The sequence below is a fragment of the Procambarus clarkii genome, chromosome 47, assembly GCF_040958095.1.
Source record: "Procambarus clarkii isolate CNS0578487 chromosome 47, FALCON_Pclarkii_2.0, whole genome shotgun sequence".
Taxonomy (NCBI): domain Eukaryota; kingdom Metazoa; phylum Arthropoda; class Malacostraca; order Decapoda; family Cambaridae; genus Procambarus; species Procambarus clarkii.
The window spans coordinates 24,763,480-24,826,911 of record NC_091196.1 but is presented as its reverse complement, the minus strand read 5'-3'; the positions used below and the strand labels follow the sequence as shown (position 1 = coordinate 24,826,911).

Sequence of the window (63,432 nt, the reverse complement as noted above, 5' to 3'; positions counted from 1 at the left end):
AACCTAACCTACACTACCTTTTTATAGGTAAGGTTAGTTAGGTAGCCAAAAAAAGCTAGGTTAGGTTAGGTTTAGGTAGGTTAGGTGACGAAAAAAACATTAATTCATGAAAACTTGGCTATTAGGCAAATCGGGCCTTGAATAGTAGGCTGAGAAGTGCGTTCTGGCTATAGGTACGACATATAATATATATATATAATATATATATATTATATATATATATATATATATATATATATATATATGTCGTACCTAGTAGCAGAACGCAGTTGTCAGCCGACTATGCAAGGCCGATTTGCCTAATAAGCCAAGTTTTCATGAATTAATATATTTTCTCTAATTTTTTTCTTATGAAATGATAAAGCTACCATTTCATTATGTATGAGGACAATTTCTTTTTATTGGAATTAAAATTAACGTAGATATATGACCGAACCTAACCAACCCTACCTAACCTAAACCTAACCTATCTTTATAGGTTAGGTTATGTTAGGTAGCCGAAAAAGTTAGGTTAGGTTTAGGTTAGGTAGGTTAGGTAGTCGAAAGACAATTAATTCATGAAAACTTGGCTTATTAGGCAAATTTGGCCTTGCATAGTAGGATGAGAAGTGCGTTCTGGCTACTAGGTACGACATATATATATATATCATATATATATATATATATAATATCTATATATAGTATATATATATATATATATATAAGATATATATATATATATATATATATATGTATAACTGCTGATTGTACAGTATTCAAATATTATAAAATATGAATGAATTAGCTTTGCGTAACCTGTCGTATCCCTCAGTTAAGCGTGTGATTATTAAAGTTTAATAATGTTCTAAATATTTTAATTTAAAAAATTAAATAACAAAAATTACATTTTTAATATTTGTTAGTAAAAAAAAAGAGTAACAAGAAAAATTTATATAATTATATTTGAAATATATAATTGTCACTCCAAAAGTTTCTCATAACTAAAGCGGAGTCGACCTCGGGCTCTCCGTAGCCAGTGCTACTTACAAGTTTAGTTCCGAGTAACTGAATCTAAAGCAACTTACCATCAACAAGAATATATACATTAAACTGTATACTTTGCTATACTAGGTAGGTACATTAGTTCTTGACTATGTTCAGAACAAAAATGTCCATACACGTTGGTCAAAAAGTAATTGCAGTGGTCTTATGACCCTCTCGCGATTGTTAGGTCTTAATTCAAACATAAACTAAAATCAGTACACAGTAAATTCTCATAAGCCGAATTGGTAAAACTGAGGCAATAATTCGCTCTGTGGGGGGTGTTATTACATGTTAAGATAAGATAAGCTAAGAAGTTTTGACACAGAAACATTCAACCGTGTTGGGTCAATGCAAGTATTATGTACAAGTGATCTGAATAACTTCATGTATTCAGATAAAAATTAATATACACTATTCCCGTTTCCTTGCTCATTCATATAACATATCAGCTGACAGGAGAAGTACGCCTGCACGTATTTCAAGTTTAACACAAGAATTCGTTCTCAAATGCTTCCAATTTTAGCATTCATCCAAAGTGCAATCTCGCAGTCAAGAAGCTGCCGAGGCTACTCATGTTAAATAAGTGTTATTCTGACCTTTGGTCTAGAGTGAGGTCACAGTGCCCTCACAGACACACCCTATTATTTATATGTATATCCACAGGAAATAGAACATAATCCGAGCACGTTCATGATTCAACACATTTTCAGGAATGCAGTAGGATACACTAATGTATTCATAATACAGTAATACACTATCTATCTATCTATATATATATATATATATATATATATATATATATAATATATATATATATATATATATATATATATATATTATATATATATATATTCAGAACCTTGTACTGTATACCACATATGTCAGACCAATCCTGGCACTCACATGCCCACTTAGGGAACTGTCAGCCCCAACAATTCAAGATATAGGCAAGACAACATATTTTTCAAGACAATCTAACAATACACAAGCAGCAAGGCTCTATTTAGGAATATGTAGTCTCTATACATAACCAGATCATCACCAGTGATATCCTCACAAACCCCAAAATAGTCGACAGATACAGCGACAAGACTGGACATGGGCGAGGCATTATACATCAAGCAAGCCATGTGTCAAGAGCCAACTACCACCAAATTACACTGTGCCAACTTCCAGAACACGACGGAACATACAACATACTGCACAAGCCATGTTGCAAACAGGAGTGACAAGATACAATGGACCTATAAGTGAGGTGCCTTAACTCACTTCATCCTTCATCACGTTAAAATTATCATGCAGCAAAAAGATTTACAATCATTCGAACTCTGCCCTTTAACAATACCGTTTGTGAGATGAAATGGCGTTTGTACATTTTGCATCATGAGCATGTAACTGTTGGTTAAGAGGAAGTAACTAACTATAAATTGTTTTGTACATTATTCAGGGAACTGTAGAGATTGTTAATTTACAAATGAATATGAAACACATCATCTACAGTTCTTACTTATGGAAACTTGCATAGATAACTCCGGGGATTAGTGTGAAATTATATCAGGTTTATGTTTGTGAAGATTTATTGACAGGAAATAAGGGAGTGAAGGAGACTGTAATGTGATTTATAGTTATTTTAATGTGTATGTGAATCTAAAGGTCTGAAATGGTTTATTAGTTTGCCCAAGTTAATTATAAGACTCCATAATTAAGAGACCATGTAATAATTGAGAGAGTTGAGACCATAAGACAGCCTAGGTTTTTGTCTGGGTTGCTCCAGGAATAGTGCACTAGTAATAAAATGTATCGCAAATTTATCACGTTAAATCTAATTTCAAATATTAACTTTTATTTAGTAAGCACATGTAACAATGTAGCAAGTCATTCATTACTCATCAGTACTTTCTTGCGAAACATTTTATTACCATTGCCAGATACGATGGTATCTTGCTGATAAGACAATGTACAGTCATGGACGATAAACATACATAACACTCCACATTTTGGACAATAGAAAATATGGAGGAAAAAAATTAGAAAAAACAATAACAACGACCAAGGCCTAACTTAACATATTCAAAGCCTAATACAGTTTCGCCTGATTTGTAAAATACTGATCCGGCCGCCTGTTGTGAGCTGCCACGTTTAAAGTGTAGCAAGAATTATGAGAGGAAGAGCACATACTGCACTATATTAAGGTAGCTGGGACTAATACACTAACTACCCAACACAACACAAAGCTTCCATAGTTTTTGTACAGCAACACGAACATTTTGTACACTATTGCCGGCCGGATGGTCGGGTGAGAGAGAGCAGGAGCTGCACACGTCAAGGAGGCGGCAAGGGTAAACAATATCACTCCAATACATTACTGTACATAAATGTATATATTATTATTTACTACTAGGATGATCAGTAAGACGTTCTTTACTATGGAGATTTAATGAGGTTATAAAATTATAAATTATTAAGACAACAGTTCTATCTACAGCAACATTCGCATGACAAAATGTTGAACAAGGAATATATTTATATATGAAACACCACTGACCTACCAACACCACCACTGACCTACCAACACCACCACTGACCTGCCAACACCACCACTGACCTACCAACACCACCACTGACCTGCCAACACCACCACTGACCTACCAACACCACCACTGACCTGCCTACACCACCACTGACCTGCCTACACCACCACTGACCTGCCAACACCACACTGACCTGCCAACACCACCACCGACCTACCAACACCACCACCGACCTACCAACACCACCACTGACCTGCCAACACCACCACTGACCTGCCAACACCACACTGACCTACCAACACCACCACTGACCTGCCAACACCACCATTGACCTACCAACACCACCACTGACCTGCCTACACCACCACTGACCTGCCTACACCACCACTGACCTGCCAACACCACCACTGACCTGCCAACACCACCACCGACCTACCAACACCACCACTGACCTGCCAAACACACAGCCCGACCTGCCAACACCACCACTGACCTGCCAACACCACCACTGACCTGCCAACACCACCACTGACCTACCAACACCACCACCGACCCGCCAACACCACCACCGACCTGCCAACACCACCACCGACCTACTAACACCACCACTGACCTACCAACACCACCACCGGACCTGCCAACACCATAACACCAGCTGGCTATCAGTGACCAGTTCCGAGGATACTCAACACAGTCCAATAACCGGCCCGGGTTCAACACATGGACTACGACCCAAAAACCTTATCACAGGCAACAACCCGCCTTGGACAACCTCTTCTGGGAACATGGGCCCTCAGGCACACTAGTAATTTACTATGTAAAATTATAATATGTATTTACAAACTGAATCGTAATTGTGATTGTTGGAGAGTTGATGACTTGTGGAGGAGAGGCTCGAGGGTTATCTTGTGTGTCAGAGACGTCTGTCGGACGCGGAGTCATTCAGCAACATACCTTAGGACGAGAAAACATTCTCAACACACTTTCTCAAGCATGACAAATTTTGCGAGGCAGTTCAAAATAGTTGGTGAATATTTGTTCAAGAAGTTTTATCATTACCAGTGGTTTGGTGGGGCACCTACCAGCCATGCAAGCTGTGAGGAAGCATGCACAGCTGCCTGCAATCATGGCCCTCATTGCCACCCTGGCCAGGTCTTTCTTGCGGGTGGGCGCCATGGCACCGAACCCTCCAAGGCAGATGCCAATAGAGCTGAGGTTACTGAAGCCACAGAGAGCGTAGGTGGCGATCACGATGGAGCGGTCCTGTCGCAAGTAAAGAGGTTTAACATTCCAGCTACTCCGAACAAAAACTTCCAAGTAGCACAGGCTATGGTTGAGCCCGTAGTGGACTTTGGACGTAGACTACTCACCATACACCACACCCACCTAGTTAAATACACCTCCACCTAACTGTCACCTAGACAATCTGATCTGTCTAAAATTCACAATGTCATCCAAGCAAGCAGTGCCTGCAAGCTTTGTGTCTTATCATTATATCTTTAACTCACAGATAAAATTCCTTGATCCATCATCTCGGAGAGCTTGGCGTAGGCCACGAATTCGTTGATGAAAGTTTGAGGCCGATGAGTTGGCCGACCTCGTCACACTCGGCCCACGCCACCCCCATCACCCACGCCAGCGGCATGAACACCCACCCGAAAATTATCTGAAAAAATCACGATAAAAAACAAATCACATCCCGAAAGTTATGTATAGCACAAAGATCAATGGTCAGGGCCAGGGATTGTTTACATTTATATAAAGAAGTGTTATATGCTTCAAAGTTTATATACATGGCAAGGCCATTATTGTTATAAACATTCGCGTAGTGCTTCGGGCACTCTTAAAACTACTGTAATAAGTGTAAATAAGGCTGGAAAACAAACAGGCTTCGTAAGTGGTTGTGTAAATGGTTGATGACTCCTGGTCCTGCCCAGCCTGCAACCCGTCTCAGGCCAGGCTCGTTAAACCGGCGGCCGTCCACACACATTCATCAATTATAACACTGAGTATTAAAATTGGTTTGTTTCCTCATACATAAGTTAATATTATTTTATAATAAATTTATATATAGAAGTTAGACGTAACTTAGATTATGTAGGTATTAGGTTCTCTTGGCGATTATTTGTATTTGAAGTACGTGTTTGAAGCATTTACAGAGTTGCGATTCGAACAGAGGTCATCGGCAAAGCACTGATCGGTAAATATTCGAATGTCGTCAGTTATGAGCAGCCCGTCCTTCAAACAAAAAGACCCCAAAAGAGATTCCGTGCACACTCCAAAATCCTTGTTATGAGTGTAAAACGGTTTTTACACACGACTCACAACTGATTACGTTCGAACACTTCCGGAACAAGTGCTTCACTGACGAATTTTGTTTGAACCACAACGCTGTAACTGCTTCACCCACGTATTAAATACAAATAATCGGCAACAGAACCTAAACACCTAACCTAACCTATGCCTATATATGCACAATATGCTAATATATTATAGGATTCATTTATATTTGAGAAAATTCCCGTTTTGAGTGAACAGCCAAGTTAAAAATTGATGAATGCGTCTGTGGGGTCGACCGCTGGAAGTAATGGACTTGAGTCGAGGACGGGTTAGAGTAGTAGGTAACCGTTTTGTTATTCATAAACAGCGGGAAGTGGCCGCTTAATTGGCCTGTGTTGTTGAGGACGGACTGCTCTGCTCTCCTTACTCAAGACTCCACACCACCAACCACATAACAAATGGGGCGCATGAAACAAAATTTGATTATGGAAATTAATAAGATTTTATTTTATTTATGTGATTATGAAATTATATATTTGTGTCAATAAACCCTTGACTACTCACCTGCACACAGTTCCATGCCTACCCAGTACCCATCCCCAGAGAGTAGAGTGCCATCCAGTACCCACACCCAGAGAGGTCAGTAGCCCCCAGTAACCCCCCACCCAGTAACCCCTCGAGAGTTGAGCACCCCGCAGTACTCACCTCCATAGAGCAAGTTCGTCTGCAGCGCCAGCCAGAGTACAGACCCCAGTTGAGGAGTTGGTTGGATGAGCTCGATGGCCGTGCAATAAAGGCGATGAGGTTGGCTGCGATGTTGGCCACGATGGGGATGGCGTTGGTCACACCCACCATGGCGGCGTGTAGAACATTGGCTTCTCCTCTACAAGTGGAATTTAACCAACAATGAAATGTGTTCAACAAATATCTATATGGGACAAGGAACATAATTAGTAGATTAACAGTCGTTATGACAGGAATACGACGTGAGTGTTTAACGCTATAATCGACTTGAAAGTTATTTGTTTTAACCAATCAGAAGCGGAGATGGCGATGACGTCATACCAGGCAGCCCAACGCAGGCAGTCGAAATATAAAAGGGTCGGACGGACGCTGGGAGCTGGAGCAACAGGAGGCTTAGATTCCTCCTATGAGACTAATTTCCCCAAGTGTGACTCTAAGCAGGAACCGCTGGGGTTGGGTCGACCGGCTAGAGCACGTCGTAGAGTCTGCCTTGGCTCTAGTGGGGGAGTAAAGGACTGCAGACTTGAGTAAACTGGTGTGTGTTCAGTGGAGCAGAGGGCGACACTTGTCCATATTTGGGTGCCAGCGTCAACGCGACGGTCATAGTGGGAGGAACAAGCTCTGGCACTGATGTACGGGAAACTACACCAAGGTGGATGAACAGATTAACCCTTAAACTGCGCAACACATCAATAGCTTGTGGTGAGTAACTGTCATGGAATTGCGCACCACAGCTATTCGTGTGTTGGAGTACCACACAAGATTTTTAATGAGTTTGTGGAATTCTTGTGAGGTGCGCTGCTACGGAAATTTTGTAACTGGTGAACAGAGAGGAGGAGGATAAATACTGATCATTAACGGGCACATAACAACGAAAATCACTGTCAACACTAAAGTTATTGTGTGTTGTGGTGGTGGTGTTACGATGAGCGGTGAGCCCCACGGACACACCTGGCCAGTTTACCCCCATAACAAGTCATGCCTTAATATTACTGCCCTCGTATATTGTAAGACACACTTGGCCCCCTCCCTCCTTCCCTTATACCCCCTTCTCCCACTAGTAGTCTTACATAATGATATTCCTTACAAAAAAATTAATCAAATGTATATAAATAATATATGACTTCAGTCACCACATAACACATTTTCTGTATTCAGACCCTGACTGATAGTGGGAGCCTTAAATGTGCGAAAGACTTTATATAAATACTGGCGGGTGAAAACGATGGGGAGGAGGGAAGGGCACGTGGACACGGACGGTCGTGATGCTCACAGCAACCATGGCTCTGCCATCTTTAACATTCTTCCTATATTGTCTTCACGTTCTGAAATAAATGACCTGGTTTTGAACCATCTCCTGAAGTTGGCAACCTCTTGGGCAACTATATAATACTATAAAAAATGTTAAAAACAGTAAAGTCCTACCCCTCCCGCTAGATGAATATCTCCAGCACCAGTTCTGGACTGTTTGGTCTCCGGGTAGAAGAGTTTGGCGAAGGCGAGGGCTGCCGGGGCGCTCATGACGGAGGCGGAGATGAGGTGGAGGGGGTCGACGCCGAAGGAGATGTAAGCACGCGAGGACAGAGCCGGCGATGGTGGGCGAAGCCTCCTGTCATGACGGCGTGGAGCTCCGACTTGGTCATTAGCGGCATAAACGGCTTGATCATGAGCGGAGCTTCAGTCTAGTGTACACCGTACCAAGGACAACACGTTACTCAACACTTGGCCCACATACACTCACGTCGTATAAAACTCCTCGCCTTATGGCAGACAATATTTAAGAATTTTGTATAATTTAAGATAAAACTACACAGTGCATCTCGTATAAGATTATTTCTAAACCAGGTTCAACCCGGATACAGAAGAAATGCAATAGCATTATGGAAGTACTGAAGGCAAGTTCATTGTATATTCTATATTAAATTTGCATTAGTGTTTCTTGAAGCGACAGTAGAAACAGGAAGGATACGGGTGGGGGGGGAGGTATATGCACGAGAGGTGCACTCTACTTCTGGAGTATATTGCACTAAGCAACTCAAGTTTGTGTGTAGGTTGGCGACTAGTCTTCCGTGTGACAGAAAAACTGGCGAGGTTGACACGACCTAAACCTAATACTTACACGTGCTCACTGCACGTCACTGCACACAGTGTTTCGTTTTCTCTTATTTCTAATCTCTCTTGGAATTAATGTGATGTTGGAGCTCAGAAATCGGTTGTCGCCTCAACAATCCTGGCAGAAAAGCATTGCTTGGAGCTTACCTGACCAAGGAAGATGTTTCCTGCAGCGTTGACGCTCTCACAGGCGGTGGTGCCGACGGTGACCTGCAGGAGCCAGCCAGCTCCGCACCACCCACTGCATCACTCCCAGGTAGTACCGGATCTGCACGAAGAAGCTGAAGTACACCGTCACTGGCAGCACCTGAACAATCGCCCCACCAAAGAAAATTTCGTGTTAATTAAGAAGTCATATTTACCTTTAAGACAGAATATATATTTTTGTTTCCTATTAGTTTGCATAGTTTCCATTCACCTGGACCCTGAAAAATACTTTGCATTAGTTTATTTTGTATTGTATTAATTAAAGTAAGGGACAGTTTTAGTGATAATAAAATATTAGATAAACGTAATGTTTAATTTGTTTTGTATCAATATTTCTAACATAATGTTTACCAGCTACACGTTATCAGTGGGAAATTACAGTCAAGCAACCAACAATAAGCAAAAGTTTAGGTATATTAAATTTGCTATGCCAATTTCCCCAAGAAGCAAGTTTAACCCAACTCATGTTATTCCATTTACCGAGAATGCAAAGATATTCATGCCGGCGGGCGCGGGCGCGGCCAGGTCGCCGAAGACAAACTCAGAGCCAGCAATTGGTGGTGGCCAGGAAGGCGGAGACCTTGTCGGCGACGCACTGGCAAGATGGCCTCGACCCAGCGGCCACCTCAGGATCAACAACCCCAGCAAGACTGTAGTGCCATACCCCACACCACGTGACGCCACCTCACCTGTACATCACCAATAAAAGTCTGGCTTTGAAAGGCTATCACGGCTCCTACGATAATCCATTACTGCAGCAATGTCAACGAACATCAAATTTACCCCTTCTGACAAAATTGACTCCGAGGATAGCCTCAATCTCTGCGAAACTTCACATGCATCATAAGTCATCAAATGTTGATATAAGTTTGAGGAATTCGTAGCAACACCATAGAGACCTCGGGAGGGTGCCAGGACCAATCATGCTCCCAACCATATTACTAGAAATTATAGTATTCAGCCAATCAGAAATAACTTTGATTCTTGCTCCTGGAAATGAAAACATAAAATTTCATGTATTTTTCAGTCTATTTTTGTATAAACAATTATTTTCATTAAGGATTTCTTCCTCTTCTCGCGAACTGTTTTAATTTTAACTACAATATGTGTGTTGACCAGACCACACACTAGAAGGTGAAGGGACGACGACGTTTCGGTCCGTCCTGGACCATTCTCAAGTCAACATACTTTAGCCACGTTATTGTGACTCATCACCTGCATACAATATGTGTGTCTCTGTACTCGCCTAATTATGTTTGCTTCGCATCTTGCTCCCGCCTTTCAATTGTCAATAAACTGGTGTACAGATCCTAAGCCTTATTGGGCTCTATCATATCTATCATATTTGAAAACTGTGTATTGAGTCAGCCTCCACCACATCACTGCCTAATGTATTCCATTTGTTGACTACCCTGGACACTGAAAACATTCTTTCTAACATCTCTGTGGCCTCATTTGGGTACTCAGTTTCCACAAGTGTTCATGTTCTTCCCATGCTAAATAGTTAGTCTTTGTCCACTCTCCAATTCCTCTGAGAATTTTGTAGGTGTGATCATGTCTCCCCTAACTCTTCTATCTTAAAGGGACGTGAGGTTTTAGTTTCCCGTAGCCTTTCTTCGTTATTCATACCTTTCAGTTCAGTCTGTTGGCATACCTGTGATTCTTCTCTAACTTTGTCTTGTGTTTAACTAGGTTTGGACTCCAGGCTGGAGCTACATACTCTGTACATTGTGTTTGTCTACAGCCTGAATACTTGTTTGTTTGACTACCTGCGTGTCTGCAGTCTGTCAGTCAGCTTGAATGTCTATCTCCCACCTTGCCTGGAGCTTTGGAGAAGACGAAGCCGAGAGCAGCAGCACTATGAGGCCGAGGGCCGACTGGAGTCGCTGGGAGTCGTCTAAAGTGTCCAACACCAGGAAGGTTATCACTCCGCCGCCAGCGCCAGGTACACCACAATCCGCACCCACCTGCACCAACACCAGTATTACTTAACTCAAGTAGGCCTTCCATCCCAACACCAGGAGTGTGGTGTTGGGGATGGTCATGCCAGTAGGTCAACACCAGGAGTGTGGTGTTGGGGATGGTCATGCCAGTAGGTCACCACCAGGAGTGTGGTGTTAGGGTGTAGGCTATCACAATGCCCTTCTTGAGGCAACGTATCACAGAGCTCTTAAGGTACCAGCAAAAATCAGTAACATCAGTACCAGCAAAATGTATGTCCCAAAACAAATTACTAAAACATAATAATTACAATTGTTAGGAACAATAAAGTACTGACCTGGATATGTCTGTATGGAATATTATTTTGTGTACTTCTAGAGTGAACCTATCACATAACACTAATTCTATTTTACATTTTACTTGCGTTATAGTAATCCGTAGAGTGCTGAAAATGTACAGTTTTGGTGTCATTTGCAAGTTAGTATAGTGTACTGAGACTCTGGAGCGAGTATGAGTGCCTTAGTGGTGCCATAGCACAGTTGAAGACAAAATGTCAAACTAGCCTTACCGGTGGGCCAGGCTTTGTCACTAGGCTTTATGGATAGGCTGAGCACCTCTTATAGACTGGACGACCGTAGTAGGTTAAGAACCTGGCGGAGAAGATATGCATCGATTGTTGTTCGTGTAAATTGTAATTATCAGTTATTGCCAGAATAGATCGTAAATTAACCAATACAATTGGAGTTTGAACATTAAGGCAATAATATTATTGTGGGAATATTGTAAACATGGGCAACTGTCGGTGCAGAATGTGACTCTTCTTGAAGACTGAATCATATTTTCACTTTAAAGATTAGTTATGTATGCAAGGTATTTATGAGGGAGGTGAGGAAGGGTCCACTCACCAGGAAGTAGGTCATGCCAATGGCCACACAGTAGGTGATGATGATGAGGCAGCCCGTCTGCCTCACACCAGTAGTTACCATCTCTCTGGAACACATGTGGCCCTCTACTTACTTATGCCTCATATACACCAGCACTTGACCTATACAGGGCGCTAAATGTCCCTCTCAAACATATTTACATGGTCACACTTGGACTATGAAACTGTTACCGTACTTATGAACTCGTAGATGTAGTAGGTATTTTAGCTATAAATGCAACATTAAAATTAATTATATTGGTGATTTGTCTGGTAGGGATATAAGCTGAGTAACAACCATCCCCAATTACTATAACAAATTCATATTTTATAAAATCTTGTTATACAATATAAAACTGTTTTTAATGTTAATTTGATTACGTAAGGATTGTCCAAAATAAGTTATAGTTAGATAGCTATACCTTAACTATTAAATTAATATAAATAACTGCTGGAAATAAGAAAAACAATGATGTCTTAAAGCCATCTGAAGGAGGCTTTAGTAAATTTTCGATTTTTTGTTTTTATTTTTATTGTCATTTCAAAGCTAAATTTTGAATTTTGATTTAAAGAAAACGGTTAACTCTTTAATTATTTTATTTTGATTTTATAGTTGCAAGGAAATCTTGCAATAATAGTGAGTTGCCAACTAGTACATTGTCTTGTATATTTATTGTATGATAAAAAAACTTAATTAGAAAATATTTACAAGTTATATGATTAAAATTATTTCGAGGATTGATAATCTTGAAATTTTGGCGGAAAAAATTCAAATTTCAAATACCATAATTTTGTTTTTCTTCTTCGAACCTTTAATTTTCATCAATTTTGACGAAATTTTCCCACAATAGCCTTTAAAATATTATTATTTTATATACAAGTTTTTAGAGATAGAATTTGGGGTAAAACATGCTTCACGATTTTTTAAATCGTAAATTCATGAACCCAAAATTCACGTTTTATAAATCAGCGTTTTCCTCTAACAATCCTGTAGAACTGTATGTTGTTCCTTACGATACCATAACAATGACTCCTTATGATACCATAACAATGACTCCTTACGATACCATAACAATGACTCCTTATGATACCATAACAATGACTCCTTACGATACCATAACAATGACTCCTTACGATACCATAACAATGACTCCTTATGATACCATAACAATGACTCCTTACGATACCATAACAATGACTCCTTACGATACCATAACAATGACTCCTTACGATACCATAACAATGACTCCTTATGATACCATAACAATGACTCCTTACGATACCATAACAATGACTCCTTATGATACCATAACAATGACTCCTTACGATACCATAACAATGACTCCTTACGATACCATAACAATGACTCCTTATGATACCATAACAATGACTCCTTACGATACCATAAACAATGACTCCTTACGATACCATAACAATGACTCCTTATGATACCATAACAATGACTCCTTACGATACCATAACAATGACTCCTTATGATACCATAACAATGACTCCTTACGATACCATAACAATGACTCCTAACGATACCATAACAATGACTCCTAACGATACCATGACAATGACTCCTAACGATACCATAACAATGACTACTAACGATACCATAACAATGACTACTAACGATACCATAACAATGACTACTAACGATACCATAACAATGACTCCTAACGATACCATAACAATGACTACTAACCATACCATAACAATGACTCCTTACGAAACCATAACAATGACTCCTAACGATACCATAACAATGACTACTAACGATACCATAACAATGACTACTACGATACCATAACAATGACTACTAACCATACCATAACAATGACTCCTAACGATAACCATAACAATGACTACTAACCATACCATAACAATGACTACTAACGATACCATGACAATGACTCCTAACGATACCATAACAATGACTACTAACGATACCATAACAATGACTCCTACGAAACCATAACAATGGACTACTAACCATACCATAACAATGACTCCTAACGAAACCATAACAATGACTCCTAACGAAACCATAACAATGACTACTAACGATACCATAACAATGACTACTAACCATACCATAACAATGACTCCTAACGATACCATAACAATGACTACTAACGATACCATAACAATGACTCCTAACGAAACCATAACAATGACTACTAACCATACCATAACAATGACTCCTTACCATACCATAACAATGACTACTAACCATACCATAACAATGACTCCTAACCCCGAAACCATAACAATGACTCCTAACGAAACCATAACAATGACTACTAACGATACCATAACAATGACTACTAACCATACCATAACAATGACTCCTAACGATACCATAACAATGACTCCTAACGATACCATAACAATGACTCCTAACGATATCATAACAATGACTCCTAACGATACCATAACAATGACTCCTAACGATACCATAACAATGACTCCTAACGATACCATAACAATGACTCCTAACGATATCATAACAATGACTCCTAACGATACCATAACAATGACTCCTAACGATACCATAACAATGACTCCTAACGATACCATAACATGACTCCTAACGATATCATAACAATGACTCCTAACGATACCACAACAATGACTGCAGTAACATCTATAACTAAGCATTTTAACCTGTTTGTAAATAAAAAAAATGAAAGTTTATTATTATTTTTTAACTTTAGGCTTTAGTATCCGGCTCCTATTTAAGGACTAAATGTTAAAGAAATATTAATCTGAATACGTCGTTCAAACGTAAAGCTGTCTTTCTTATATATTAAACAGAATTTCCTTAAAATACCTCGAAAAACAGTTTATAGAGAGAGTGTTAGAGTGAAGCCTAGCGCTGAGTATTATCAATTCATCACTTGATACCAATGCTAAAACATTGCCTCCCAAGAACAAGCAATTATAGACACAAGAGTTACCTACCAAAAATACCTGACTAGCTAATCTAATCTCTGGGGTCCCAACAACATGTATATCAGGTAAATGATATATATATATCGTAGTGAACATTACCTCCACATCGGACTTGATAGCAAGGACGGCGTAGGAAGTATGCAAGGAAGCCGGCTCCCAGGGCCACGGACACGGCTTGTTCTCCACCACATCTTAGTGTCCATGCCCCTGAAAACATGGGAGTACATGGGTGCTGGCTTTGTCACATGGGTGCTGGCTTTGTCACATGGGTGGTGGCTTTGTCACATGGGTGGTGGCTTTGTCACATGGGTAGTGGGCTGTCACGTGGGTGGTGGCTTTGTCACGTGGGTGGTGGCTTTGTCACGTGGGTGCTGCTTTGTCCCATGGTGGTGGCTTTGTCACGTGGGTGGTGCTTTGTCACGTGGGTGCTGGCTTTGTCACGTGGGTGGTGGCTTTGTCACGTGGGTGGCTGGCTTTGTCACGTGGGTGCTGGCTTTGTCACGTGGGTGGTGGCTTTGTCACGTGGGTGCTGGCTTTGTCACGTGGGTGGTGGCTTTGTCACGCGGGTGGTGGCTTTGTCACGTGGGTGGTGGCTTTGTCACGCGGGTGGTGGCTTTGTCACGTGGGTGGTGGCTTTGTCACGTGGGTGGTGGCTTTGTCACGCGGGTGGTGGCTTTGTCACATGGGTGGTGACAAAGCCAGCCTTGTAACATGGGTGGTGACTGTAACAGTCCTCCGGTTTACTCGGTAAGGTTAAGAGAGGAAACTTTCAAGTAACATTTTTCATGACGTTTTGAAACTTTAGGAGAACTTCCTGCCCTCCTAACCAACCAGAGGACCATTAATTTACTGTTCTGGAAAAAATCCCAAATTAATTATCATTTTTTTTCATTTTCAAATTACGTCCATTTTCGGCCATACGGGTAAACAACCCAATTCAGACGTAATTTAAGAGGACAGATTGCACAGTTCAGCCCGCCAGCTTGTTCATAGTAGAGGAAGACTATTGAACAGTCATCGTCTGGTGTGAACACCCTGGCGGGCTGACCTTACCACAGTGGTGAAATATGTGACCTTATCCAGCAGTTGGTGCACGGCGACAGTTCATCTCTACTGAATTAATCTATTGATAATTTTTATAAATATAAATATTTATTGTCAAATATTGTTAAGCCTGAAGAAAACATTGTATTACCTATAACAAAGAAGTCACCGATAACAAAGCAGTCACCTATAAGGACCTGTAACAAAGCAGTCACCTATAAGGACCTGTAACAAAGCAGTCACTTATAAGGACTTGCGCCACCGTCATAGTAACAACACCAGGATAAAGAGGTGGCAGTCATCGAGTAAGTGCGCCTCGGTTACCTGTAAGACCATGTCAGCCTTGGCCTTGATGTGGGCGTAGTTGGGGAGGAGTGTGAGCAGCCCGTAGTCGTCATCGTCGTCCTCCTCCTCCTCGTCGTCGTCCTCGTGGTCGTGGTGGTGGTCGTGGGCGGCACCAGCTCCTGCGGTGGACCTGGCCACGGTGAGGTTGGTGGTAGTTGTGGTTGCTCTTGTGGTAGTGTCCCGCTCCTGTTGATGGTAAGTCATCACAACCTTCGCTCATCACATCCTCTTAGTACAACACTAAGTCATCAAACAATAATAATAATAACAAACAGTTACGTTAACAAAGAGGCGTGAGATCACTTAATAAAGACGTGTGAGATCAGTTAATAGACACTAATGTTCTGTTAACAAAGATACGTGTGATCAGTAAACAAAGTCATATGTGATCAGTTAACAATAATATGTGATCAGTTAACAGACACATGTGATGTATAACACTCTACACTCTACACTCTGCTCTATACCATACACTGTCAACATGGTTTGCAAATACTAGGAAGAAGGTTAAGATATATCCAGGTACCAGAGGACAGCCTAACAATGTGGGGCCAGGTAGAGAGAGAGAGAGACTCACCTGAGTCAAGACTTGCATAGCTATTGTCTGGAGGGGTTCCTGCCCCTCCACCTCCTCGGCCTGGAAGACGTTGTTCACCTCCCCGGCTCTAAACTGGCCCTCGTCGAGGTGGCTTGGGGAGCCAGGTGGTGTTCTATGGTTGAGGTGAACCATGGTGTCAGTAGTCCTTCATGTGTCTCCGTCATACAACTGTCACCCATTCTCTTAACTGCCCTTAAAAGATAATTCCTAAGGACAGATAAGATTACTTGCTATCTACTTGATAAAAAAATATTACACAAAAAATTATTGTACTCTGATTTATCAATGGATATATTAAGAGAGATAAGATTGGCTTGAGCAGCTAAAACCAGCGGGCGGCGGCTCTATTATGTACAATCAAGCAACAGAATAATCAATAGGCTTCGGGCAAACACAGAAACATCTTTTATCTCTCCAACGACGAAATAACACTACACTGGGATACCCATTTGACATATGAGCCCTCCCGCGGGGTCTGAGATGTGCTGGTCTCCAGCAGTGCCGCGTACACCTGTACAACTGTAGACCTACACTGCTGTACACTTACTGCTGCCACACCGACACTGCCAAGTGCTTTATGCCAAGTGTTCATTGTATCAGCAGCTTCAGCTAACTTGTACCCATTTTCCCTCTGGCTAGGGGCGTGGCTTGTACCCATTTCCCCTCTGGCTAGGGGCGTGGCTTGTACCACTTGCCCTCTGGCTAGGGGCGTGGCTTGTACCCACTTGCCCTCTGGCTAGGGGCGTGGCTTGTACCCACTTGCCCTCTGGCTAGGGGCGTGGCTTGTACCCACTTGCCCTCTGGCTAGGGGCGTGGCTTGTACCCACTTGCCCTCTGGCTAGGGACGTGGCTTGTACCCACTTGCCCTCTGGCTAGGGGCGTGGCTTGTACCCACTTGCCCTCTGGCTAGGGGCGTGGCTTGTACCCACTTGCCCTCTGGCTAGGGGCGTGGCTTGTACCCACTTGCCCTCTGGCTAGGGGCGTGGCTTGTACCCACTTGCCCTCTGGCTAGGGGCGTGGCTTGTACCCATTTCCCCTCTGGCTAGGGGCGTGGCTTGTACCCCATTTCCCCTCTTGCTAGGGGCGTGGCTTGTACCCACTTGCCCTCTGGCTAGGGGCGTGGCTTGTACCCACTTGCCCTCTGGCTAGGGGCGTGCTTGTACCCACTTGCCCTCTGGCTAGGGGCGTGGCTTGTACCCACTTGCCCTCTGGCTAGGGGCGTGGCTTGTACCCACTTGCCCTCTGGCTAGGGGCGTGGCTTGTACCCACTTGCCCTCTGGCTAGGGGCGTGGCTTGTACCCACTTGCCCTCTGGCTAGGGGCGTGGCTTGTACCCACTTGCCCTCTGGCTAGGGGCGTGGCTTGTACCCACTTGCCCTCTGGCTAGGGGCGTGGCTTGTACCCACTTGCCCTCTGGCTAGGGGCGTGGCTTGTACCCACTTGCCCTCTGGCTAGGGGCGTGGCTTGTACCCACTTGCCCTCTGGCTAGGGGCGTGGCTTGTACCCACTTGCCCTCTGGCTAGGGTTCTCAAGTTTGGGGCAGCGAGCACATAACAAAAGAGCAATACGACAAGTACCAATTAATTGTAAATTAATTATATATTTGTATTTATACTTAAAAAAAAATGGAGTTTTAAAAGAAGTACATAATTGTTATTTTGTATTTAAATTCAAAACACAATAAAATACTTTTACAGTACGTTTCATAAATCTATATTTATTTAAAATAAAAATATAATAAAAACGTGTTATTTACTTTACATTTTAAACATAAAAGGAAAACAAAACGAAGCCATATGAAGAATGTATGAAGCAACTATAACAGCCTCTTTCATCTAAGAATTATTCTTGTAAAGTTATCATACGATATTATAATGCAACTCAACAGTCAACTTTGTGTCATTGGAGAGCAAAGCCAGACAATCCAACCTCGTCCATTGTAGAAGGAAGGTGTGAGTTTATGTGCTTGAGTCGACTCAAGGATCCTTCCACAACTGCTCTACTTACTGGTAAGTTCACAACAATGTGCTACAATATGGACACGTTAGCACATATGAACACATGTCACTGACCATCATAAATTTATGTACATTGTTGATGGTCACTTTCTCGACATTTTGTTTACCCCACTTTTAGTGCTAATTATCTCTGTGTACATGTCTTTGAATGAAAGAAACTCTTATACGATTTCAGTTGTATCATCCAAGTGACTTGAGTTAAAAAAATATTGAAAGGTCGCCACTTATGAAGGAATGTGTCATGAGAGAGAGCTCTCCACCCTCACAACGTCACTGCCTCTCAAGATCTTGAACACTTTAACAAACTAACTGTTAATGGCTTTTATTGTTAACATTACCCATTTATTTATTACCACACAATTACAACAGTAAGTTTGACTTTACCCTCTGACTACCCGAACTATTACCTGATACCTGGTTGATGGGGTTCTGGGAGTTCGTCTACTCCCCAAGCCCGGCCCGAGGCCAGGCTCGACTTGTGAGAGTTTGGTCCACCAGGCTGTTGCTTGGAGCGGCCCGCAGGCCCACATACTCACCACAGCCCGGTTGGTCCGGCACTCCTTGGAGGAATAAATCTAGTTTCCTCTTGAAAATGTCCACGGTTGTTCCGGCAATATTTCTTATGCTTGCTGGGAGGACGTTCAACAACCGCGGACCTCTGATGTTTATACAGTGTTCTCTGATTGTGCCTATGGCACCTCTGCTCTTCATTGGTTCTATTCTACATTTTCTTCCATGTCGTTCACTCCAGTACGTTGTTATTTTACTGTGTAGATTTGGTACTTGGCCCTCCAGTATCTTCCAGGTGTATATTATTTGATATCTCTCTCGTCTTCTTTCTAGTGAGTACATTTGGAGGGCTTTGAGACGATCCCAATAATTTAGGTGCTTTATTGCGTCTATGCGTGCCGTATATGTTCTGTATTAAACTGTGTCGCATCCTAACACTTAGGAGGGCAGGAAATTAAACACAATTTTGCTAAAATATTAAATATTATATTTATATGTATTGCAAAATTATAATAAAATTTGATTTGTTAAGTTAGGTTCTTTTTATTAATGACTGTATATTTAGTATTTACATAATGACTTGATTAACTTATTTTGTTTCATTTGTATACAGTCATTAATTGATTTATTTGTTCATTCACATATAGACAGTATGTGGCATTTTTACATTCATCTGCAGTCATATAATCAAAACTATACAATAGACACACACACACACACACACGCTTGCCACTCTCCATGGCGTATAGTAGGTCACTGGAGATGGAAGACTTACTAGAAATATGAAAGACGGCTAATGCAGTCCCAGTATTCAAAAAAGGGTGACAGGCAAGATGCAATGACCTACAGGCCAGTGTCCTTAACATGTATACCATGCAAGGTTGTGGAGAAGATCGTGAGAAAAACCTAGTAACACATCTGGAGAGAAGGGACTTCGTGACACACCACCAACATGGGTTCAGGAATAGTAAATCTTGCCTCACAGGTGTAATAGAATTCTACGATCAGGTGACAAAGATTAAGCAAGAAAGAGAAGGTTGGGCAGACTGCATTTTCTTGGACTGTTGGAAACCTTTGACACAATACCCCATAAGAGGCTGGTGCATAAGTTGGAGAAACGGGCAAGAGTACCTGGTAGGGTGCTCCAGTGGATACGGGAGTACCTAAGCAATATGAAGCAGAGTCACTGTGAGGGGTGAGACCTCAGACTGGTGTGAAGTCACAAGTGGAGTCCCACAGGGTTCTGTACTCGGACATATCCTGTTTCTGATATACGTGAATGATCTTCCAGATGGTATAGACTGATTCCTCTCAATGTTTTCCGATGACGCTAAAATTATGAGAAGGATTAAGACATAGGAGGACAGCAAGAGGCTACAGGATGATCTGGATAGACTGAAGGAATGGTCCAGCAAATGACTACTAAAGTTTAACTCGAGTAAGTGTAAAGTGATGAAGATAGGCGGATGGATCAGGAGGCCTACCATAAGGTACCAGCTGGGAAAGGAAATCCTTCAGGAGTCAGGACGAGAAAAAGATCTGGGGGTTGATATCACACCAGACCTGTCCCCTGGAGCCCACGTCAAAAGGATAACATCAGCGGAGTATGCAAGGATGGCGAACTTTATAACTGCCTTCAGATATTTGTGTAAGGAATCATTCAGAACCTTTGTATTCCTCATATGTCAGGCCAATACTGGAATATGCGGCTCCAGCATGGCGTCTACATCAAGTCAAACACAAAACTAAGTTACAAAAGGTTCAGAGGTATGCCACCAGGCTAATCCCAGAGCTGAGGGGAATGAGCTATGAGGAAAAATTACTGGAACTGAACCTCACGAAACTGGAAGACAGAAGAGTTAGGGAAGACATGATTACTAGCTACAAAATTCTCAGAGGAATTGACAGGGTAGACAAAGATAAACTGTTTAACACGGGTGGTACGCGAACAAGGGGACATGGGTGGAAGCTGAGTACCCAAATGAGCCACAGGGATGTTAGAAAGAACTTTTTTCAGTGTCAGTGTAGTTAACAAATGGAATGTATTAGGCAGTGATGTGGTGGAGGCAAACTCCATGCACAGTTTCAAATGAAAATATGATAAGAGCCCAGTAGGCTCTATCTATCTATCTATCTATCTATCTATCTATCTATCTATCTATCTATCTATCTATCTATCTATCTATCTATTTATCTCTTCTCTCTCTCTCTCTCTCTCTCTCTCTCTCTCTCTCTCTCTCTCTCTCTCTCTCTCTCTCTCTCTCTCTCTCTCTCTCTCTCTCTCTCTCTCTCTCTCTCTCTATTATATATATATATATATATATATATATATATATATATATATATATATATATATATATATATATATGAATATATATATATATGAATATATATGAATATATATATATATATATATATATATATATATATATATATATATATATATATATATATATTATATATAAATATATATAGCCTACTATGTACTGGTTGGAATAAGATTACGGTTTCCATATTTTTGTAACGAATACTGACATGAACAAACCAGTACACAGTGAGGGAACCTCAAAGCTAATCTGGACACGCCGGGAATATATACACTATATATATTTAAACAAGGTATTCAGAAGACCTGAGTAGCGTTGACTGCCTCGGTTATATTGTCTCTCCTGCCAATGTCTTCCAGCAGAGAACCTAGAGAGGAGAAGAAGGCATTTGTAGTTACAGGCAACTAACACAAGCACAGTTCCTTCCCTCTTCCTGACCCAAGACAAGAGAGCCACCAGTTACTGTTCTATGTATACAAAGACATAAAGGAGGGAAGACCTACCAGCAACACAGGCAGTGAGGAAGCAGGCGCAGCTGCCGGCGATCATGGCTCTCACCACCACCTTGGCCAGGTCCGCCTTCCGCTCGGGGGCCATGGCACCGAACCCACCCAGGTTGATGCCGATTGCGCTGATGTTGCTGAAGCCGCACAGGGCGTACGTCGCGATGATTTCTGCTCGTTTCTGATGGGAGAAGCAACACACGTTAAGGCAATTAACATTTTGTATTAAACTAAGGAGGGAACAACATGCATGTGCAGGCGATGAGTCACAATAACGTGGCTAAAGTATAATGACCAGACCACACACTAGAATGTGAAGGGACGACTACGTTTCGGTCCGTCCTGGACCATTCTCAAGTCACAATCGACTTGAGAATGGTTCAGGACGGACCGAAACGTCGTCGTCCCTTCACCTTCTAGTGTGTGGTCTGGTCAGAACAACATGCATGTAAATAATTGAAGAAATGGGTCGTCATGAACCGAGGTAGACTAAACAACAGCTGTCAAGAAGGCGCAAGGTCATAATGATAGTGACAGTGACCTCCTGGTGATAGTGAATATAATTAGAACATCTAAAAACCGGTATATTTACATTTAGAGTAAAGTGTAAGAATGTATGTAAGAACACAGGGTAAAGGAAGTACTGCCACACAAGACTAATACAATGGCCGCATAGTTAAGCATCAAGGAGTGTCTAACATTGTGTCTAAAATTGTGTATAAAACTGCGGACATTATGGACACAATATTGGGTTTCATGAAGCTGTATAATCAGCACGAAATATATCGTTACTTAATATTTTTTCTTTGAGTGAATGGCCTGACATGATGCAGATTACAAGGGCAGTAATGACTGGTGTTGTGACACTAGTGAATATGTAACATCATATCGTGTGTGTGTCTCGGTAACAATATAAACCCAGACGGGATACTTGTAGTGGAACACGGACGTGATCCCCACAGACCGCGCACGACACTGCCACTGCTGATTGATTGATTGATGAAGATTAAGCCACCCAAAAGGTGGCACGGGCATGAATAGCCCGTAAGTGGTGGCCCTTTTGAGCCATTACCAGTATCAAGAGCTGATACTGGAGATCTGTGGAGGTGCGACTGCACCCTGCGTGACGGGAGATGTCTCCCGTGTGCCACTGCTGCCCTAACTTTGTTACAAGTAACACGGTAATAAAGCCATACCGACAACTCCTCCCTCTTCTTCATCTCTGCCAGTCTGGAGTAAGCCACGAACTCATTCACGATGGTCTTGATGCCGATGAGTTGGCCGACCTTGTCACACTCTGACCACTCCACTCCCATCACCCACGCCAGCGGCATGAAGATCCACCCGAACAGACTCTACACAAGAAACAGTTTTATTTAGTTATAATTCTGCATAACACAACATAAGAATAAAGAAATCCGCAAGTGCACTGGGCTTTGCGAACCCCGCTCCTCACATCCGAACACAGCCACTCATGTCTTTGTCTAACCGATGTCTTATACTTTATAGTAAGTTTCCTTATTTGACCTAACTTCCCAATTTGTTAAATATATCTACACTATTATCCCGAACCTGTGTTTGCCTATTATATATATATATATATATATATATATATATATATATATATATATATATATATATATATATATATATAAAACATGTCAACTCTTTCTTTACTACATTCTGGTAAGTATAAATTGAGTTTCTGTGATGGCCAACAGGACCGAAACTTCCTTCCTTTCTCCCCAGATATGTGTTGACTGTCGAATGTTGTACTGTCCTTCAAGTGACATACTAAGATGTTAAAGGTTATCAAGAGCCATATGGCAGGTCCCCTCAAGCAGCCAGTGTTTCCATACAGTTAATGTAAGAATGTTCAGGAAACATGTATAGCTTCATTAAATTTGTTCAAAGTTTAGAGACACAATCACATCCTCTTATGGAGAGATGGATTCCAGCATTAAAACTTATGTCTCGGGTCACCAGCAACAGTATAGAGAAGAAATATATTACAAACAATACTGTAAGAACCCGCCATAACAAGCAACTATTCAGGTCACAGACTCGGCACGGTATTTTACAGTTCTTAATTAAGAAATTAATTCAAGAGAGCAGACCTTGGCCTCCGCCCCGCCAGGGCGTAGTAATCCAAGATGGTCGTGCAGAGAGCTATGAAGGAGTAGACGGCGATAACTTACCTCGAGTGAGCAGACTCCGGGCTCAGATCCAGCTAGAGTACAGGACCAGTCAAAGACACTGCTGCAGAGGGCTATGAAGGCGTAGAAGGCGATAAGGTTGGCAGCAATATTGGCCACCAAAGGGATGGCGTTGGTCACTCCCACCATAGCTGCATGTAACCAGTTGGCCTCGTCTCTGTAAAAACCTGTGTCTGAGTCACCCATCACATCATTGTCTTCCCTCAGACGCGCCTGATTTCAATAGCAATAAACAATGACAGCTAACTCATAAATGTAATCCTAACCTCCGGGTCAAATCCCTACCTTTACATGTGGTATCCTCACCCTTTCTCAATCTTGATGTCCTTAACGCCGGTCCTGGACTGTTTGGTCTCCGGGTAGAAGAGTTTGGAGAAGGCGAGGGCTGCCGGGGCGCTCATGACGGAGGCGGAGAGCAGGTGGACGGGGTCGACGCCGAAGGAGATGTAAGCAGCGAGGACAGAGCCGGCGATGGTGGCGAAGCCTCCGGTCATGACGGCGTGGAGCTCCGACTTGGTCATCAGCCGAATGAACGGCTTGATCAGCAGTGGGGCCTCGGTCTGGTGGTGGCAGCGTGCGTCAGTACAAGAGGAAGGCTCCTGACACTCTCACAGGTACATTATACTGACACTCTGACAGGTACACTTATACTGACACTCTGACAGGTACACTTATACTGACACTCTGACAGGTACACTTATACTGACACTCTGACAGGTACACTTATAACACACAGTCACATTTGTAACAAGCTTAAGTATAACACATTACATTAGTTCACCTACATAAAAACTGTGAAATCCTTATACGAAAAAGTTTGCATATTCAAGGTTTGTGCTTATTAATATGTGAATATTGGCTGTTGTAATAATAGTGCTAGGCTGGACTATGTACATGTTTAGATCCTTAATTTAAACAGAACCAGTGTTCAGTTATAGAACTGAGTTATTTAATCTTATCCTTGTATTAACAGTACAAGATGATGTGTTGAATTGTCTGCAGGTGGATTGTGGATTTTCAGTCAACTTCTCCATTCACCCTTAGGGACCCCACCTGCCCCTTACAGCCCACAGTCTGGCATTAGGACAAGAGGAACGAGGATTTACAACTCTAGTTAGGGACTTTAGTTGTTTTAATTTGCAGAATAATTTTTAATTTAGTGCAGTACAAGTCCTAAGTTGTTCTTTTTAATCAATTCCGGCAATTTTTCCACAAGTTGCTTCTCTTGTTGTTTTGATGTTTCTCTTGTTCTTCTCTTGTTGGTTCGATATTTCTCTTGCTCCTCTGAAGTGTTGTGGTGTTTCTCTTGCTCCTCTGAAGTGTTGTGGTGTTTCTCTTGCTCCTCTGAAGTGTTGTGGTGTTTCTCTTGCTCCTCTGGAGTGTTGTGGTGTTTCTCTTGCTCCTCTGAAGTGTTGTGGTGTTTCTCTTGCTCCTCTGAAGTGTTGTGGTGTTTCTCTTGCTCCTCTGGAGTGTTGTGGTGTTTCTCTTGCTCCTGTGGAGTGTTGCAGGGATACCTGGAAGAGCAGTAAGCATTACAATAAGCAGGACGCACCTGGCCCAAGAAGATGTTGGCAGCGGCGTTGACGCTCTCACAGGCGGTGGTGCCGACGGTGACCTGCAGGAGCCAGCCCAGCTTCAGCACCACCCACTGCATCACGCCCCAGTAGTACAGGATCTGGATGCAGAAGCTGAAGAACAGGATCACCGACAGCACCTGAAGGAAAATAAATTAGTTGCTGTAAGGAAGACCAAACACCGAGTTCAGAGAAGGATGGCAAAGTTAATCTCTGGAATTAAAAATCCTTCATATGAAGAGGTCTTAAAGCAGCTTAACTTACATTGTCTAGAAAAACGAAAAGTAAGGACTGACATAACTCAAGAATAAATGGATAAAAGGGTAAGATATGGATAGAAGCTGTCTCGTATAGGCCAATGGGATCTCTGCAGTTTCTATATTTCCTTTGATCTTAACTTGATGATACATGGGAATATGACTGCTTAGCCCTTCCGCTGAGGTTTGCATGCCTGGATATTTTCCTCCACTCAACACGCTCTGTGTTGAGCATACATCCTTGGATCTTATTATCCGGGCAAATAGGGAGTAGGGAGAGATGTAGGGTTGCGCTGCCGACGGGAAGAAGTCCCTGGAGACACAGTGGTCATGTTTTGACAAATTATCCAAGCCGTGAGCTGCCACAGGACCGCTGTGAGTACACCAGGTCGCCTGCAGCTGCCTCACAGCGTCACCGGCTCCCGAGCCTGGCCTGGCACCTCTTCAAACACCATGTTCAAGGCACCAGGCACTGTGGGCGCGACGACTGAGAGGCACGACTGGAACCTCAGGGTTACCCAGTACTGGAACCTCAGGGTTACCCAGTACTGGAACCTCAGGGTTACCCAGTACTGGAACCTCAGGGTTACCCAGTACTGGAACCTCAGGGTTACCCAGTACTGGAACCTTATGGTTACCCAGTACTGGAACCTCAGGGTTACCCAGTACTGGAACCTTAAAGTTACCCAGTACTGGAACCTTATGGTTACCCAGTACTGGAACCTCAGGGTTACCCAGTACTGGAACCTTAAAGTTACCCAGTACTGGAACCTTAAAGTTACCCAGTACTGGAACCTTAAAGTTACCCAGTACTGGAACCTTAAAGTTACCCAGTACTGGAACCTTAAGGTTACCCAGTACTGGAACCTTAAAGTTACCCAGTACTGGAACCTTAAAGTTACCCAGTACTGGAACCTTAAGGTTACCCAGTACTGGAACCTTAAAGTTACCCAGTACTGGAACCTTAAGGTTACCCAGTACTGGAACCTTAAGGTTACCCAGTACTGGAACCTTAAAGTTACCCAGTACTGGAACCTTAAAGTTACCCAGTACTGGAACCTTAAAGTTACCCAGTACTGGAACCTCAGGGTTACCCAGTACTGGAACCTTAAGGTTACCCAGTACTGGAACCTTAAGGTTACCCAGTACTGGAACCTTAAGGTTACCCAGTACTGGAACCTTAAGGTTACCCAGTACTTGAACCTTAAGGTTACCCAGTACTGGAACCTTAAGGTTACCCAGTACTGGAACCTTAAGGTTACCCAGTACTGGAACCTTAAGGTTACCCAGTACTGGAACCTTAAGGTTACCCAGTACTGGAACCTTAAGGTTACCCAGTACTGGAACCTTAAGGTTACCCAGTACTGGAACCTTAAGGTTACCCAGTACTGGAACCTTAAGGTTACCCAGTACTGGAACCTTAAGGTTACCCAGTACTGGAACCTTAAGGTTACCCAGTACTGGAACCTTAAGGTTACCCAGTACTGGAACCTTAAGGTTACCCAGTACTGGAACCTTAAGGTTACCCAGTACTGGAACCTTAAGGTTACCCAGTACTGGAACCTTAAGGTTACCCAGTACTGGAACCTTAAGGTTACCCAGTACTGGAACCTTAAGGTTACCCAGTACTGGAACCTTAAGGTTACCCAGTACTGGAACCTTAAGGTTACCCAGTACTGGAACCTTAAGGTTACCCAGTACTGGAACATTAAGGTTACCCAGTACTGGAACCTTAAGGTTACCCAGTACTGGAACCTTAAGGTTACCCAGTACTGGAACCTTAAGGTTACCCAGTACTGGAACCTTAAGGTTACCCAGTACTGGAACATTAAGGTTACCCAGTACTGGAACCTTAAGGTTACCCAGTACTGGAACCTTAAGGTTACCCAGTACTGGAACATTAAGGTTACCCAGTACTGGAACCTTAAGGTTACCCAGTACTGGAACATTAAGGTTACCCAGTACTGGAACCTTAAGGTTACCCAGTACTGGAACATTAAGGTTACCCAGTACTGGAACCTCAAGTGGGAGTGAATTATCTAATGAAACAATTAAAATATTTATTACAATATTTTAAGTTACCTGCAAAATATGTTTTTTTCTTCTAACAGACCCTTTTACTGACCGTCTGGACTTTCCCTGTGGGACTTTACCTGAAAGGCGAATATATGGTCTTTTGAGACCAGCGTACCGAAGACGAAGGAGGAGCCAGCGTCCGTGAAGGCCAAGAAGGCGGAAACCTTGTCTCCGGCACACTGGAACACCGCCCTCCCAAGCGACCACCTCAGTATAGCCAGACCCAGCAGGAACTGCAGCCCCATGCCCCACGCCACATGGCGCCAGCGGATCTGAAACAAAACATTTGAATAAGCTTTGGAAACTTGAAAAACATGAAGTACATTTCTAGCAACACTGATTCGTGCAACAACTTGTTTGTCTCGCTAAGCTCTCTAATATTGGTCTCTAATAGTCTCTAATATTTTGTATAATATCCTTAACTGCAATGTGAATTGTATGAAGTAATTTAGTGAGGTAAAGTCTCACAAAGCACTGAGACATATGGGCAAGTGTGAACCCGGTGAGGGATTAAGCGTCTCACGTTAGCAATAGACTAACAAATACCACGCCAGACGCGAGTCACCAGTCCAGCAAGGAACACTGCCGTCCATCTTTGTGAGAACACACACACCTCCACACAGTACCGCATAAGAGGCTGGTACATAAGCTGGAGAGACAGGCAGGTGTAGCTGGTAAGGTGCTCCAGTGGATAAGGGAGTATCTAAGCAATAGGAAGCAGAGAGTTACGGTGAGGGGTGAGACCTCCGATTGGCGTGAAGTCACCAGTGGAGTCCCTCAGGGCTCTGTACTCGGTCCTATCTTGTTTCTGATATATGTAAATGATCTCCCGGAGGGTATCGATTCATTTCTCTCAATGTTTGCGGACGATGCTAAAATTATGAGAAGGATTAAAACAGAAGAGGACTGTTTGAGGCTTCAAGAAGACCTAGACAAGCTGAAGGAATGGTCGAACAAATGGTTGTTAGAGTTTAACCCAACCAAATGTAATGTAATGAAGATAGGTGTAGGGAGCAGGAGGCCAGATACAAGGTATCATCTGGGAGAGGAAATTCTTCAGGAGTCAGAGAAGGAAAAAGACTTGGGGGTTGATATCACGCCAGACCTGTCTCCTGCAGCACATATCAAGCGGATAACATCAGCGGCATATGCCAGGCTGGCCAACATACGAACGGCATTCAGAAACTTGTGTAAAGAATCATTCAGAACTTTGTATACCACATATGTCAGGCCAATCCTGGAGTATGCAGCCCCAGCATGGAGTCCATATCTAGTCAAGGATAAGACTAAACTGGAAAAGGTTCAAAGGTTTGCCACCAGACTAGTACCCGAGCTGAGAGGTATGAGCTACGAGGAGAGACTACGGGAATTAAACCTCACTTCGCTGGAAGACAGAAGAGTTAGGGGGGACATGATCACCACATTCAAGATTCTGAAGGGGATTGATAGGGTAGATAAAGACAGTCTATTTAACACAAGGGGAACACGCACAAGGGGACACAGGTGGAAACTGAGTGCCCAAATGAGCCACAGAGATATTAGAAAGAACTTTTTTAGTGTCAGAGTGGTTGACAAATGGAATGCATTAGGGGGTGATGTGGTGGAGGCTCACTCCATACACAGTTTCAAGTGTAGATATGACAGAGCCCGATAGGCTCAGGAATCTGTACACCTGTTGATTGACGGTTGAGAGGCGGGACCAAAGAGCCAGAGCTCAACCCCCGCAAACACAACTAGGTGAGTACAACTAGGTGAGTACAGTCAACAACGCCCTCAAACTTTGCAGCCCACGGCGCCATTACTCACCCATCTTCCTCGCATTCTGTCTAGGTAATTAGCAGCTTCAAACTGTAAACGCCTTGTACATATTATTCATCTCTGTTCTTATGCATTTGTCATGCAAGTAGATGATTGTACGTGAAGAAAAAGCTCACCTTGCGAGGAGCCACCGAGAACACGAAGCCGAAGAGCAGGAGGACGAAGATACCGAAGAGAGAGACAAGACGGCGCGGGGCATCCCTCGAGTCCACCACCAGGAAGGTGACCACGGAGCCCACCAGCCCCACGTACACTCCCCATCTCACCCACCTGTAAAGACACGTTCTTATAATACACCTAGACTTAAGTAGGGTTTTTGATAATGATCCACACGAAAGGTTGATAAAGACGGCACACCAAGGTAGTATTGGACGGAACCTCTTGCGCTGAATTGTAATGTAGTTATCGCGCATGAAAATGGAGTTACAATGCGATGCAGGCTGAGAGCTTGCGCTTGCTGCGCCGGGTAAGTCCACTACGGGCTCTCCATAGCACGTGCTACTTGGAACTTTTGTTCAGAGTAGCTCAATCTAAAACAACAACAACAACCTTGTAACAGGCAGTTTGTAAGACAACAAACAAACCTTGTCAGTTCAGTATAGGTGTGTCAACTTAACACAGTGTACTCCTGAAGACGTCACGGTGCTGACGTAACGTTGAACAATAAAAATGGAAAGATTAAGTGATGTAGTGTTTCTTCAGCCTTCGGACGGTAGAAGATATTTGCGTAGAATGGAAAATATCCAAAAGAAAATGAAAACTAGTTAACATGCTGATGTGTTTAATGATATGTATTATATATATAATACATTATATATAAATGACTCACGGGCACAGAGAATCCTTCTGAAGATGTATTAATATACGAAAGTACTTAAGGAAATTCCTGTTTCAATTTTCCTCCGTGGTCTGACACTGTCACATTTTTAATCACGTGTTTATTTTCGTGATATACACACATTATATATAAATCATAATTTAATGATATAAAAATATTAATTCCTAGATGTGTAAGACACATGTCAGCAGGTAACATCATAAATATTCTCACCGGAAAGTTTCAAGCATCGGCGCCGTCTTCCTATTACCACAGAGGTCTGCTGTTGTCTCCTCCTCCTCCCTATACTCCCCTCTCTCTACCCTTCACTTTCCCCTCATCCTTGTTGACTTACTTGTTCCGCCACAGCTTGCTGCACACACCCTCCAGCGGCGTGATGACTTTGTCGAACAGCACACGTCCCCACAACGGCTTCACCACCTGTAACACCACATACACTTACCTCAACCAAAACCCACAAGGTATATATATATATATATATATATATATATATATATATATATATATATATATATATATATATATATATATATATATATATATGTCGTACCTAATAGCCAGAACGCACTTCTCAGCCTACTATTCAAGGCCCGATTTGCCTAATAAGCCAAGTTTTCATGAATTAATGTTTTTTCGTCTACCTAACCTACCTAACCTAACCTAACCTAGCTTTTTTTGGCTACCTAACCTAACCTTACCTATAAATATAGGTTAGGTTAGGTTAGGTAGGGTTGGTTAGGTTCGGTCATATATCTACGTTAATTTTAACTCCAATAAAACAAATTGACCTCATACATAGAGAAAAGGGTTGCTTTATCATTTCATAAGAAAAAAATTATAGTAAATATAATAATTCAGGAAAACTTGGCTTATTAGGCAAATCGGGCCTTGAATAGTAGGCTGAGAAGTGAGTTCTGGCTACTAGGTACGACATATATATATATATATATATATATATATATATATATATATATATATATATATATATATATATATGTCGTACCTAGTAGCCAGAACGCACTTCTATGCCTACTATGCAAGGCCCGATTTGCCTAATAAGCCAAGTTTTCATGAATTAATTGTTTTTTCGACTATCTAACCTACCTAACCTAACCTAACCGAACTTTTTCGGCTACCTAACCTAACCTAACCTATAAAGATAGGTTAGGTTAGGTTAGGTAGGGTTGGTTAGGTTCGGTCATATATCTACGTTAATTTTAACTCCAATAACAAAAAATTGACCTCATACGGAATGAAATGGGTAGCTTTATCATTTCACAAGAAAAAAATTAGAGGAAATATATTAATTCATGAAAACTTGGCTTATTAGGCAAATCGGGCCTTGCATAGTAGGCATAGAAGTGCGTTCTGGCTACTAGGTACGACATATATATATATATATATATATATATATATATATATATATGTCGTACCTAATAGCCAGAACGCACTTCTCAGCCTACTATTCAAGGCCCGATTTGCCTAATAAGCCAAGTTTTCATGAATTAATGTTTTTTCGTCTACCTAACCTACCTAACCTAACCTAACCTAGCTTTTTTTGGCTACCTAACCTAACCTTACCTATAAATATAGGTTAGGTTAGGTTAGGTAGGGTTGGTTAGGTTCGGTCATATATCTACGTTAATTTTAACTCCAATAAAAAAAAATTGTCCTCATACATAGAGAAAAGGGTTGCTTTATCATTTCATAAGAAAAAAATTATAGTAAATATATTAATTCAGGAAAACTTGGCTTATTAGGCAAATCGGGCCTTGAATAGTAGGCTGAGAAGTGAGTTCTGGCTACTAGGTACGACATATATATATATATATATATATATATATATATATATTGAACAAAAGATTGGGAACACCGATGGCATAAAATGCAGAATGTACCACATTTGAAAAATATAAAAGTATATGTGAGCGCTTCCCGCTGCTACTCTCGTGTTGCTCGTCAAAGAATGAGTCAGTTTCTGGCATCGAAAAGTGTTCGAAAGCGCTCATATATAATTTGTTTTTCATATGCAGTAGATTCTGCATATGTATAAAATATATACATATGTATATCAAATGTGTATTTGTGTATATACAGTATATATGTAGAGAGGCATGACTAGAGAGATGGAAAGCAGACCTTGAAGTAGAGGAGACCGATGACACCGATGACAGTGATGAGGATGAGGAACCCGTCCCCCCGACACCAGTAACTCTCCTCCTGCAACATACAAGAACTTTGTTAGTGTCAGAGTGGTTGACAAGTGGAATGCATTCGGAAGTGATGTGGTGGAGGCTGACTCCATACACAGTTTCAAGTGTTGATATGATAGAGCCCAATAGGCTCAGGAACCTGTACACCTGTTGATTGACGGTTGAGAGGCGAGACCAAAGAGCCAGAGTTCAACCCCCGCAAACACAACTAGGTGAGTACACACACATGCACCTAATGGTTATTTATGTATACAAGAGTTCTTATACTCTTCTACACCCACCAGCACGCATAAAGTTTCCGGCAAGTCCTTAATCCTAATTTTACCTGAATACGACCCGTCAAATCGTTTAACAACCAGGTACCCATACACTGCTGGGTGAACAGAGGCTACAGTTAAGGACTCGGTATAATGTCTTCCTCATTACAAACAACTATGCTATAATGTCTTCCGGGAAGGTGGTGGTGCAGGGGCGGCGAGAATGACTCACGGGCACAGACACATCACACCTTTGCCTCTAGATCTTTCGGAAATTCTCCTGCAGCTCCGGGCGGCCGAGGGTGCTGGACGGCGGAGTTGGTACCAGCCCTTCCCGTATCGTCCCTGGCGAGCCTTAGGGCCGTGGGTCCGTGGGTCCGCGTCCTCCCTGCGTCCGTGGGCCCGGAATCGCACCAGACTCTTGGACACAGCCCTTACCTGCCTCCGGATCCGGCATTCTTGCCTGGCTGCGCACCTCTGCTGACTCCGCCTGCTTCAATCTCCCTACTGCTTGTGGTGGCCGACCCAGGAGGATACTGTGGAGCACCTTTACTGTCCTGGAGTTACGGCACGTGTCTGAGGCTTTAGTACGCCATTCGTCGATTACAAATTTCCCACTTTACTGTTCCCGTTTTCCTAGATGGGGCTGGAGCGAGGGATGACGACACCAAATATGAGATGTTTCGTCCTACTTTTCGATTACTCGGCTATGTCTGGAGACACAAGAGGCTGTAGGGGATCCCATCCCATTTCGAAATTTCCCGAAGTCGGGTTGTTGGGGTGTATCTGATCCTACGATCGTCTCGCTCCTTAATAACAGCAATAATGTCTTCCTCGTAACAGACAACTGCACAATATCTTTCTCATTACAGACAACTACTGCACAATGTCTTCCTCGTTAGACAATCACGGTATAGTCTTTCTCGTTAAAGAATTAAGTATTCTTATATCCTTTGTCAAAACTTCACACTTTCCTTCTATATCTATAACTATAAGAGAGAATTCTTATCTATCTCTCTGTCCAAAGTTGGAGGATAGATATCTGGGGCTCATGGGAGGTAGAAATAGCCTAAGCTATTCTATCCCTTTGAGATGTAACTTTTCTTGTCTCAATAAACATACTTGAACTTGTCTGTGGCTCGCCCCGCTGAAACTTGCAGGGGATACTTTAAGGCCATAATTAAGCTGGTCGGAGTAGGCCCTATGTAAAATGCTTAAATAAATATTAGCAATAATAAAGACCCTAACGCCACTTTTAATAGGGGTCAAAAAGTGTGAAATGTGGCGTGTGATTAACATGGAGTTTTTAATATACTGTAATAATAGAGGAGCCATTCTCATTCTTAGACAAACCGTTGTTTGTGTTTCTTAATAATATATTTTATAAGAGAAGAGAGAAGAAGAGGGGATGGAAGGTGGAGAATGTGGGGATGGGACAAGGGAGGGAAGGGTGGACTTATTGTATTGGTAGAAATAGAGATAGATAGACGGATTGATTGATGGACAGACAGATAGATAGATTGACGGATAGATACATGGTAGATAAATAGACGGAAGAATACATAGATGGATAGATACATGGAGACAATAGATGGATAGATAGATGGATACAATAGATGGATAGACAAAGATTAACAGATGAAAGACAGACAGACCCGAGCAACACCCCCTCCCCCCCCTAGTATGTTATAAACACTATTGTTATACAACACAGGTTTAGTGGTTTGTTTGCTCAAGACAAATATACAATGACCAGCAATTATTTTCTGTTGATTTTTGTTATTTTATATAGTTATTCCTATCTATAAAAATTGTTTTTGTAAATATAATAAATACAAAAAATATATAATTCCATATAATTTTAGTGCTTGAATTTTAACTGTCTTTAAATTGACTGTATTCATGTTCTTGTAAATACAAAATAATCAGATACCAATTATATATTGATTTTCAAATTAATAATACGAAAACTATTTTTTGGAGATGAAAAAATAAAATGTATAAAATGATGCGTTGATGTTTTAAGAGCGCAAAGTTCTTACATGTGTGTGTGTTGATACCTGGGTCCCGTATTAGAGAACATTACTCCAGAAACCGAGGTGTTGGACACTGACCTGTATTTTGGTGGGTATAGTGAGGACAGCGATGAAGTAGGCGGCATAGAGAGCGGACAACACCAGCAGCACTAGCCGCCACGCCCACAACTTTGTCTGTCGCCTCTGTAACACGGAGGGAGGTCCTCAGACACACATGTGTATTACTATATATTATAATAATGCTCACTTAATATAATTATATAATTACTTCAGACATTCTCAAGTAATAAATTGATCAAATTCTAAAAAAGATAAGAAAACAAATGACAGTAAAGTAAAAATAAGAAAAATTATTTTTTTTGGAAAGACAACGATATATATTTTTGTAAAAATCTTGAAGAATAAGAGAGGACCAACCCGAGTGATGGAGGTGATCCTCTTCTTGATACTTGGGTAGCACGGGAGGAAGGTGAGGATGTTGTAGTCCTCCTCCTCCTCCTCCTGTTCCTCTTCCTGATCCTTGTCCTTCCCGGGGAAGTGTTTGGCGGCCTCCTCGTCGCCAGAGACGCGGTAGGAGTGTCTGGCGCCGGCGTCCCCGTCTGGCGGGTACTGCTCGCCCACGGCGCCCACCACCACCCGCTGCTGCCGGGTAGGACCATCCTCACTTATTGTTCTCGTTCTCGTTTTCTCTCTCTCTCTCTCTCTCTCTCTCTCTCTCTCTCTCTCTCTCTCTCTCTCTCTCTCTCTCTCTCTCTCTCTCTCTCTCTCTCTCTCACTCTGTCTCTCTCTCTCTCTCTCTCACTCTGTCTCTCTCTCTCTCTCTCTCTCTCTCTCTCTCTCTCTCTCTCTCTCTCTCTCTCTCTCTCTCTCTCTCTCTCTCTCTCTCACTGTCTCTCTCTCTCTCTCACTCTCTCTCTCTCTCTCTCTCTCTCTCTCTCTCTCTCTCTCTCTCTCTCTCTCTCTCTCTCTCTCTCTCTCTCTCTCTCTCTCTCTCTCTCTCTCTCTCTCTCTCTCTCACTGTCTCTCTCTCTCTCTCACTCTCTCTCTCTCTCTCTCTCTCTCTCTCTCTCTCTCTCTCTCTCTCTCTCTCTCTCTCTCTCTCTCTCTCTCTCTCTCTCTCTCTCTCTCTCTCTCTCTCACTGTCTCTCTCTCTCTCTCACTCTGTCTCTGTCTCTCTCTCTCTCTCTCTCTCTCTCTCTCTCTCTCTCTCTCTCTCTCTCTCTCTCTCTCTCTCTCTCTCTCTCTCTCTCTCTCTCTCTCTCTCTCTCTCTCTCTCTCTCTCTCTCTCTCTCTCTCTCTCTCACTCACTCTCTAAATATCAGTTTCTCTCTCTCATCCCATACTCAAGCTGCTTCTACTCCTCTTCCTCTTGTTAGACTTATCAAGGTCTCACTTAGCCAACTACTGATCTTCCCCAGTATGAGACATGTAATAGTTAACTAAATCCCAGGTATCTATTTACAGCTAGGTGAAGTGGCATCATGTGTAAGGAAGAGTGCCCAAACGTTTCGTCAAACCTGGGAACCGAACCCAGGAGCGATCAGTTCAGAACTGAGTATATTAACCCTTCCCGTGTTCCTGGTCCTCCCGTCCCACCTTGCCCAGTACTCACAGTGGAGTGGTGGCGGTAGTCGTCCATGGGGACCTCCACGCCATTGGTCTCGTACTCCTTCAGGAAGACTGGGTTGTCCAGCCCCGTCATCACGCCTCGGTCCTTCAGCCTTACGCTGCTTCCTAAAGTCTTCCTACACCTCAAGCTTCTCCTTCTGCTGGGGTCACCTGTGGGGTCCACGGAGCGTGCTAGGTCAGTCACTGTTAATGGTAACACGTCACCTCTTGGAATGATAAACTTTTATTGTTTGGATTCGTGGACCTAATTTTCCTCCCTATCTGGTGCTAAGTAATATATTACGGCGCCTGCCAGACCCATCATGCACGTGCTCGTAAAAGACTGGCAACATTAACTGGAGGTCAAGAGAGCGTGGCGGCGCTGTATCAGGGGACAGTAACCAGCTAAGGCGCCCCAGTGGACGAGGCGCGCACCACCGTCTCCAACACGTATAGCAAGCGTATGAGCGTATGAGCAAGCGTCACGTGACGCGTTTTGACACTTTGACAACAAATTCGAGAATGGATAAAGGAATGGATACACTGTGCCACAGTCGGTGAAGATTTATAGGTACAGCTCTGTTTATCAGCTTTATCACTGCTGGTACAGCATTAGCCCGGCTTCGCGAGCACTTTGACCTAGGTTCGTATCCTGGCCGGGGAGGATTGACTGCGCGCCAATCCTTAACTGTAGCCTCTGTTCATCCAGCAGTGAATGGGTACCTGGTTGTTAAACGATTTGGCGGGTCGTATTCCGGGGAAAATTAAGATTAAGGACCTGCCCGAAACACTGATTGCTGGTGGCTGTACAAGAATGTAAGAACTCTTGTATATACAAATTAAAAAAAAAAGAATGGTCATCAGCTAATAAAGTGCCCAAACTGTCCGTCACGTCACGCGGGAACTTCCACTTGGCATATGACGTGTTCTTTAGGAATTATGTATTAATTTCCGGTTAACTCTTACATTTTATGAATATTATATTTATCGTAATATAGATAGCTGGGTTAACTAGTAATACGGCTATCATTACCGTGTATAATTAATAACTCAGCTATCATTACCGTGTATAATTAGTAACCCGGTTTTCAGTACCGTGAATAATTAATAACCCAGCTGTGTATAATCAGAATATGTCCAAAAGTTACTCTTAATTTTCATTGAGGGACTTTGCAGTCGACATGAATTATATAAAAAATAATTCCTAATTAGCACTGATTATTTCATGCTCTGTATTAAAACTCATAAAAAGATCTTTACAACAAGTAAATTATCAACAATCTCATGGCTTCCACTGCACGTATTTTCCTCCTTTATATTTTCCGGTTTGGTGGTGACGTGTGACAGCTTCCTGCCCACCGGCGTGGTACTGGTTCCGTACGCTCACTCACACTGGTCGCTCTTACGTGTCATGAATATACCAAGATATACAGAACATTGTAGGCGATGAGTCGCAGTAACGTGGCTGAAGTATGTTGATCAATCCACACACTAGAAAATGAAGGGACGGTACGACGTTTCGGTCCGTCCTGAACCATTCTCAAGTCGATTGTGAATGTACATCATCCAATATCATCCAAATACAGAACTTTGAATGTTAGACTAGTGGCTACCAGCAGCGGAAGGTCACACTCAGCCCTATACAACTGGATGACAATAGCACAATATGTAATTATTATAGTACAACATTGTCAACAATGCCAAGGTCCTCGACTGGGGATTGCCAAATCTAGCTAAGGATATTAACTTGTTTTTTTTCAAATCCAGACAGCTTCTTGGGTTCACAATATCATTGCCCAAATTTGAGTTGTACCCATTGCTCAATATATGCCTAGTGCGCGAGAGGAAGCAGCAGCGAGGGCTGGTCAAACAATTCATAAATTTCCAACAAAACAATAACTAGAAACTACACTTAAGAGGACAGGCAGTGATCTTTAATTATGCCCGTGTAAGATATTATTAAGTTGACATAGTTTATCATAAAGAAAGGTATTATTGCCTGGAATTAACTTAGTTGTCCTCTTTGAGAGAATTTCCACCCATTTTACAGCATGGAGACCAAGCCTATGCTGTCTAGTTTAACTCACAAGGCCAGTATAAAGTTGAAGGATAGCATTAGGCTTGAAATATTAACGGTTCTAGATATGAAATCTATAACCTTCATGGCCGTAGTTCGAGGAATTATTCAATGTTTTCTTTGGTTTGGATCCCCATTAATCATGACTATAAAGAAAAAATTAGTAAATATACTTTTCATTTCGTGTAATATATATTTCCTGGAAAAGAACAAACAACTTGTTCACAACAATTAATCAAACAACATTTTTTTTCAAGCCAACCATCAAATTCTGGCGAGGCTTTACGTGAGAACAATAAATAATATGGAGATAAGAGAGGACTGGAGACGGGGCCGCTGGAAGATCATCAATAACAGTGATCACCAATAATGATAATGTTGGCCACGACTGGTTCTCCGTGAGCCCTGGTGATCCACAGGGCGTCACCAACTCTCAAACATTGTTCTTGCATCAAACAAGTTTTGAAAATCTGAAAAGTAATTTATATATATATATATATATATATATATATATATATATATATATATATATATTCCTTTTAAATATAGTGAAAATTATAAAGTGAAAAATACTATATAGTGATTATATTAAAGATACGATTTCGATATGCCGGAGTGAGACAACAATATAATGATGATAAATATTTAATACACTGAAGATGGTGGACGTGTAGACTTTCCACTACCACTGAAGGTATTCCGATGAATGTGTTGTAATATACGTATCTGGTGCACCTGCAGCCTCACTCGCCGTGACCCTGGGTCAACCAGGTCAACAGAACACCACGACCAATGAATGCTCCAGTGAACACGTCTGGCCCAAGTGCCTCCCTTGGAAGCCTGGGTGACCCCTGCCGTCACTCAACCGTCGCCATTATCATCAACGGCAGCATTCATGCGGCAAAATCCATGAACGACAAGTTAATATTCAGTTTCCTCTCTCGCAGTTTCATCAGCTTCACTTGACACCCTCAACCCTTTCCTCGACCCGTTACTTTTTATTTATTTATTTTTATTTATTTATTTATATATATATATACAAGAAGGTACAATGGGTTTGTGAGAATACATTGGATAGTACAGTATTTACATTCTTGTAAAGCCACTAGTACGCGCAGCGTTTCGGACAGGTCCTTAATCTAGCAGATAATTTTAAGTAGGCAATTTCAACTGTTGTTCGTTGTCATCTAGTTCAGCTCGTCAATGGCCAAACTTGCCTAAAGCCAGCCGTCAGACTCCTATGTTTGTGAATAATAAACACTACTCGTATATCATCCCGTCTACATGTTGATAAGCTGTTCATCTTGTGATCATTGTCGTAGTCAACTCAGGTAGACTCGTTCGCCTTGCGTTTATCCTCGGCTCATCCTCCTGTTTTGTTAGTACTTATAGTCACGACGAGAACCATAGTATATGTACCGGTCTACAACACAATTAGAAAGTAGAAATCGGTACTATTGAATTTGGACAAACTGGAAGATTTTCTATTATGTTGCAAAGACAAACTAAACTAACCTAACCTTCCTAGGCCTAATACACGATATCTGAGGCCTAATATAGTTAATATGTGTGCTATACTAGGTCGAGGAATATTTAAGTTTGGTCTTAAGCTTTTTTTTCGGACTATATAAAGTGAATAGTACAAAATTCTACTATCTAATTGTTCAGCACGTCAATCTTTGTACTATGGTGCATATAGTTACAAAAGCTACTATCTAAACAAGAGGATGAGTTGTCATCCTTAATGGTCCTGGTGAACACAGGAAGACATTTCTAATGATGTTCTAATGAATATTATTATTAATACCCTATAACTTCCTAATGATAAAATGACGACCTTATGAGGCTGACAAACGTATTGAAATATTATATAAATAAATAAATTTTATCTAAACGGCCGGCCTATATATAAGCATAAATCTAAAAATTAAATACATTCTATACTATCTTGTCTATATGAAGTAGTTTTCCCCTCGAGTCTCGAGCCTATATCTGGCCAGGCTGTATTAACTTCGCCAGTAGGCCTATCTTGCCTAGCTTTGTGTTGATTCTCGTAAATACAGCCTCTTGATTTCTCTCCTTAATAATTTAATAAACAAATAGCTTGGGAGTGCCGCAGAAGTAAACCCAGTAATAACATGAGAGATGAACCAAGTAATAACATGAAAGATGAACCAAGTAATAACATGAAAGATGAACCAAGTAATAACATGAGAGATGAACCAAGTAATAACATGAGAGATGAACCAAGTAATAACATGAGAGATGAACCAAGTAATAACATGAGAGATGAACCAAGTAATAACATGAGAGATGAACCAAGTAATAACATGAAAGATGAACCAAGTAATAACATGAAAGATGAACCAAGTAATAACATGAAAGATGAACCAAGTAATAACATGAGAGATGAACCAAGTAATAACATGAGAGATGAACCAAGTAATAACATGAAAGATGAACCAAGTAATAACATGAAAGATGAACTAAGTAATAACATGAGAGATGAACCAAGTAATAACATGAGAGATAAGGTGAAGACGGGCATGATTATAGTTTGTGGGGGTGTTGTGAGGTGTGTACCAGCAGCACAGGTGTGGACATTACACACCTTCACATGAACACAGTCTGAAGGCCGTTGCAGTCACACGCTCCATAACTAGACGAGATACTCTTAAGAATATACCTCAAACTTTAATCAGTATCATTTGTTACCGTTTTCGACGTGCTGATGTCACACCACACTATGATGAGTATGATGCTATAGGATGAGTGGCGTCACACTACACTGATGAGTATGATGCTATAGGATGAGTGGCGTCACACCACACTATGATGAGTATGATGCTATAGGATGAGTGGCGTCACACTACACTATGATGAGTATGATGCTATAGGATGAGTGGCGACGCACTACACTATGATGAGTATGATGCTATAGGATGAGTGGCGTCGCACCACACTATGATGAGTATGATGCTATAGGATGAGAGGCGTCGCACCACACTATGATGAGTATGATGCTATAGGATGAGTGGCGTCACACCACACTATGATGAGTATGATGCTATAGGATGAGTGGCGTCGCACCACACTATGATAAGCATGAGGCTATAGGATGAGTGGCGTCACACCACACTATGATGAGTATGATGCTATAGGATGAGAGGCGTCACACTACACTATGATGAGTATGATGCTATAGGATGAGTGGCGTCACACTACACTATGATGAGTATGATGCTATAGGATGAGTGGCGTCACACCACACTATGATGAGTATGATGCTATAGGATGAGTGGCGTCGCACCACACTATGATGAATATGATGCTATAGGATGAGTGGCGTCGCACCACATTCCCCAGCCCCTTCCTCTCTCTCTCTTTCTTCCGTTCTTAATTAATATCCTTTATCTCATTCACTTTCTGTATCTTAACATTGCCGCAGACACAAAACATATAAGGTTAATTAGGCTGTGGAGTGTGCTGTAAATATATATATGCGGAAAAACCACAAAGAAATGTTTTTTCAGCATACAAATGATCAGCGTTTAGTGATCGTGAATTGATATATATATATATATATATATATTATATTATTAAATATGACCGAAAAAGTAAGATTAATAATTCTAACACGAATTTTCTCAATCTTTCGTACATTTCTTTTCACTGTTGGAGGTAATGCCAAAAGCGACTGCCCAGATAGGTACAAGAGGAGTGTTGTTAACGCATATGTCGACCGTGCTCTCAGCCACAGCTCAGAATGGAAGCAAGTCGACGAAGAACTCTGTAGGGTAAGGCAGGTCCTAGTCAACAACGGCTTCTCCAATGGTTTCGTCGAAGACATCATAAGAAGGAAAGTGAAACGCCATGCAACCTCTGAAGAGACAACCAACACAACACCTATACCCCCTATTAGACTATTTTACAGGAACTTCTTTTCCACAGCTCATAAAACAGAGGAAAGGGTCTTGAAAGATATTGTTAATAGAAACGTTATCCCTACAGACAAAAATCAGAGGATACAACTGACGATTTACTATAAAACCAGAAAAACGGCCAGCCTACTCATGGGAAACTCTCCAGACGCAAAACAGAACGCTTTAAAAGAGACTAACGTCGTCTATGCCTTCAAATGCCCTCTTGGGGACTGTAAGCTCCAAAAAAAACAGTATATAGGCAAGACAACACCATCTCTTTCTAGGCGTTTAACGATGCATAAGCAACAGGGCTCCATTAAGGAACATATAATCTCTTCCCACAACCAAACCATCGCCAGAGAAATCCTAGTAAACAACACAGAAATCATCGATAGATACAGCGATAGCAGGCGGCTTGACGTTTGCGAGGCATTACACATCAAGAAGTCAACACCAGCAATCAACAGCCAATTAATGCACAACTATATTCTACCCACCTCAAGACTCCGCTCCAATATAGAAGCATCAAGAAATATGGACCAATAGGCTTTCTACAATCACTTCTATTCAATACCCATTGTTTCATGTTCTGGCTTGTGTTGATGAAATTAATACCTTATTAAATACCACCTCACCCAATCCACCTCACTCAAATGTAGATATAAACAAAATCGGAGATGTGTAAGTTCTATTCAGTTGTGTATGTGTTAACTAAAGTCTTTGAAAATGTAATAAGTTTTACGAAACGCGCTCAAGTGTCGCGTCAGACTAGAAATAAAAATGAATTTTGGAGAATTGATTTTTGAATTACCTCCAACAGTGAAAAGAAATGTACGAAAGATTGAGAAAATTCGTGTTAGAATTATTAATCTTACTTTTTCGGTCATATTTAATAATATATGTCTACAGGAAAGACTGCTACCAAAATATACTAATATATATATATATATATATATATATTATATATTATATATATATATATATATATATATATATATATATATATATATATATATATATATATATATATATGCGTTAATGATAAAAAAGTTGGTTTTGTCTTATCGCCTACTCTCTATGTTATTCAACAATGGTCTACGCCACAAGAAGGTGTCTATCCCCAACCCCAGAATTAACTTTGGTGAACATTTTTCTCAGACATCCTCTAAGTCCTGAGTGAAGGCTTACCCTAGGATTGCCAAAATAAACAAATACACTAAAAGACGAAACCACTAGGCTTCACCCTAGCTAGAAAAACTAAATTATCAATGTAGAAATGTATGCAAATGAAAGGCCAGAAAATGTTGAAACGTGTACCAAACGAAACAAAATGGGAGCCAATTTGAATGCGTTCAAAAGAAAGGTTAAGTACAGTAATATAATATATCTCAATACAATAGTCAGTGTTCCCCGTACCTGCGTGAGGTGAGTTGCCTAGCCACGGTGCCCAGGTGAACTTTACGTAAGTTGAACCACAAAATAATATATTAATCAAGTGATGTAATCACAAGTTTTTTCTGTTCATAAATATACACTCTGTATGTACAGTCACGTGGTATATAGCAACATCTTATTGCATGAAATGTTACATTTTAGTAATAATCTTATGATGATATTGGTGTGAGTGGAGTAGAAATGTGGCAACATTGCCTACAGCCATCTTCAAGACTTTCTCCTCCGTCAGTGATGCCAAGCTTAGCCGACACGTCTCCTGTGTCAGTGATGCCAAGCTTGGCCGACACGTCTCCTGTGTCAGTGATGCCAAGCTTGGCCGACACGTCTCCTGTGTCAGTGGTGCCAAGCTTGGCCGACACGTCTCTTGTGTCAGTGGTGCCAAGCTTGGCCGACACGTCATTTGTGTCAGTGATGCCAAGCTTGGCCGACATGTCTCTTGTGTCAGTGGTGCCAAGCTTGGCCGAAGTATTATAATAATATTAATAATCTTGTATTTACAAGAAGGTACAATTGGTATGGGCTCACCATAGCCCGTGCTACATGGACACTTCGTTCTGAGTAGCTAAATCTAAAACAACAACAACAACTATAGCCCTGAATTGTGTTCACCACTAAAGTATTTTTGTTTCGTCAGTAAGCTATTGCTGTTGTTGGCGTAATAACCCTCCAGAGACTGATAGGTGTTAAGTCAAACACCATACTAAATTATATAAAATGTTGTGTATCATGCATCGTACGGGCACTGGGAAGATAAGTCATGTACGCACTACCTACACTAGCCAACTAATGATATGCTTGCAAGCACAGGCATAACAAAATATAATAGAACAATTACATTGACGCTTCTCTACGACACGCCTCCTGTTATCAGTATTTCTAAACTCATCTCTTCACTTCACTGTTTGTGAAGTATTTTTACTCTGTAGAACTTCACCGTTTGTGAAGTGTTCGAATCCTCCGCATGGCTCCTACTGATTTTCTCAATATTATTATTGCTACCATTGTAAATAGTGTGATGTTATTACCACCTTTATCATTAATGTATTTATGCCCGTCACTTCAGGGTATAATTGTATGCACACCTATCACCAAACTTCCAGTTGACAAATTATTTCCTGTTTAAATTCAAAATGATTCACAGGATCATTTCCTTGTATTTCCTGCATTGAAATTCCACAGGTAGTGAAGGCCATCCCACTGGTTGTCCCCCGGGACCCCCAGCCCAGTGGGCTCCCCTCATATAGGATCCCTTTATCATCATCTACGGTGTGTGTTGTGTCGTGAGGCTACTGGTAGTGACTGTGATCATTCACGGTACATAGTGTAGTGAGCCTGGTGTATGCTGTCTAAGGTATGACTGTGCACACAGAAATCAGAATAGCGAGATATATATTAACTGAACAAATCCACAAGGGCCGTGATGAGGGTTCGAACCTACGCATGGGATGTTCCCAGCTGCGCCTTAGTCAACTGTGAATGACTGTGATCATTCAGGGGTACACGGTGCAGTGAGGCTACTGGTGTATGCTGGCCAAGGGTGTAGTGAGACTATTGAAGCGTCTTGGTCCAGGTCGCTGTGTATCTGTCATCGTTGCCGGAGACTGTGTAAGTCGTCGTGCGGCTGGCAGCGCGGTTTTGTTTACTGTTTTTTCCTACATGATTCTGCAGCTTTCTTAAAACTAACACCTCGGTGATAATGTAAAATTCATTATGACAATGATGTCTTAGATAAAGGGAACATTGTAGTACAATGCTATGACAATTGACCTTCAAACGAATCCATATCGAACAAAAACAATCCGGATATGAGAGAGCATGTCTTCAGTGTGGCATGTTATAAAGATTGGTAGAGTAGTATCCAGTAGTAGCCAACCAACACCCCCCCCCCAGTATGAGGCTACCACAACCAACAACCCCCCCCCCGAGTATGAGGCTACCACAACCAACACCCCCCAGTATGAGGCTACCACAACCAACACCCCCAGTATGAGGCTACCACAACCCCCCCCCAGTATGAGGCTACCACAACCAACACCCCCCAGTATGAGGCTACCACAACCAACACCCCCCAGTATGAGGCTACCACAACCAACACCCCCAGTATGAGGCTACCACAACCAACACCCCCTCCCAGTATGAGGCTACCACAACCAACACCCCCTCCCAGTATGAGGCTATCACAACCAACACCCCCCCAGTATGAGGCTACCACAACCAACACCCCCAGTATAAGGCTACCACAACCAACACCCCCAGTATAAGGCTACCACAACCAACACCCCCAGTATGAGGCTACCACAACCAACACCCCCAGTATAAGGCTACCACAACCAACACCCCCAGTATGAGGCTACCACAACCAACACCCCCAGTATGAGGCTACCACAACCAACAGACCCACTATGTGGTAAAAGACTGTGGTAGTAATGTCAACCGCAATATTGCATTTCGGATGTGGGAGTGGTCCTATTAACAGGTGTGACAACAGTGAACAGTTTGTGTGGATGTCTCGTGCTTCGTTACCTTCCCTTACCACCACCACTGTACACTATACACCAGTGGCTCCCTCACCACCATTATACACCAGTGGCTCCCTCACCACCATTATACGCCAGTGGCTCCCTCACCACCACTGTACACTATACACCAGTGGCTCCCTCACCACCACTGTACACTATACACCAGTGGCTCTCTCACCACCACTGTACACTATACACCAGTGGCTCCCTCACCACCACTGTACATTATACACCAGTGGCTCCCTCACCACCACTGTACACTATATACCAGTGGCTCCCTCACCACCACTGTACACTATACACCAGTGGCTCTCTCACCACCACTGTACACTATACACCAGTGGCTCCCTCACCACCACTGTACACTATACACCAGTGGCTCCCTCACCACCACTGTACACTATACACCAGTGGCTCCCTCACCACCACTGTAAACTATACACCAGTGGCTCCCTCACCACCACTGTACACTATACACCAGTGGCTCCCTCACCACCACTGTACACTATACACCAGTGGCTCCCTCACCAGCACTGTACACTATACACCAGTGGCTCTCTCACTACCACTGTACACTATACACCAGTGGCTCCCTCACCACCACTATACACTATACACCAGTGGCTCCCTCACCACCACTGTACACTATACACCAGTGGCTCCCTCACCACCACTGTACACCAGTGGCTCCCTCACCACCACTGTACACTATACACCAGTGGCTCCCTCACCACCACTGTACACCAGTGGCTCTCTCACCACCACTGTACACTATACACCAGTGGCTCCCTCACCACCACTGGCTCCCTCACCACCACTGTACACTATACACCAGTGGCTCCCTCACCACCACTGTACACTATACACCAGTGGCTCCCTCACCACCACTGTACACAATACACCAGTGGCTCCCTCACCACCACTATACACCACTGGCTCCCTCACCACCACTGTACACTATACACCACTGGCTCCCTCACCACCATTATACACCACTGGCTCCCACACCACCACTGGCTCCCTCACCACCACTGGCTCCCTCACCACCACTGGCTCCCTCACCACCAACAAAGCTACTAAAGTATACATACATAAAGAAAGGGGCGTGAATACTTACCCTAAACTAGTGAAACTCCAGGTATCCACTCTTTTCCTAGTGTCCGTCGATGACTATATAAGCGGAATACCGGTAACTACCTGGGCTGACAAATAGTTTACTCTCTGAAGTCAAGTTTATGTAGTCAGGAGCTTTATGATGGGCTCATTAAGGGCGGTGAGCGTCAACACGAGGAGAAGAACTGTGTGCGTCCAGCCGCCACAGCTGTCACCTCTCAACTGCTTCCTCCCTGGAACAGCCTCTTGCCCCAGTCACTTACTACGCTCCCACCTGTTGTGCCCTCCTCCTCCTGGGCTCTTGTCTACTGCTGGATGTGTCTCTTGTCTACTCTCCTACTGCTGGATGTGTCTCTTGTCTACTGCTGGATGTGTCTCTTGTCTACTACTTGACGTATCTCTTGTCTACTCTGATACTGCTGGACGTGTCTCTTGTCTACTACTGGACGTGTCTCTTGTCTACTGCTGGACGTGTCTCTTGTCTACTGCTGGACGTGTCTCTTGTCTACTGCTGGACGTGTCTCTTGTCTACTGCTGGACGTGTCTCTTGTCTACTGCTGGACGTGTCTCTTGTCTACTGCTGGACGTGTCTCTTGTCTACTGCTGGACGTGTCTCTTGTCTACTGCTGGACGTGTCTCTTGTCTACTGCTGGACGTGTCTCTTGTCTACTGCTGGACGTGTCTCTTGTCTACTGCTGGACGTGTCTCTTGTCTACTGCTTGACGTATCTCTTGTCTACTCTCCTACTGCTTGACGTATGTCTTGTCTACTCTCCTACTGCTGGAGAAAATCTGACCACGCCATAGTGTACGTTTTATGAAGCAGTAAGCAAGAATTACTCCTCGCTTCCTATGGCGCATGTTGTACCTTTAGTACCACCATTGCTGGGAAAGTTGCAGGTGTATGGTAATGACCTTGGAGACTGAGGTCATGGTCACTTGTATGGAGTGTTGATATGAGGAGTGTCTTAGTAGCTGACATCCGGTGTGTTGACCGAAGGCTTTCCCAGCCTAGGAGTGAAGCTCCGATATGGAATTAGAGATTGTGGGGAGTAATTACCACCTGTTGTGTGACTGTTGTTGTTACACTGACAGTACCTCCTGTTGTGTGACTGTTGTTGTTACACTGACAGTACCTCCTGTTGTGTGACTGTTCAGTGAGAACAGTTCAGTGAGAACAGTCTCACTGAATCACTTCAGGCATTTACACTTAACACATATTTATAGTAATAATAATAATAAAAATAATAATTTTATTTACAAGCAGGTACAATGGGTTTGTGAGATTACATAAGATCGGTATTTTTACATTCTTACCAAGCTACTAACACCCATAACATATCAGGTAAGGTGAAAAGGTACATTGTGGCAAAATGTTATATTAACACATAACTACAATATAAATTGACATAGGTGATTATACTGGTGATATAAAAGGTTCGCATCGTATATAATGCAAGTGTCTGGCAGTTCTCTTAATTAATTCTCATGGTGGTCTGGGTGGGATCAGCCCGCATGAAATCCACAAACAATACTTTCTTAGGCACCATATAACTTCATTCTCGTTTTCCAACAGTTTTTTATGCTTGAGTTAACAGTTAAGAGGCAGGCTGAAAGAGCAGAGCTCAACCCCTCCCTCCCCGCATGCACAACTAGGTGAATACATAGTCTGTCTTATAGATATAACTAGATAATGGTTAGCCTGATGTCAAAACGAATTCCATACTTTTTAGTTTTTTGGATGAGGGAACGAAGATTTGTCCTTGTCAATAATAAGATAATTAATGGCAGCTCTCATTTAATAGTTAACATAACGTGGTGGTTGTTTGTAAGAGTTGAGTGAATCTCATGTCATAACTTTTTCATATTTCCACCCGAAACGCTGCGCGTATTAGTGGCTTTACAAGATTGTAAAGATTGATTGTATTCTTACAAACCCAATGTACCTTCTTGTATACAAATAAATAAATAAATAACTAAATAAATAAATAAATATGATATCATAGGTGAACTTACAGAAAAGAGGAGACAAGTCTTAGATTTTTGCACCAGTTTCTACCGCCTGGTTGTGTGTGGACGGCTGCACACTAGACATGCCTTGGTGCTGGAATGGCTCTGGATGGCTATTAAGTCCACCACAATAGCTCGCTGACCAACCAGCACGCTTGTTTTAGTCCTGAACATCGTTCATGACTAAAAACAAGCGAAGGATGTTTAAAAACATAAAACAGGTAATTAAAAAATCTACAAGCCTAGCTGGAAGATTTTATAGCACTGTCCTTATCACGGAACAATACAAAATTCCTCCATATAAATATCATCCAGGATGTTAATATTAGAGCAAAAAGACATCTAAGACGACCACTGTCAAAAGTATCAGATTCATCAAGGATTTTATCGAGGGACGAAAAATTATTTAATAGAAACATTGAAACAAAAACACTTTTTCGACCATCCTGAAAATCAAAACATTGTCCGTGGCAACCAGCAGGGCAAGGCAGTCCTGACAGTTAGTGGGACAATGCTAGATTCAATTTGGCTACAATTGACCTACTTAAAATTATCTGTTAGATTAAGGACCTGCCCGAAACGCAATGCGTGTTAGTGGCTTTACAAGAATGTAAAAACATCAATGCTATGTACTCTCATAAACCCCATGTACCTTCTTGTATATAAATAAATAAATAAATAAATAAATAAATAAATAAATAAATAAATAAATAAATAAATAAATATATAAATGCAGTTCTGACAGTTAAGACAATACAGTTCTAACAGCAGGACAATACAGTTCTGACAGCAGGACAATACAGTTCTGACAGCAGGACAATACAGTTCTGACAGCAGGACAATACAGTTCTAACAGCAGGACAATACAGTTCTGACAGCAGGACAATACAGTTCTGACAGCAGGACAATACTGTCCTGACAGCAGGACAATACAGTCCTGACAGCAGGACAATACAGTTCTGACAGCAGGACAATACAGTTCTAACAGTTATCAGGGTAATGCAGTTCTGATTGTAAAGCTCAGGTCGACTTTGTTCCTTATAAGTACCGATCAGTTTTTCTTGTGTGGTCAATACGCAACCTAGCTAGAGTCGTTTCCCACTTCTTGTTATCAAATGTTTATTTAGGTAAGCTACATACATACAAGAGATTTTACAAAGAGTGATGGATTTATAGATAGGGCTAGTACATACAATGCCTAAAGCCACTATTACGCAAAGCGTTTCGGGCATGAAAAACTTAAATGACTAAAGCTTAATACTAATTGAGCATAAAGAGTAAAATGAAAACATGGAATGAAAACATAGCTGAAAAAGCAGCACAAAAAACAATTCTGTCGACAAACAGCGCTCTTTAAAAAAAAAAAAACAGACACTGGTCGACAACAGAGGGGCAAGGTAGGTTACAGGGAATTTATTAGGTATAGCTTCGTTTTTATCTTAAACTGGTTGAGAGAGGCACAGTCCTCAACACGGAGGAAGACTGTGTTATCATCAACACAGTTATGATAATAGGAGGAAGACCGTGGGAATAGATCGCATTTAACAGAATGCAATTTGTTATTCGTAATAGCTATCAGCTATCTCTCTATAGCTTCAGTGGAGAAAGTTCAACAAAAATAATTCCAGAACTAAGTCAACTCTCATACCAGGACAGATTGAGGGCCACAGGGCTAACAATACTGCAAAGCAGACACAGTAGGCTGATCTCATTGAAACGTTCAAAATACTGAACAATTTTGAGGATGTTGATCTGGATAAATTCTTCAAAAGGTCAGATGTGACGCAGACAAGGAGTAACAGTTTCAAGCTCAGCAAGCCATAGTGTAAGATCGAAAACAGGAGATGCTTTTTCACCCACAGGTAATAGGCCCATGGAACCGCATACCCGCCAAAGCCGTAAATGCCAAAACTCTGCTGTACTTTAAAATCCAGCTTGAATAAATCATTAGAACAAAGGGAGGACCTTTGACAAGCCAGCGTATTTCTGTCCTCATCGAGACCACGTGTTAGCGGCCCCTTGGGTAAATTCTCCAACGATTGCGGACTGGGTTAGCAACAAAAAGATATACAGTAGTATTCAATAGCAAAATACAATACTGTATTGGCCTATTTAGTCTGATGAAATGTGAGTGAAATTTGTTAAATGAAATTAATTAGATATTCCTTAGCCTCCCTTTTTAAACTGATTAAGAAAAGCTTTTTATTATTAACAAGCTTAGCTTTACACAGCAATGTGCTGCTACAATATTTCATAAGGAGGATCACAGAGTAGATAAAAAGAAACTAGCTATAAATTTATCTGATATCCCCATCTCACAGGATAGTTAGTTATTCATGGAATCAGGAGAGAACATGAAATGCCAGTCTAATCTATTACCAGTATTAGCAAACTCTGGGTAGAGCATAAGAATATATTCCAATATTCGTGATTGTATGAAGTAGTTACAGAACTCAAAGTACCGCATTACCATTTGATCTGAAATCATTGATAACAGGGCAATCACAGATGTAGTATTGAAGAGTATGTCCCAGATCTTGTACACAAAGTTTACAATTGGAATGTTCACCATTGGGAGATTCATTACCTGCAGCCACCTGCCATAGATATTAATATCCCAGCTTAATTCTGGCAATTACAATTTCATACTGACTATCAGACGTTTTGTGCCTTGCGGAGGGCCAGAAAGAGGGCTTCCCACAAGACTACCAAAACAAGACAGAATACACAATATCTTACAGCTAAGTGAACTGGTGCATTGTTGTTACGGACCCGGATCCAGCGTCCGAGCACGGAGCAGTGACGACCGCGCCATCTGTGGATCAGCTCCCGAAACCCCCTCCAAATGGACGACGACACCTGGCGAGGACGAGGTGTACTGGCCACGAGGGCCAGTTTCCAGTCCTGTTCAGCTCACCACGCAGCCGCCGCTGACCTCTGGTGAGGTGGTGCTCAGACGACAACGCCATCAATGGAGTGGATAGGTGGGCGTTTGGGTCTGAGCCTGTGAGTGAGGTGCTTTAGTGTGTCCCTGTCATTGATGACGTGTCTGCTTACAGAGTCGACCTGGGACTGCTGTAAGGGAAGTTGAGTCAGTCTACCCAAGGCAGCCGTCCCCACACCAAGTGCTTTGCTGCAGCAGCTGTGAGTCGCCTCCCGGATGAACACTGTGGTGTTACCCTGCCAGTGAAGTGGCAGCTGGAGGATTGTCGTACCCGGGACTGACTGGTGGAGACGATTAACCACTGGGGTATTGTGGACAGGAGAGTGATCTGTGGTATCACACGAGGCTCCTGACTAGGGCGCTACCCTAGTATCGCTCGTGGAGTGGCCTGACCAGCGTTGCTGATCCGGAACCTGCCAGCAGTCTGCTGGACTTGTGGTTGAAGGCCTCCACGGTGGTGCCCCCAGTGGAACTGTGTTTTGGCTGGCCTGTGGCCGGGGTAGACTCGGCTTTTCAAAGGATTCGTCGTGAGGCCACGAGAGCACCGAGAACTTGGCACCGAGAAGATCCAGGGTCTTCAGAAGACTACTTTGTTAATAATAGTGTTAATACCCCTCCCCCTGTGTAACCTTTTATATATTATTTATTGGTGGCGGTTATTATATTATATTAAGTTTTTGCCTTTCTTTCCCTTCCCCTTTTAGTTTACTTGCGTTACGGATCACATCCCTTGAAAGCCACTACTGGCTTGGGACCGGATACCCTTCCTCTAACAACATCAGAGTAAGAACCCAGTTGCGACCCGAGAGGGCCGTAACAATTGTATTAATTGAAATCTTAAATGTGCTTAATACAAACATATTATTAATGCAACGAGCAACACAGGTGAACAATAAATATACAATATTTCTCAACACACCCGGCAAGGCCAAGCCAGCTGACTGTAGTGTAAACAACGCCACCAACCACGGAAATTGTAAACAGAACTAACTCATATGTAACTGATAATAATACTGACGATCTGAATATCAATAATCAAAAGAAACAATATAATTATACACTATATATCAATCTACGAAGTAATTAAGACAAATTAGAGTACCGGTAATGACAGGAAGTTATGCCAACTGTGGCCACTGTAAATGTTCCTTGGGACAAAATTATCAATCAGATGTGAGGGTTGCCAGCTGATGTATTTTGCACCCGCAAGATAACGTAAGCTTTTAAGGGTTGATAGATGTTAATCTTCTTGTTTGAGGAGCTGTTCACTTGAGACAGTTAAGCCAGTCCCAGCTGTGTCTGGGTACAAGTGACAGGATAAACAACCCATCGGGTTTTCTTCCTATTGGGGAGTGTTGTACATGCTGCTATGGCAGTATGTCCACTCACAGGATGAGTGGCGCTGCCCAATAAACTCGCCCCTCGGGGCAAAATTTAAAAATTTAAATTTATTGTATAATGCCACAGTAGTTGTCTCAAGATCTTATTCAGCAGACAACAATTTGTCAGGATGAATCTTCCATACACTATAATAATCTTTAACATTATCATATAGTGTGTGTTTATATATAGTCAGGTCTGGGTTAGGTAAAGTGTTTGGGTTGCGTTGATTTAGTGTTTTTACACTCAGCCTGTCCTCAGGCCAGGCTTCTTGAGGTTATCTTGAGATGATTTCGGGGTTTTTAGTGTCCCCGCGGCCCGGTCCTCGACCAGGCCTCCACCCCCAGGAAGCAGCCCGTGACAGCTGACTAACACCCAGGTACCTATTTTACTGCTAGGTAACAGGGGCATAGGGGTGAAAGAAACTCTGCCCATTGTTTCTCGCCAGCGCCTGGGATCGAACCCAGGATCACAAGTACAGTGTGCTGTCCGCTCGGCCGACCGGCTCCCACACTGTCCTCAGGCGAGGCTCGTGACATGCGGCCGTCCCACACTGTCCTCAGGCCAGGCTCGTGACATGCTGCCGTCCCACACTGTCCTCAGGCGAGGCTGGTGACATGCTGCCGTCCCACACTGTCCTCAGGCGAGGCTGGTGACATGCTGCCGTCCCACACTGTCCTCAGGCGAGGCTGGTGACATGCTGCCGTCCCACACTGTCCTCAGGCGAGGCTGGTGACATGCTGCCGTCCCACACTGTCCTCAGGCCCGGCTGGTGACATGCGGCCGTCCCACACTGTCCTCAGGCCAGGCTGGTGACATGCTGCCGTCCCACACTGTCCTCGGGCGAGGCTGGTGACATGCTGCCGTCCCACACTGTCCTCGGGCGAGGCTGGTGACATGCTGCCGTCCCACACTGTCCTCAGGCGAGGCTGGTGACATGCTGCCGTCCCACACTGTCCTCAGGCCAGGCTGGTGACACGCAGCCGTCCCACACTGTCCTCAGGCCAGGCTCGTGACATGCTGCCGTCCCACACTGTCCTCAGGCCAGGCTGGTGACATGCTGCCGTCCCACACTGTCCTCAGGCGAGGCTGGTGACATGCTGCCGTCCCACACTGTCCTCAGGCCAGGCTGGTGACATGCTGCCGTCCCACACTGTCCTCAGGCCAGGCTGGTGACATGCTGCCGTCCCACACTGTCCTCAGGCCAGGCTGGTGACATGCTGCCGTCCCACACTGTCCTCAGGCCAGGCTGGTGACATGCTGCCGTCCCACACTGTCCTCAGGCCAGGCTGGTGACATGCTGCCGTCCCACACTGTCCTCAGGCCAGGCTGGTGACATGCTGCCGTCCCACACTGTCCTCAGGCCAGGCTGGTGACATGCTGCCGTCCCACACTGTCCTCAGGCCAGGCTCGTGACACGCAGCCGTCCCACACGGCGCATTTATCAATTTTAACGTACTGAGTATTATAATAGCGTTGTTCTTATATATAAATTAATAGTATTATTCATTAAAGTTCTATGTATAGTTGGGCATATATTAGGTTTTTAAGTCCTGTTGCCGATTATTTATATTTTTAATACATGGATATTTACAGCGTATTTACTATGTATATGTATTGTAATAAATGTATTTACATACATTTACAGTGTTGGGATTTGAGCAGAGGTCAATGAAGCACTATTCGCACCCGTCCTGCACCCCACGACGCATTCATCAATTTTTACATGTTGTTCATTCAAAACGGGAATTTTCTCAAATATAAAAAAATATCATAATATATTAGTATATTGTGCATATATAGGCATAGGTTAGGTGTTTAGGTTCTGTTGCCGATTATTTGTATTTGTAGTACGTGGGTGAAGCATCTACAGCGTTGTGGTTCGAACAATATACGTCAGTGAAGCACTTGTTCAGGAAGTGTTCGAACGTAATCAGTTGTGAGTCGTGTGTAAACCGTTTTTTTTTTATTCATAAACAGGGGGTTTGGCGGGTGCATGGAATCACTTTTGGGTCTTTGTTTGGAGGACGGGCTGTTAAATCACTATATTGAGCAAGCCTGCTCCCATGGATCGCTCGAAGCCTGACGTCAAAGTACAGTATTCCCATGACAAGGAAAACCCGGGCTGGCCATGCTATCCTCCAGTCTAGACCTTATCATATCCTTCCGCTCAGAGGTACGTGCTCCATACCACCACAATCTCTGCCTCTGCGTCACTAGTCACGTCCATGGAATTCCTTACCAACTTCCACCTGTGCTTAAATTCAGATTAAGATTCTTTATTCAGGTAAAGGTACATACATTGAGTTATATACATAATGATGGATTTAAAGATAGAGATAGTACATACAATGCATAAAGCAACTAGTACACATAGCGTTTCTGGCAAGTGCTGATCATCCTTTGAACAGTCTTAATTTTACCCTACCCTACCCTACAGATACCCTATCTTAATTATGGTATCTATGCATGGGGGTCTACCACTGCAAACCACCTTAAGCCCATCATCACCCAGCAAAAATCTGCTATCAGAATAATAACAAACTCTGCTTTCAGACAACACTCAGCTCCCTTGTTTAAATTCCTAAACTTGCTATATATTAACTCCCTCCACACATTCTCTTGTGTGAACTACATTTACAAAACCCTGTTCTTAAATGCAAACCATGCTCTGAAACTCTCCCTGGACAGATGTAATAGGACCCATTATCACCACACCAGAAAAAAATATCTTTTTGATATCCCCAGGGTCAAACTTAATCTGTGTAAACACTCTATGCAAATTAAGGGACCTAGTCTATGGAACTCACTCCCTAGTGAATTGAAAAGCTGTCCAACTTTTGCCTCATTTATAAACAAAAACAAAAAGTATCTAATTTCATCAACCGCCTCCCAGAGGATTGAAGCATACAGCTTATGGAACGCAACAAATGCTGAAGCAGCAGAGACCATAAACCCCACAAGAGGAACCTCACCGAGCATCTTAACATCCTCCAAGAGCCAACCAGAATGAAGCTCTAGGAAGCTCAGGAAATGCACGACAGAAGCAGAGTGCAAATGGGTACGGTCGTTGGCAACCAAGGCAGCCGACAGAAGGGGAATCTGAGAATGCAGTTGCAAAAGACCCACTTCACGGGGAAGAGCAAGAGCAAAGAGCATGCACTGAGGGACTTGAAAGAAGGCCCCCTCCCTGAAAAACCTGCAACACAGAAGACATTCCCGCTGCCAGTCAAGCGTGGAGGAATGACAAAACCCACGCCAAGTCCCAAGAGAAACGAAAGGACAATCTGCTAGCCAGAACGACTCCAGAAACTAGGAGGTAAGGAGGAGGAGCAGGAGGTAAGCACCAAGGGCATTGGGAAAACCCCTGGAAGAAGGAAGCCTCTGGAGGGACAAGTCCGAAGAACCCAAAGGTACATAGAAACGAATTCTGGTGAAAGCTGCACCCAACTCAAACTCATACAGGGAAGAGGGATAAGAAAAAAAGGGTGGGCTGGGAAGACCCAGTAGCTTCGGCAGGATTGAGAGGTTCAACTGCCTCCGTGCCCTTATCGGAAGAGGCATACCCCAGATCCGCCCAAGCCACATCCCGAGTTAAACCCTGCCCCGATTCTGAAACCCTCAGACACTTCGGTGCCTGAAGCAGGGGATGAGAAGGGTGAAACTTACCCACTAGGAAAAGACGAAACCATGGTCGAATCGACCAACACCCCCAAATCAGTCCTCCTAAGGTTTCCCAATGTTAAGAAACTTCCATACACTGTATTAAAGTCCCCTCTCCTAACCTACCATAGGGCCCAAAACAGAAAACAGAACATTAATATCAATTTCACAGGCCGCCACCATTTTCTAGCATGACAATTTTTAGCCTAAGGTAAAGTATATGTCAAAATGCAACGTTCTATTAGGACGGGTTGCCTAAACACCAAGCGGGGCAAATCCAGGGCGAATGCGCAACCTAAACTGCTACAGCACAATCTCAAGTGTAAAGCAGTCGCTGTCTGAAATCTCTGGACTTCTAACAGTGGAATGGGTAAGACGAATCACGTGGGGGTAGCAAATCCCACATGACGTGTCACCGACCCAGCAGGCAACATGGCAGAGGCAGAATGTATGAACGTCACCTAGTGGCATGGGCAACGAACAACCCTCAAATTTGCACAAAGTGAGAGCAGGCTCGGAAGAGGTAACCATAGTACATCCAAGCCTGTGAGGATTTTCCAGGGCCTGCAGGGTGAATGACCCCTGCAGGAAGCCTAGGCACTTGGAATGATACACCAGTAATCTGTGAATAGAACAGGCAACCCTGGCCACCTGAAACCAACAGAAAGGCCAAGCAACAACAGGGTTCAACCACACATACCCATTGACAAGTCTAATAAGGCGAAAACGAAAAACATCGAAGTGCAAAAGAACAGTGACAAAGTAATAAACAAAAAATGCCAAAGCCCACAGGTTCAAACTGCAAAAAATTATCAACCAGGGAGAAACGTAGGCACGCCTTTGTGTTAGCACTACTTAACTGGACACGCAAGCCACATTGTGCCCTCCCCCCCAGCTAAAAACACCCCCACCCCAAGGAAAAACAGTCAAAGACCACTGGCTTACCTGAAGGGCAAGGAGACTCTCTAAAGGAAGTGTGTCCCAAACAACCCAGGAAAGAAAACTCCTGAGTCCCTAAACTCCTGACTCACGCTACACAAACGTGTACAAAAACAGCCTCAAAAGCAAAACACTACACGAAAACAGGTGACTAGAACCAGAACAACTAGGACAGGCACGAGGCACCATCAGAATAGAACTGAGGGTGGAGCGGGCCGGTTGACCCGGGCTGCCTGCCTCCTCCCCCTAAACGAGGGGAAAAGGTGGGCAAATTAGCTTGTGCTAGTTTCACAAAATTTTCGTTGTTTGTGTTTATAGTTGGGGGAAGTTCTTTTTGGTATTTTTGAGGCTGTGGCCTCGTTCTAACCATGCAGTGGTCTGCTTTGTCTCACCTAACTTTCTGGGTGCCTTCCCAGATGGTGGCAGACATGATTAACTTTAAATGTAAGGTGTCCATATTGACACCGATCCCTGTACCTCCCTGAGGGAGGCCAGGTTCTGGCTCGTGGTTCCCTGATAGGCCAATAGAACTCCACAAAAGATGGCGCCTAATAGTATGGCACTATATCTCGGGCGGGACAGAAATGGTTGGGCACATTTCCTTTCACCACATGCCTTTGTTCACCTAGCAGCAAGTAGGTACTCAGGAGTTAGTCTGCTTTTTGTGGGGTTGCATCCTGGGCAAAGACTTTGATAAAAAAAAAAGGCCTAACATGTATGAATACACTCTGGCTTCCTGTCCCCCAACACAATGAATTATATCATTGTGTTGGGGGACAGTTTCAGGGAACCTCAAGGGGCTTTTCTCAGAAAAGCCCATCACAAACTATCAAAAATTTTAGGCCCCTATCATCTTCTGACAACTAGAACTAAAGACTAGCTAAAAATGCTACAGGTAAACTTAAAAAAATTAAAATACAACATTTTATTAGCATGTAAATGAAAAAGTCACCAACTATTTTCATTCCCATTTTCATATCTTAAATGAAATTTGAATAAATGTATGTCATCACTTCTGTACAGCTCATGTTGTTCTTTTAAGGGGATTTTTTCCTTTCTGAAATTTTCTTCCATTAATTCAAAAAATCTACTCTGAAGCTGAGGCTTGTTTCCAGTAGTTCGCTCCTCATAGCTGATGATGACAGTGGTGTTACTCCGGCAGAGACTTCTCACTGTTGTTACAAGTGGCTCTAGTGACTGTCAAAGAGAAAGATGTTAGTAATGCTCTTCTGAGCTAATAGTTCAAGGATAAATTCAGTCAACTCAGTAACCTAAACATATACAGTTTTGAAAATAATAGCCCACTACAGTATTTTGAAAATATGAGGAAATGTAGACGGTATATTTTGATCCCAACCCGGGATCCTCTTCAGCAGTGAGCGAGAATGATTGATGATTGATGAAGATTAAGCCACCCCAAGAGGTAGCACGGGCATGAATAGCCCGTAAGTGGTAGATTTTTTGGAGTGAATGTGATCTTTGGTCGTGAAGCGAGAATAGTGGAATGATGTTGCGGTTGTTTTAGATTTAGCAAGAATGATGGCTGTGGCTGCTGTTATGGCATCAAGTCAGGTGTCCTGGGAAGAGGTGCATACATTTGGTAATAACTGGGAATGTAATGGGTAAGCATTGGGTAATACCCTCCTTGTTACACAATCGCTCACCAGATCTGGTAACCACTGCCCTGAGGAGATGTTAACATTTGGATTATTGTTTATAAAAGTAGATTTTATTATTTTTTGTTGAAGCCACATTGTTGGGGTTAAATTATACAAGTACCCCATATAATTTTGTGACTGGTCTCACTTACATAATTATATAAAGCTGAGCTTTCTTGGCCATATCTAACAGACCTCTTGCATTCAGTGATGCAGGTTTTTAGATGCCTGCCTGTTTGGCCATAATAAACTTTATTGCAATCACCACAAGAAACCTTATAAATTCCGACGCCCTAAGCTTTATCGTTCTTCTGATGGAAATGAATTAGTAAATGTCTAACTTTATTTGGGTAACTGAAAATAAATTTTGTTTTACCCATTTTGTTTATATTTTTAGCAGTGTGCTCTAAGTTAGTACTACTGTATATGGAATGACCAAGCTGTTCTTAATATCGATCTCCTGCTGCCTAGTGGTGTCTGTCGGGTAATAATTTGTTTTGGCAACCCTGGGCAAAGCTTTTAAAAGCTGTCAAAACAAATTACTACCACACAGACACCACTAGGCAGCAGGAGATTAGTATTAAGAACAGCTTGGAGAGACGACCCGAAAAGCCCACAAATTGTGGGACCAGGTGCATGCAAGAAGAACCAGCCTCCCCCTCCCATTGCCCCATCAAAGGGAGCAACCAACAAAAGGGCCGACGCAAACCCTGCGAGCCAGGCTTCCGAGCAGAGCGAGCACTGCGTCTACCAGACGAAGACGGCGCCGTGGTCATCTCCGACCTGTCTGCTGGCACCACAAGCCTATCCCAACCCAAAGAAGCCCAAGCCCTGGCCTAACTCAATCCAAAGAAGCCCAAGCCCTGGCCTGACCCTTCCAGGAGGGGCAGGAATGACCCTTCCAGGAGGGGCAGGAATGACCCTTCTGGGAGGGGCAGGAACGACCCCTCCCAGGCACAACAAAATCCGAAATGGGATAGCAACTAGCAGAGGCCGCCAACAAAAGACAGCAAACAAGCAGTCAGAGAGAAAGATTGTTGTGTCGATAGCCGAAAAGCAGGCTACACCAGCTGTAGTGCGCCCACACCAGCCAACAAACACTTCCCCACCCAAGGAAGGTTGGAAAGCCCAAAGCTTCCAACACACCCCAAGGGCAAAGACAACCACAAACGAGGAAATCCTCTAATGGGGAGCGATTCCTGAACGCCCCAGAGAAGATAACCCTGACCATGCAAGGGCAGTACTTATGGAGCACCTAGGGAAATTGTCCCTAAGCGCATGCAGCTCCAGTACACTAGAACACCTGGCCAACTCACACTAAAAGTGCAGGAACAGCCTCACAACACTAAACTTCTAAAACAGGAAATCGTGGCCTGAGGTGACATCTGCCCACCAAGCACATCAGTCAAGAACTGGCTGGCGGGTGGCGCTAACAAGCAGGGGGTTAGTTGAACGAAGTTCTGCTTGTTTCTTTTCTTTGTGGGAGAGTTCTTTTGCTATTTTGAAGACATAGGTCATATTTTCAACCAAGCAGTAGTCTGTTTGATTCGCCTACCTTTCTGGGTGACTTTTCTGGTCGATGGCAAGATGACATACTAGTACTTTAACTGTAAAGTCTTCATGGGCCATTGCTCCCTGCGCCTCTCTGAGAGGGCCAGGTTCTGGCTCGTGGTCCCCAGTAAGCATAAGAACTCTGCGACTGAAGACCCCAAATAGTCTAGTACTATATCAGTTTTGATAGTTTCAGAGAGCTGACGGGGCTCCCCACAGAAAAACATGGTGTTGGACCACTTAGTACAACTGAAAGGCAAGAAAAAAGGTGAGAGAGAAAGTGTGGGACAAATATGAGAATAGCTAGATGTGTAATGCACCAAAACAACAACTCATACAACATGAATATAGCTAAACCAGTCCTTGAACACACTTTAAAATTTTGCACACAACAAATTTGCCCTTGCTGAAATTTTTGGGAAACCAAACAAATTGTGCATAGCTAATCCTACCATCATGCACTTATCTGAGTGTTAGAAATAAATTTGATTACAGTACAACATCTCCAAATTGGCACACCTTTAATCTGTGTAGATCAAGAGTGAAAAGTACACATACTGTACAGAAACAAATGTTAGAATATTAGTGTTAAACTGCCAAAACACATGAACCTGTACAATGGAGCCTCAATTTAATGTCACCCCTTGATTTGGTGGAAAGAATTTGCTACTAGACAAAATTTTATTTATAGAACAAGATTTCTGGAAAATCAAAGGCACCTCAATTTATTGTACCAATTCAGCAGAAATATAGTTTTTTTTTTTTTTATTATTATTTTCTACCACAGACATGGCCACACATTTACAATGCTAACCAGCATATATACATTTTCTTCTGTCCTCCATGGACAGGGTTAGAGATGTGTTAAACATATAGTTCAGGGGTTTATTGAACAATCAACCACAGAAGGTGATTCGGTGCTTTTAAAATGCTAAGCTAACCTACATACGTAAATACATAGATACACAGATTTACGTATGCCCTACATAAAGTGTTCGATGTGTCTTTTACATAGTGTCATTAATGTACATTCACAAAGGTGAAATGTAATTCTGATCAGCTTCCATATATACTTTATACACATACATATACTGTACATACACACACACATATACATACATAACATTGTTTAGTGTTTACCTGTAGCCCTGATTCCCTTTACCTATAGCCCTGATTCCCTCCTACAAAAACTTCATCAAATGGGGGGTAATAGCACTAGCTTCTTCAGAATGCTCTGCCCACA

The 63,432-nt window shown here is 42.7% G+C and overlaps 3 protein-coding genes across 12 annotated transcripts in view; all 3 read right to left on the bottom strand.

The window, feature by feature from the left end:
- Positions 1-3,440: 3,440 nt before the first annotated feature.
- Positions 3,441-16,910, bottom strand: LOC123762983 (uncharacterized transporter HI_0519). Its single transcript, XM_069302327.1, is given in 25 exon segments — positions 3,441-3,986; positions 4,028-4,508; positions 4,637-4,817; positions 5,063-5,133; positions 5,136-5,220; positions 6,540-6,718; positions 8,006-8,150; positions 8,152-8,175; positions 8,177-8,260; positions 8,838-8,916; positions 8,918-8,997; positions 9,378-9,449; positions 9,451-9,495; positions 9,498-9,547; positions 9,550-9,586; positions 10,713-10,744; positions 10,747-10,884; positions 11,259-11,283; positions 11,744-11,791; positions 11,793-11,828; positions 14,827-14,853; positions 14,855-14,928; positions 15,917-15,962; positions 16,090-16,296; positions 16,688-16,910. Coding segments are annotated over 24 exon segments (1,959 nt in total). The 5' UTR covers positions 16,841-16,910; the 3' UTR covers positions 3,441-3,986; positions 4,028-4,467.
- A 4,840-nt stretch (positions 16,911-21,750) lies between these two features.
- On the bottom strand, positions 21,751-48,294 carry LOC123762984 (uncharacterized transporter YutK). Of its 2 annotated transcripts, none has more exons than XM_069302162.1 (14): positions 48,050-48,294; positions 36,963-37,129; positions 35,768-35,992; positions 35,429-35,533; positions 32,984-33,064; positions 31,179-31,264; positions 30,123-30,276; positions 28,266-28,460; positions 25,834-25,995; positions 24,588-24,841; positions 24,264-24,438; positions 23,262-23,420; positions 22,066-22,246; positions 21,751-21,929 (listed from the first exon to the last, which is right to left on the bottom strand). In XM_069302162.1, the coding sequence occupies exons 2-14, from the start codon at positions 37,050-37,052 to the stop codon at positions 21,859-21,861; spliced, it is 1,938 nt and encodes a 645-aa protein (XP_069158263.1). In that variant the 5' UTR covers positions 37,053-37,129; positions 48,050-48,294; the 3' UTR covers positions 21,751-21,858. The 2 variants fall into 2 exon arrangements, with proteins under 2 accessions (XP_069158263.1, XP_069158264.1); XM_069302163.1 differs by having other exon boundaries at positions 35,768-35,989; positions 48,050-48,293.
- An 11,596-nt stretch (positions 48,295-59,890) lies between these two features.
- The window catches only part of LOC123762985 (protein N-lysine methyltransferase METTL21D), a 59,496-nt gene continuing 55,954 nt past the window's right edge, over positions 59,891-63,432 (bottom strand). For 8 of the 9 annotated variants that reach the window (XM_045749867.2, XM_045749865.2, XM_069302160.1 and 5 more), the window contains one exon: positions 59,891-60,177. In XM_045749867.2, coding sequence (XP_045605823.1) covers positions 59,929-60,177 — 249 coding nt within the window. In that variant the 3' untranslated portion in view covers positions 59,891-59,928. The remainder of the gene's footprint in view (positions 60,178-63,432) is intronic. The other variant, XR_011222282.1, reaches the window with a different exon arrangement.

What these genes read in the sequence shown, in the direction of transcription:
- LOC123762984 (XM_069302162.1), bottom strand. Translation starts at nt 37,052, where the DNA reads ATGACGGGGCTGGACAACCCAGTCTTCCTGAAGGAGTACGAGACCAAT. An exon ending in GGATCACCTCCATCACTCGG is followed by an intron (nt 35,534 to 35,767) that starts GTTGGTCCTCTC and finishes TCCGTGTTACAG; the next exon opens with AGGCGACAGACAAAGTTGTG. An exon ending in ACCATATATTCGCCTTTCAG is followed by an intron (nt 25,996 to 28,265) that starts GTAAAGTCCCAC and finishes ATTTTCCTTCAG; the next exon opens with GTGCTGTCGGTGATCCTGTT.